A 68,333-nucleotide genomic window follows, 5' to 3' on the forward strand; every position below is an offset into this window, starting at 1 on the left:
ATTGTTCTATCCTCCAAATTGTTGTTCACACGAGGACAATAGGTCCGATGCTGGAGCAGTGGCGGTTTTGCCAGGGAGGCATTTAAGACTTCACTTAAAAATCATACTCTACACTACACAGGTTTAAAGCAAAAAGCTTTCATATAAAAAAATATCAACGTAAAAACAAGCCTATCCCCTTGTTTAAAGCAACGCACGGGCAATGCACACTACATCTTCAGCCTGTCAATTGAGTCACAGTCCGTCAGACAACACGTGCTGCAAGCAAAAAACATCTTTATATCAATGTACATCAGGTTGAATTTAGCGTACATTAATATCGGTTAGGCGCTAAGTAAAAGAGCCTCAAACGGTAAGAGATACTCGGCGATCGTCACAGTGTGATCTAGATCATGAAGTCTCGTAGATAAGGTAAAAAGAAAAGGGCCGTTAGAACAAAAAACATCCAAGTTCCATAGTTATTTGATAGTCCATATTTCCTTTATTTATTTATTGTGGATAACTTATATAGCGCCATTTTCGTAATAAAATACCTCAAGGGCGCTTTACATGGTGATTCTATTGTTAAGTTAATTTAATTGAAGCTTTTAAATTTGTAATTTAATTAAAATAATTTATTTTGTTGTCACGTGCTACGGATTTATTCAATTGATTTAGAGAACAAGTGGGTTTTAAGTTTTTTCCGAAACATCACTTCACTTTCACAGCCTCGCACCTCTGCTGGGAGAGCATTCCATGCCATAGGGCCTGCGACCGCAAATGCGCGTTCACCAAATTTAGTGCGCTGTTTGCGTAGAGGTATAATAACTTTTTCTCTCGCCGTAGACGTAGCTGATCTAAGCGTAAGACGCCTGTCAGCTAGTTCATCTGGAATGCATAGTTCCCTTAGATATTCCGGAGCCGAGTTGCGCAGTGACTTATACATAAGCCAACAGAGTTTGTATTCGACCCTCTGTGGAAAACGTAGCCAGTGTAGTTCCCGAAGTAGTGGAGTGATATGACTGAACTTAGAGATTCCGAAAATAAGTCTCGCTGCGGCATTCAATACAGACTGTAGGCGAGTCATTTTGTTCATTGGTAGACCTGCGTAGATACCATTACAATAATCGACTCTAGACACTACCAACGCATTTATTAATTGACGAGCGGCATCAACCGGCAAATTTGCTATTCAATGATTTAGATCATCTTTTAGAAAAGGTTTTTCTTACTTCATCGATTTGTCTGTTTGCTGACGACACTAAGATTCTCAATCAGATCGACAGCCCTTCCGATTGTTCACTATTACAACCTGATTTACTGTCTTTTAGCCCCTGGTGCTCTTCCAATAATCTACATCTCAACTTAAGTAAGTGCAAGGTTATGAGATTTTTTAGTCTGGAAAATACAATCATACGACTATTCACTGAACGATGAAATATTATCATCTGTGTCTAGTTTACGAGAGTTAGGTATTATACTTGACACTAAACTTTCTTTTACAATTCACATTGAACATATTATCAATAAATCCTTAAAACTGCTTGGATTTATTAACAAAGGCACAACTGACTTTAAAAATATCAATACCCTTAAAACTCTCTTCTGTTCCCTAGTTCGCCCGCACCTAGTATTCCTCTGTTATCTGGTCGCCGTATTATGATGTTCACATCAAGAATATTGAATCAACATTATTTTTGGTTTGTGTATTTTGTACATACACAAATCTGGATTTCTCCCGAGGGGGAGTAGGTATATATTTTTTATTAATATCCCTACAGAGATGAGGTAGAATTTTTTCAAATTCAGGATTATGGATATTCGAGCGTTTACAGGGCTTATGACCTATAATGCTGCTGGGTTAAGTGGCCACTTTACGTTTTACAAAATTCCCCATTCCGCTTATTAGCGAATATCGACACAGGTAACATTTTTTTTGATTTTTGTATATATGTTGTGTAATAAGATCTGGTCAAAATATAAGTAAAAATAAATTGCTGAGTCATCTGCAGGCGATTACTAGTACTTAATTTAACTCGGAAGAGTCTTAAATACATAACATAAAGTAATATGCTAATTAAAAATACTTAACTTCAATATAAATATATGTATTTATAATATATGGCGATCCAACACGCTTGTGAATGGTTTCTCATTTAATAACATATATACAAAAATCAAAAAAATGTTACCTGTGTCGATATTCGCTAATAAGCGGAATGGGGAATGTTGTAAAACGTAAAGTGGCCACTTAACCCAGCCAATGACAGGTCATAAGCCCTGTAAACGCTCGAATATCCATAATCCTGAATTTGAAAAAAATCTACCTCATCTCTGTAGGGATATTAATAAAAAATATTGAATCAGTTCAACATTTTTAAGAAAGATAGGCTGGAGGTTGGGCTTATCCAGAGACCAATATACGTATAATGAGTTAGAAACTAGCTTGAATATATCTTCTTTTCAAGACCGTCAGAATAAATCCGACCTTCTAGTCCTATTTAAAATTCTCTACTCACTCTTTGAAGCTCTATTAAACTAAATATCCCAATTAGAAACCTCAGACAAAACTTACTCATTCATACCGATAACCATTGAACTAACTGTGGTTTCCTATGCCCAGAATTCTAAGGTCTGCCAAAAAACATACAACAACACTTATTTAATAGCATTGTTTTATACTTTATTCTTAACAAAATATGTGACAAATAGTGGACAATGGAAACTTTCAAAAAATAGTGCGCCTGTAACCTTAAAATCATAAAATTTAAATGAATCCATTAAAACCGTTTAAGAATGCATCAGCTTTTGACGCGAAAGTACCTAAATTTTGCTATTTGGAACACTACACCCATAATTAATAAATTAAAACAGTGCTACTAAAAGTGAACCGACATTTATTGATAAATACATCATATTTCAAATATCTGCCTTCCAATAACATACAAAATGATCAATCAAACTGCTCATACACGCGTTTGTGTAATATTCAAGTAAAAAAGTGAATTGAACAGGAATGTTGCGTCTCATAAAACGAAATAATACGGACCAAAATGGACACCGAGTCGTTGGAACAATAGGCATAATCCCCCAGTAACTACACACGTGCGTTTCCAGAAATTATCACATGGCGACGGTATCTACCTACATCTACAAAAGCTTCTCTTCGGACATCTATCTGCCTTTGTTAACCATAGAGTTGATACAGTGTTTTGTTTATTTAGTTTTTTATTGCTTACTTCTTGGCATGAACACTTGATAAATTTACTACTATGCTCTATTTTTTGTTAATTTGTTGATGTCATTTTAACTTTGCTGGAATTCCACTCGTACATGCGCTTTGTAGCTGCACGATGATTGGTTATCTAGCTTTCATATATCAACATTAAAATTTCAAATTTTGTAAATGGGGTCTAGAATTCCAATCGTCTGTACACTTAGTAGTTGCAAGATGTGTTGTAATCTTACTCCTTTTTATTACTCACTATTATGTATATATATTTTTTCAAATATCATTAATACAATAAACTTATTTGTCAATTTTTTAAATGTGTAAATGGGGGCTAAATTTCTAACTGTCTATGCGCTCTGTAGCTGCAAGACGTTCTGTAATCTAGCTCCTATCTGTTATCATTTTTTATTGATCTTAATTGAAAACGAGGAACTAGAATCCCAACCGTCCATGCGCTCTGTAGCTGCAAGACGTACTGGGATATTTGTTAATTGTACAGCGCCCTTGAGGCGATTTTCACAAAAATGGCCCTATATAAATTATCCAACTATATATATACCAGTCTTGATTTCTTTGATAACAATTTGTCTTCTTTCAAACGATCACGGAATTAAATTCAATTATAGATACCTCTCTCCCGCTTCCACCCCTACCGAGTCTACTATATACCATTGTGTCTTTCTACTTTCCTTTATAATAATTTTCTATGTATAAATATGTCCTTAAAAATGCCCATCGGGCTTATTTATTAATAAATGTTCTTTTCTTAAAAGCATGTAAATCCAAAAAAGCAGCAATAAATTGTGCTGTTTCTCCGAGAGATACATTTGAAACAGTTTTACAACTTTAAACCGCTCTACCAAACAATTAACTAAATGTAACTTCCAGCATTTCAGCTTTAAGGTACCTATCTATATATTATTTGTCTAGAAATGATTGGTTGCATCTGTCGTTTACGGGCTTATTTTGCCCACTGCGCTGGTGAAAATATTTTTTTAGTGAATGTACTTCCGAAGCAAGAACTTTCGTAAACAAGTTGAAAGTATTTAAAATATATTTCAACAGAGAGAGAAAACATTTTTGAGAAGGGAATATGGACGTCTAGGCATTTACAGGGCTTATGACCTGTCATTGGCTGGTTTAAGTGGCCACTTTACACAATGTGTAACATGCACCATTCTGCCCATGTTTCAACATTCGCATTTTCTCAACTCTTCCATCTGCTGACTTTTGTGATATGTATGTTACACAGTGTGTAAAGTGGCCACTTACCAGCCAATGACAGGTCATAAGCTATGTAAATGCCTAGACGTCCATATTCCCTTCTCGAAAATGTTTTCTCTCTCTTTTGAAATAAATTTCAAATATGAATAACTCCCTCGGGAGGAAATCCAGCCAGTCTGCAAGCATTTGGACATACTCAAACATTGTTGAAGTTGAAAGTAAGTGATTTTGGTTCATATATTGGATAAAATTATGGTTTAAAGTTTTTACAAATCGGCCGCTAGATGGCAAGATATTTCAAAGGTTTTTATTTTTTTTTAAATTCAAAAATTGAGGCTGAATTTACTAACATGTTGTCTGCTAGTAGATATTATATCTCAATGTAGCCTCGTTAGAAATTTGGGAGCAAAACCACCACTGCGCCGGAGCGGGAGTGTATTGCCCCGCCCTCGCGTGAACCCTACTTTGGCTCGGACGCAACGCGGCGTCGGATGTTTGCGGGTTCCGCTCTCCGTCAGACAATACCTTCGATAGCTTGGTGTCCGCCGGTACGTTCGGGATCCTGTCCCTGAGCAGAGAGAAAGCGCAGTTTATAGTGTCGGTCCGGCGTGCGTCCCGCCTCCCACTAACCTTACTCAGTTTAGTGTCGGCCGGCACGTTAGGGATACAGTCGCGCAGGTCGGCGAACGCCGAGTTGATGCTGAGCGTGCGGCGGCGCTCTTTCTTGTTGGCCGTGTTGCGGCGCTTGACGACGCGCACCACGCCGGGCGCGGCGGGGGCCGCCGGCGCGTCCAGCTGGTAGTACTGCGCGCCCTGCGCCGCCGCCGCCACCGCCGTCGCCTGTCGGTCGTCGTAACCTGCGAACGGGCAAACAAATCGTTAAGTGGTCCTGGAGAAGTATGCGTAGCGAAAATCGACAAGGCGTCAAGTGGGCCGGAGCGCACCGGAGCGGCGCTCCGGCACTTTTTGTCTGAGCGGAGCGGCGCTCCGGCTCTGGTCAGGAACAAATATTACGTTTCACAAACAGTAAATTTTGGAGTCCCACAAGGATCTATTTTGGGTCCACTATTATATATTTTATATATTAATGACTTATCACTGTATAATTTTAAAGGAAAAATTGTTATGTATGCCGACGACATCTCTGGCTCCGGCTCGGCTCCAGCTCTGGTCAGGAACAAAAATAACGTTTCAAAAAAATATCTACTTAAGTCTCTTCAAACCATTCGAAATAACAACAAACGTATATATTGCCGATAACTGGCAAAAGTCTAAGCATGTGTCTCCCCCCCACTTCCCCACCACTTCACCATAATGGTGGCGGTGCGCTCCGGTACTTTTTTTTATTTAAAACTACACCACTGCAGACAATGTCGCCGAAGCTCTTTGCACTAAAGGCCTGTAAAGGATGTATTTAAAACCCTAAGTTGGGAAAATAAGATTCACCTCTGATTCGCAAAAGTGGTCATACGAGGTTTGTTCAGAAAAAAACGGGAATTTTTAAATTTCGCAGGTTCGGAGAGTCCGATTGTCAATTAAAATAAAAAATTACGTTGGTATACATGCCTCTAAAGTATGCCAAAATTTTTAAGCTTTATTCATTGTTTACTTTGCCAGTGGCAGCCGCTTAGGTTAGACGTGTTCGGCGTACTCGGCAATTTGGGCGACTGGGCTTTAGTTTTGACGTCATATTCCATATTGTGTCACCTATTTAACACGTTTCAGTAATTCTGCATCGTCCTTCACTTCATTTAGTGACACCAGAGCGACTTCCATTCGCCGCTATTTTTGTCCGAAAATCAAAAATTTTGAAACAAATTTTGGCTGCCACGCGTTTCATACCTAGAACATTCGAAAAAATTTCACGGTATGAGCCAATCGATATGCCTACATCAAAAGATACTTCTTTGATTGTGATTGGGCGATTGTTCGTAGCCATTTCATTAACTTTTTCCACGTTTTTATCGGTTGTTGATGTGCTGGGGCGTTCGGGCCGTTCGTCATCTTCAACGTCTTCATGACCATCTTGGAAACGCTTATACTACTCGTAAACTCTCGGTTTACCCATATCAGACTCACCATAGGCCTTTGTTAACATTTCACACACTTTGTTACACTTCATTTATTTTTTACACAAAATTTTATACAAATTCTTTGATCCATTTTTTTAACAAAACAAAATCGCCAAGCTCATTAAAACACGTCCAACCTTAGCGGCTGCCACAGACAAAGTAAACAATAAATACAGCTGAAAATTTTAGCGGCATGTATACCAACATTTGAACGAACAGATGCTGCTAGTTCAGATCTGGGACTCTCAATGAATATGAGCAAAACTAAGCTTATCATTATTGATCGAGCTAATAAAGTAGCACCATTATCCTTACTGCCCAACTTAGAAAGAGTCAACAATTTCATTTATCTAGGTTCTCTAATCAGCGATTAGAGAATGCCAAAAGTGCTATGAGTCAGCTGGTGAAGATCTGGAAGAATCGCAGTATAACCATTAACACAAAAATGAGACTGATGAAGGCCATGGTTTTGTCAGTGTTCATCTACGGTGTGGAGTGTTGGACACTGAGGGAATCTGAAAAGAAAAAAATCGAAGCTTTCGAGATGTGGTGTTGGCGGCGAGTGCTGTGGATTCTGTGGACGGCCAGACGTACAAATGCATCTATTCTCCAGGAACTGGACATAGGAGAAAGACTGATATCCATGTGTGAGAATGTTCTTTGGGCATGTTTCCAGGGGAGACTCTGATAGTTTGGAGAAAACTATTCTCCTGGGAAGTGTCGAAGGGACAAGGTCGCATGGACGTCAACCGGCAAGATGGAGCGGCACAGTCACTGAGTTATCATCACTGACGAATGCCTATAGAAGAGCGCAAGACCGTTCCAGATGGAGGGAGACTGTCCACAGACGAGCCATGCCTAGAGTCAGGCGTAATCATCATTCTCAGACGTGAGGCATGGATTGAAGAGATACCAACATAAAAAAATTGACAATAGGACTCTCCAAACCCGCGAAATTTAAAAGTTCCCGCTATGTTCTTAACAAACCTAGTAAGTAAAGACACGGATGAACTAGGCGAAATGATAATGGAACTACATTAGGCTTCAAGAAGGATTGGTTTGGAAATGAATATTCATTAACCAAAGATTGCATGTTGATATTTAATATGCGCTTTTGTTTTTTTTTGGTTCAGCAAATAAGTTTTGGAACTTGTTCTAAACACAGTTTTTGTTTTGACAAAATGAGGATTGAGCGCTTTTTGTAGGTTCTGGAGTAATATATTGAGACTTGAAGGGGGTTAGGGAGGGCTTCTTGGGTTTGAGTTGGGTGCAGGAGCGGTGAGGGGGGACGAGACACTTCTTGGGGAGGGGGTTGCTTCCCCCTACAGAGTCAGACTTGACGGCGGTTGCATTCACGTAGCCAGACCTGGGCCTCAATTATGATAGGAAGATAAAGACGTCATACCTTCACATTGACGGTATGGTTGAAGATAAATTCCCTCTAGCGATTATAAAGATATACTACCAACCTCCCACCTTCAAGTTTTTGGTAGGTATATCGATATGACATAAAGGGAAGCATACGTCACGGTACACATATCTACGCTCTAAAGGACGTAGCTTCAGTATGATGTCATAGTTAAAGATAAAAGTCTCCCGACCGACTACAAAGGTATAGTATCGATACCCCCACCATCAAGTTTTGATGTAAGTACATCATTTTATACCGACGAGTCTAGAACCCCTCGATACGTTTATCTACGCATTGAAAGTGTCGAAACCGAGAATTAAAAAAAAAATTAATCGTTTTGAGGTTGGCACTTTTTTTCTTAAAAGCTTTTTAATAATATGAGAGAGAAATAAGTAAGTTTTGAAGTCGACTTAAATTCCGACATAACTGTCACTTTAATAAAACGAACTCCTTGATGTGAAAATAATGTCGCCAGGTTCGGTCCTATTAACAAATATTAGTAACTAGGCGTCAGACACAGATTATATGCGTCAGAAAGTTACCACTTAAAAAAAAAAAAATTAGTTATTATATTTTTTCCATCTGTTTTACTATCTTTCCGAGTGTATGTGTCGAGACGTTATAGGAGCCGGCTTTGTAGTCCATCGGTACAGATCGGTAGATACATACAGACGATCGCTAAGCGTACCGTCTAGGTGATTTCCAAAAGTCATGCAAAATTCATGTTCAAGCGAGCATTTTTTGCTTGAATTGGGATTTATCGGAGTTTATAATCGCTTTAAAGTGAGCACTTTTTATTACAGAAGCCTATTTGAAATAAAAATGATAACTATTTTAAATGTTAATGACGTACGTAAGGAACGCGGACTAATTGTTTGCGGTCATTCCATTGGCTTGTTTCGATCATATGATGTCGATATGGCAAGTAGATAGAACATACCGAGGTAAGATACAGATAGTACAGAAGTTAAGTATACCGTCTCGATATATACAGATGAAGATAGCGTTCATAATCGAGGCACAGGTCATGGGAGCGGGGGCACAAGGGCGAAGGGAGGGTGGGTGGAGTCCTTCGGCAACAATGTTCGAAATACTAGTTTCCAATTAGAGAATCTTCAAATAATATATGCTTAACTAACTAACTAACTAACCATCACGCCATTTCCCCGGAGGGGTAGGCAGAGAGGATAGAACGCCACACCACTCTGTCCTGGCACACTTCCTTTGCTTCCTTCACATTCATACATCTTCTCATGCACGCACGTCGATTATTCCGACTTTTCACATGACCACTTTCAAGAATTTGTTGTACTTGATCATGCCATGTCTTTCTCGGCCTTCCTCGACTTCTACAACCAGACACATTCGCATCATAAATCTTTTTAGCCGTTCTTTCATCATTCATTCGCTCCACATGACCGAACCATCGCAAAAGACCTTTCTTAATTTTGTCGATAATGCTTAACTCAGCCTTGCATTCTGCTCTAATTTCGACATTAGGGCACCTATCATACATTGTTTTTCCGCACATTCGCCTGAGGGATCGCATTTCAACAGCATTCAGTCTACTTTCGTCCCTTTTTTTCCAACTCCATGCTTCGCTTCCATACATTAGGGTTGGTACCAGAACTCCATTATGAACTGCTAATTTAGCCTCTTGCGATAGACACTTATTTGCTACGACAGACTTTAAGGCACCATTAACTCTGTTACCGGCACTAACCCTCCTTTCAATATCCTTGTCCATATCTCCATCTCTAGTAAACATACTACCCAGATATACAAATTCTTCGACCTGTTTCAAACTATCTCCATTTACTACAATCTTACATTCAGTCATAGTTACATTTCTTTCAAAGACCATGACGTTCGACTTTTGCACATTCATTAGCAAATCACTCTCCTTGCACACTTCGTAAACCTTTGTAACCGAGGATTGCAGTTCCTCTTCGCTGTCAGCTAGGAGGACTGCGTCATCGGCGTACAGAAGGCAACTGACAGTTAGATTACTCATTTTCGCTCCCACATCCATACTTTTCAATTCTTTCATACATTTATCCATGTATATGTTGAATAACCACGGTGACATTACACATCCCTGTTTGACTCCTTTAGGGATGTCAAACCAGGAAGTTAATGACCCATTTACCCTTACACACGCTACACTATCTTTGTACAAAGAAGCAATAGCGCGGACAAGGTTGTCACTCACTCCATACTCCGATAGAACCATCCATAATTTTTTCCTATCAACTCGATTAAATGCTTTTTGCAAATCAACAAAAGCGCAAAAAAGCTTCTGGTTTTTCGCCAAAAACTTTTCTGTCATATTGCGTAATGCAAATATTTGATCCATACATCCTCTACCATTCATAAATCCAATATATGCTCAAATAATAATATTTTTTCTGAATTCGCAAACCACCTGATAGAAAATAATCATAACTTCAATAAAGACACTGGATTAAAAGTACTTCATGTTGAAAATAAAATATTAAAATTAGACAACTTAGAAATATTAAAAATTAAAAAAGCGATTCATAATAAGAAAACAATAATTAATAACCAAATAAACAATATTTCTTTTAGTCCTCTCCTGTCTTACTTCGAAAATAATGATATCAAATTACCACCCGTGTAAGAAAAAACCACTTGATTTATTGTGTCCACGTGTAGTATTTAGTGAACATGATAGAAATAAAATAAAAAGGAATCAATTCATTAGTTACGTAAACCTTGACAAAGAAGCTTGTTTGCTTTGAAACCGGTCGGTGAAAAATAAAAATTAGTGGTTAAAAACAAAGTTGTTTCAACAACAACAACAAACCATCACGCCGTTTCCCCGTAGGGGTAGGCAGAGAGGATAGAACGCCATAACACTCTATCTTGGCATACAGACCTCGCTTCCTCTACATTCATACATCTTCTCATGCAGGCACGCCGATTATTCCTACTTTTGACATGTCCATCTTCAATTATTTGATGGACTTGATCGTGCCATCTCTTTCTCGGTCTTCCTTGTTTTCTGCATCCATCAACACTTGCATCGTAGATCCTTTTAGCCGTTCTTTCGCTGTCCATTCGCTCTACATGTCCAAACCAACGCAGTACCCCTTTCTTGATTCTGTCAATAATGCATGTCTCAGCCTTACACACTTCACGGATCTCGACATTTGTGCACCTATCATACATCGTTTTACCACACATTCTCCTGAGGGATCGCGTTTCGACAGCATTCAACCTACTTTCATCATTATTTTTCCAATTCCATACTTCGCTCCCATACATTAGAGTTGGAACTAGAACTCCGTTGTGAACTGCTAGTTTAGCCTCCTTTTATCATAAAAAACTCCTTTGACGTTACTACAAAGATATGTCGTCACTTTTTCTGACAACTGTCATTCTAATCAGGTTACATTTAAAGGGCTATAGTAAAATTGTAATTTATAATTTTATCATACCATAGCTATTGTAGGAAGTATGGAATCCATGAGATATATATTCTTGAGGACTTCCTACCCGGCTGTGCTGCCAGTAATTATGCGTTAAATCCTCTTCCGATACGCCCAGGTGATCTATAGGACTAGAAGCCCCATCTGAAAAAATCAACAATACAATTACACATTTGGACATGCCTAAAAAATAATTATTATTAATAACTAACTTGTATATTTACAAGATTTTGAATTCATACGAGTTATTTTGAACTCAAAATATTGTAATAAAACCTACTGGTCTAAGAATTTTGTAATTTTCTTTTATTTGCTGACGACTTAAAATTTTTTTGTGAAATACTGACTTCTTCAGATTGTATTAGACTTCAGTGTGACATTCAAAATATAATTCAATGGAGCAAACAAAACAAATTATTCTTCAATGTTTCCAAATGCTTTGTAATGGCATACGCAAGAGCATCCAAAACAATATACTATCGTTATCTCATGGACGGAGTGAGGCTTGAAAGGGCTTCAACGTCCAGAGATCTCGGGGCGTTGTTTGATGCTCAGTTATCTTTTAATCTTCATACAGTTAATCTATGTAATGACTCCCTTAAAATGCTTGCAATGGAGCAAACAAAACAAATTATTCTTCAATGTTTCCAAATGTTTGGTAATGGCATACGCAAGAGCATCCAGAACAACATACTATCGTTATCTCATGGACGGAGTGAGGCTGGAAAGGGCTTCAACGTCCAGAGATCTCGGGGCGTTGTTTGATGCTCAGTTATCTTTTAATCTTCATACAGTTAATCTATGTAATGACTCCCTTAAAATGCTTGCAATGGAGCAAACAAAACAAATTATTCTTCAATGTTTCCAAATGTTTGGTAATGGCATACGCAAGAGCATCCAAAACAATATACTATCGTTATCTCATGGACGGAGTGAGGCTTGAAAGGGCTTCAACGTCCAGAGATCTCGGGGCGTTGTTTGATGCTCAGTTATCTTTTAATCTTCATACAGTTAATCTATGTAATGACTCCCTTAAAATGCTTGCAATGGAGCAAACAAAACAAATTATTCTTCAATGTTTCCAAATGTTTGGTAATGGCATACGCAAGAGCATCCAGAACAACATACTATCGTTATCTCATGGACGGAGTGAGGCTGGAAAGGGCTTCAACGTCCAGAGATCTCGGGGCGTTGTTTGATGCTCAGTTATCTTTTAATCTTCATACAGTTAATCTATGTAATGACTCCCTTAAAATGCTTGCAATGGAGCAAACAAAACAAATTATTCTTCAATGTTTCCAAATGTTTGGTAATGGCATACGCAAGAGCATCCAGAACAATATACTATCGTTATCTCATGGACGGAGTGAGGCTTGAAAGGGCTTCAACGTCCAGAGATCTCGGGGCGTTGTTTGATGCTCAGTTATCTTTTAATCTTCATACAGTTAATCTATGTAATGACTCCCTTAAAATGCTTGCAATGGAGCAAACAAAACAAATTATTCTTCAATGTTTCCAAATGTTTGGTAATGGCATACGCAAGAGCATCCAGAACAATATACTATCGTTATCTCATGGACGGAGTGAGGCTGGAAAGGGCTTCAACGTCCAGCGATCTCGGGGCGTTGTTTGATGCTCAGTTATCTTTTAATCTTCATATAGTTAATCTATGTAATGACTCCCTTAAAATGCTTGCAATGGAGCAAACAAAACAAATTATTCTTCAATGTTTCCAAATGTTTGGTAATGGCATACGCAAGAGCATCCAGAACAATATACTATCGTTATCTCATGGACGGAGTGAGGCTGGAAAGGGCTTCAACGTCCAGAGATCTCGGGGCGTTGTTTGATGCTCAGTTATCTTTTAATCTTCATACAGTTAATCTATGTAATGACTCCCTTAAAATGCTTGCAATGGAGCAAACAAAACAAATTATTCTTCAATGTTTCCAAATGTTTGGTAATGGCATACGCAAGAGCATCCAGAACAATATACTATCGTTATCTCATGGATGGAGTGAGGCTGGAAAGGGCTTCAACGTCCAGAGATCTCGGGGCGTTGTTTGATGCTCAGTTATCTTTTAATCTTCATATAGTTAATCTATGTAATGACTTCCTTAAAATGCTTGCAATGGAGCAAACAAAACAAATTATTCTTCAATGTTTCCAAATGTTTGGTAATGGCATACGCAAGAGCATCCAGAACAATATACTATCGTTATCTCATGGACGGAGTGAGGCTGGAAAGGGCTTCAACGTCCAGAGATCTCGGGGCGTTGTTTGATGCTCAGTTATCTTTTAATCTTCATACAGTTAATCTATGTAATGACTCCCTTAAAATGCTTGCAATGGAGCAAACAAAACAAATTATTCTTCAATGTTTCCAAATGTTTGGTAATGGCATACGCAAGAGCATCCAAAACAATATACTATCGTTATCTCATGGATGGAGTGAGGCTGGAAAGGGCTTCAACGTCCAGAGATCTCGGGGCGTTGTTTGATGCTCAGTTATCTTTTAATCTTCATATAGTTAATCTATGTAATGACTTCCTTAAAATGCTTGCAATGGAGCAAACAAAACAAATTATTCTTCAATGTTTCCAAATGTTTGGTAATGGCATACGCAAGAGCATCCAAAACAATATACTATCGTTATCTCATGGACGGAGTGAGGCTTGAAAGGGCTTCAACGTCCAGAGATCTCGGGGCGTTGTTTGATGCTCAGTTATCTTTTAATCTTCATACAGTTAATCTATGTAATGACTCCCTTAAAATGCTTGCAATGGAGCAAACAAAACAAATTTTTCTTCAATGTTTCCAAATGTTTGGTAATGGCATACGCAAGAGCATCCAGAACAATATACTATCGTTATCTCATGGACGGAGTGAGGCTGGAAAGGGCTTCAACGTCCAGAGATCTCGGGGCGTTGTTTGATGCTCAGTTATCTTTTAATCTTCATACAGTTAATCTATGTGATGACTCCCTTAAAATGCTTGCAATGGAGCAAACAAAACAAATTATTCTTCAATGTTTCCAAATGTTTGGTAATGGCATACGCAAGAGCATCCAAAACAATATACTATCGTTATCTCATGGACGGAGTGAGGCTTGAAAGGGCTTCAACGTCCAGAGATCTCGGGGCGTTGTTTGATGCTCAGTTATCTTTTAATCTTCATACAGTTAATCTATGTAATGACTCCCTTAAAATGCTTGCAATGGAGCAAACAAAACAAATTATTCTTCAATGTTTCCAAATGTTTGGTAATGGCATACACAAGAGCATCCAAAACAATATACTATCGTTATCTCATGGACGGAGTGAGGCTTAAAAGGGCTTCAACGTCCAGAGATCTCGGGGCGTTGTTTGATGCTCAGTTATCTTTTAATCTTCATATAGTTAATCTATGTGATGACTCCCTTAAAATGCTTGCAATGGAGCAAACAAAACAAATTATTCTTCAATGTTTCCAAATGTTTGGTAATGGCATACGCAAGAGCATCCAAAACAATATACTATCGTTATCTCATGGACGGAGTGAGGCTTGAAAGGGCTTCAACGTCCAGAGATCTCGGGGCGTTGTTTGATGCTCAGTTATCTTTTAATCTTCATACAGTTAATCTATGTGATGACTCCCTTAAAATGCTTGCAATGGAGCAAACAAAACAAATTATTCTTCAATGTTTCCAAATGTTTGGTAATGGCATACGCAAAGCATCCAAAACAATATACTATCGTTATCTCATGGACGGAGTGAGGCTTGAAAGGGCTTCAACGTCCAGAGATCTCGGGGCGTTGTTTGATGCTCAGTTATCTTTTAATCTTCATATAGTTAATCTATGTGATGACTCCCTTAAAATGCTTGCAATGGAGCAAACAAAACAAATTATTCTTCAATGTTTCCAAATGTTTGGTAATGGCATTCACAAGAGCATCCAAAACAATATACTATCGTTATCTCATGGACGGAGTGAGGCTTGAAAGGGCTTCAACGTCCAGAGATCTCGGGGCGTTGTTTGATGCTCAGTTATCTTTAAATCTTCATATAGTTAATCTATGTGATGACTCCCTTAAAATGCTTGCAATGGAGCAAACAAAACAAATTATTCTTCAATGTTTCCAAATGTTTGGTAATGGCATACGCAAGAGCATCCAGAACAATATACTATCGTTATCTCATGGACGGAGTGAGGCTTGAAAGGGCTTCAACGTCCAGAGATCTCGGGGTGTTGTTTGATGCTCAGTTATCTTTTAATCTTCATATAGTTAATCTATGTAATGATTCCCTTAAAATGCTCGGTTTTGTTCTTCGAAATGCCAAGATCTTTTCTAACACTCAGATTATGAGGACATTGTATAATTCCTCGGTAAGAAGTCGTTTGGAGTTTAGTCCCATTATTTGGTCGCCACGTGAGGCTCGATACTCTTTGATGGCGGAGAGAGTGCAGAAAAAATGTCTGTGGATATTATCCTCGGCTTTTCCCAACCGACTTTTTACTGGGGACGCTGGGCTATCAGTCATTATGGAGGAGGAGGGACGTTCATTTGGGTGTTCACTTTTTCCAGGTGATCGGTGGTCGCATACATAACTCAGAAATTCTGATGGATGTAGGTCTGTTCGTACCTGATAACTATCTTCGACAAAGACAGCGTCGATTGTTTTACCTACCGCGATGCAGAACCAACCGGCCAATGGTTATGCCGGTTGGTAGAGCAATCTTGCTACTTAATCGCATCGCCTCGGATGTCGACATATTTCACGACAGTGGGCCTTCCCTTAGGAAAGCACTTTCTAACTTTTAATTTATCTTTTTACATTTTGTTATATTATTTTAATAACATAACTATCTACTGTAATTTGTGATCTATTATTGTATTTAGATTGAATTGGGTCTTTTTTATGTAATGTTCTAAATATCTGAATAAATAAATGAAAATGAAATGAATGAAGAAGACGTTTAAAAATTGAACCAATAAGCTAAACTTTTGGAAATAAGACAAATGTATTGTTTTCAATGTTTAAAATATGTATTTAAGAACCAAAATGTATTTACAAGTAATTCAAACAGATCAAGTCAAAGAAGGAATCGTGTGTTAGAAATAGCACATTGTAAAACAAAAGCTCGCACAGAGACATGCATATTTTATAGGCCCAAAAATATTTAATTCTTTTTTTACTGATAATATTTCACTGATTACAAACTTTCAAAATTTTCCTTCTTTTTAAAAACACGCACTTTCCTGGATTCCAACTTAAGATATGAACTCTTTTTTTCTATGATTTATTTTGTTGCCCTTTAATAAATAATAAAAAATATTTTTGTGTTTTTTTTTAATATTTTTTATTTCCTTTTTTAATTACTATAAAAAAAATGCCATATAATCTTCTATAGAATATTTTACATTTTCTTTCTTATGTTGCACAAAAATTATAACTGTCCATTATTTTATTTATTATAGGAGCAAAAATTCATTAACATTTTCTTGTATACCCACGAACAGGCCATGCCTTTTGATGATAAACTTACATTTATCAAACATATTGACAAGATTTCAAATGAGGCGCTAAGTATGTTGAGATTTATTTGTAGGGTTACTAATAAATTTGAAAGTATCGCACCAATCAAGTCACTTTATTGCTCCCTAGTTAGAAGTCGTTAAGAATATATTTCTCCAGTCTGGTCGCTGGTCGCTGGTCGCCCCATTATCGGGTACATTCTGATTCACTCGAGCGCATCCAGAAGAAATTTCTAAAATATATTCATTTTAAACTTCATATTCCAGCTGCTTTATTTAATTATAATCAATTGTCGTCTTCAGCAAATCTTTTAAGACTTTCTGATAGAAGAATCCTAACTGACCTAATATTACTTTTTAAGGTGATCAATTCATTAATTGACTGTCCAGATTTGCTGGAGTTGGTGTGTTTGCGTGTACCTGGTCGACATACCCGCCACAGATCTCCTTTTTGTTCTGCAAGTTCTAGAACCAACTATCACGTGCACTCGCCTATCCCTAGGCTCCATAGATATGGCAATCAGTATGAGGACAAGGCTGATATATTTGGTTCTGGACTTGATAGTTATAAAACGAGTCTGATTTCTTTTTTTCTCTCGCAATATTATTCTTAAGCTTTTCTTTTTATTTAAAAATGTTTTTTCCTTTTTTGTTTTTTCATATTTATGTATTTATTTCGTTATTATTTTTGGTTGCTTTTATGTATTTACCTGCTTGTTACTATTGTTATAGTTATGCAATTTTTATAATTTTTTGTTATGTTTTTATGTATGTATTTTTTATTTTTTTTTCATATTTATGTTCAATATATGTTAAAGGCAATTTATGCCGTTTATTTTTATTTTTCTTTTTTTATTTTTCTTTCTGTTGACGCCCATGGGGCTTTTACATTATACATACTATATAATAAGAAAAAGTTACACACTAAACATAGTTAACATTTTTTCAAGTATAAAAATTAAATAAAAATATTATTAAGATTTAAAAATAAAGTTACATAGTTAACATAATACACTATTAAGACATAATACATACATTAAATAAATAAATAAATAAATGCCTTTGTGGGATTTTTGTTTACTATTTTTACTATTTATATGTTTTTCATTGCTATGTAATTATTCTTTATTTTTTTAATATTCTATTTTATCACTTGTGTTTATTCAAAAAAAAAATCCGTATCATATAAAAACAAAATAAATTGTTTTAATCAAATTACAAATTTAAAAGGTTCAATTAAATTTGTTTATTTATAGAATCACTATGTAAAGCGCCCTTGTGGTATTATATTACGAAAATGGCGCTATTTTAGTTATCCATGATAATTATAATAATTTATGACTCCCTAGCGGGTGAAATCCAATCTTTTGTCTACAAACATTTGGACAAAATCAGAATATTTCATTGGTCCTAAACTTTCAAAATTTCCCCTTTTTAAAAAAACACGCATTATCCTATTCAAACTTAAAATTTAATAATCAGGAATATTTTTATTTCTTTTTCTTATATTGCGCAAAAATATTATAATGATAAAATAAAAAAAATAAATAGAATTTTTAAAAAAAGAAAAATTGTTTTCAGGCGTTGCCTAGTACGTAAAATAATTTAGCCAGATGAATCTATCTCATTAGCTCAATCAAAAATCTCTTCATGGTAAAGTTTTCATTTTTATATATTTTTTATTTTGTTAATCTTTGTTTTTAATTTTGTATAATATCTTAAGAGTCAGTGTATCAATGTATCAAAGTGTTTGCTTATTTCTTTTTCGCGAGGTCGACATCCCATCCCATATCATTATATATTAGAAAACCAACCCGTTCAGAGAGTTGATACCGTACGCGATCTGGGTGTTATTCTTGATAGCACCAAGTCATTGGAACAAAAGGCATAATAGTACTACACACGTGCGTTTCCAGAAACTATCTACCAGCCAGCGGGCCACATGGCGACGGTATCTACCTACTGTCTACAAAAGCTTCTCTTCGCACATCTATCTCCCTTTGTTAACCATGGAGTTGAAACAGTGTTTGATTTATTTAGTTTTTTATTGCTTACTTCTTGGTATGAACACTTGACCAATTTACTACTATACTCTATTTTTTATAAATTTATTGATATTGTTTTAACTTTGCTGGAATTCCTCTCATCCATGCGCTTTGTAGCTGCACGATGATTGGTTATCTAGCTTTCATATATCAACTTTAAAATACCTTAATTTTGTAAACGGGGTCTAGAATTCCAATCGTCTATGCGCTTAGTAGCAGCAAGGCGTGTTGTAATCTTACTCATTTTTACTATTCATATTATTATTATTTTGTAATACACTAAATTTATTTGTCAAATTTTAAAATGTGTAAATGGGGGCTAAATTTCTAACTGTCTATGCGCTCTGTAGCTGCAAGACGTCCTGTAACCTATCTCCTATCTATTATAATTTTTGATTGATCTTAATTGAATACGAGGAACTAGAATCCCAACCGTCTATGCGCTCTGTATCTGCAAGACGTACTGGGATATTTATTAATCGTATAGCGCCCTTGAGGTGATTTTCACAAAAATGGCGCTTTATTAATTATCCAACTATATATATATACATAGCAAACTTACATTTGAGAATCACTTCGATGTTATACTGACCCGTGCACATAGAAACCTTGGTTTTGTACTTCGTACTTGTCAGGTATTTAAAGATATCGCGTGTATTAAAATGGTCTACTTTGCTCATGTTTGCAGTTTGCTCGAGTACGCTTCTTCTGTTTGGTCTCCGCAATATGTCACACATAAAGAAAAGTTCGAGAAAATTCAATGGACATTTCTTAGACACCTTAACTGGAGCTGCAGGTATACCGATCTCAATTATATGTCTTCCTGCAAAAAACACCACTCGCTTACTTTAGAAGATCGCCGTCTACTGTTGGACATGGGGGTGCTTCGTGACATACTCAGTGGACGCCTTGATAGTCCGGCTCTTTTGTCGGAGTTATCATTAAATGTCCCCGGCTACCGCGCCCGTCACACGTCGAGCTCTCTATTTCATCTGCCAGCAGTTCGTACGAACTATGCCCAGAACTCTCCACTTATACACTCTCTACTGCTTTACAAAATTATGACAGGAATGGTTGACTGTACAGAGCTGCTTGGTTTAATACCAATACATGTGCCAGCCAGGATTTGTAGACGGTACCACCTGTTTCATGTACCAATAAGTAAAACATCGTATGTTAAAAATGCTTTTTTTCGTAGGACTTTTTCAATGTACAATACAAAATTTAAAAATATAGATTACACAAACACCACTCTGTCAGATTTAAAATTTACACTAAAAATGTATTACGTAACTTAGTAGACATTATAATAATAAATATGTACATCTCCCCTCCCCTCCTTATCCTCTCTTCAAGCATTCTTGTCCTTATCCCACCCAATTTACAGTAACTTAATGTTCTTAAAATAAATATTTAAAAAATCTTTGATTATTGAGTACATGGAATGAACATTTTTATATGTATAAATTGTATGTATTTATTTGATATGTAATATATTTTCTTTACTAACTTTGTATACTATGTGGAAATCTGTTATTAGTTCTGAGTTTATACACTATATCTGTTTGTTTACTAAAAATATGTTTGTAGAACTGTTGATTTCCGTAATAAAATAAAATAAAATAAAATACGTTTTGTTAGTGAATATAATTTGAACTTTCCCCTTGATTGTAAAAAAATAACATTTAAAATGCGCTTCTTAAAACATACTTTTTTGTCTTATACTTAGTTTCAATAATAAAGTCTTATTTTATCTTATTTTATTATATTTTATCTCTAATTCTTAATATTTTAAATATATTTATATTTTCGACACTTGACACTTGTGCAATATTTACACACATGTCCACCCTCATTCCAATATAACACCCACTCACCCACCCTCTCACTCACTTACACTCACACAAACACACTAGTATGTATTGTACGTGTATTTAATGTATTTCTGTGGATATCTGTCATTGGTTTTATTCTCTGTATATTTTATTTGGTGTATTTTTGTTACATGTATTACTGTTGATATCCCTAATAAATAAATAAATAAAAAAATATGTCCATGTGCATGTAATTTTTTAAAACTGAACTGTTTGGGTAGGTCGGAAGAAATTGCCTTAAGGCAATATGCCCGCCCTTATATGTATGTATTTTTGTATATTGTATATGTATATAAAGTGTTAAATAAATAAAACTTACTGTGACAGTGAAGTTCCCTGAAGTGAGATCTCGTGTTACAGTAGTACTGCTGGCCGTAACAGTCCATGTCTGTAGGACCTACATCCGGTGAACAAGACTCGTAACTTGACATCTTCGAAACTGGAATTGTCAACTGTCAAAACCTCGGCATATCGCGAAGTTTTCGCTTCACAAACTTGGCGTATCACAAATTTATCGCGTCACAAACTTGGCGTATCACGAAATTTTCGCGTCACAAACTTGGCATATCACGAAATTTTTGTCACAAACTTGAAATATCACGAAATTTCTTTAAGTCACAAACTTGGTACACCACGTTACTCGTTTAATTAGATATTACAGGCGTGATACATTTTGTCACTTGACACACGCTTCCCATAGTTAATTTTACATTTTGTTACTAAAATTAAGAAATAAAACTGATTGAAAAACCATTTTCATCAATAGTTTTAGCTTTTATCAATGTTTTGAGTATATCCGAATGTTTGTAGACAGGCTGGATGTCCTCCCTACCGAGTTATTCAGATCTAAATTTGTTGCAGTGCGTAATGGCCACTGAAACCAGGCCAATGACAGGTCATAAGCCATGAAAATGCCTAGATTTTATTTTTCCCTTTTCAAAAACATATTTAGATCTAATAACTACCTTGGGAAGAAATCCAGCCTGTCTACTAACATTTAAACATACACAAAACATTGTTAATTGAAAAGTGTATTCAGGCGTAGCCCAGTAGGGAAATCATTCAGCCAGAAGAATCTCGCCCACATCAATAAAGGTTTCAGCTCTTTTACTTCACAGAAGAACTTTCAGACATCCTCCTGCGCAATCATATATTTGAATTTCACCGGTGTAAATATGGAAAATATTCCAAAACTGCTATTTTTATTTATTTATTTATTATTTATCCAACTCTAATGTATGGGAGCGAAGTATGGAATTGGAAAAATAATGATGAAAGTAGGTTGAATGCTGTCGAAATGCGATCCCTCAGGCGAATGTGTGGTAAAACGATGTATGATAGGTGCACAAATGTCGAGATCCGTGAAGTGTGTAAGGCTGAGACATGCATTATTGACAGAATCAAGAAAGGGGTGCTGCGTTGGTTTGGACATGTAGAGCGAATGGACAGCGAAAGAACGACTAAAAGGATCTACGATGCAAATGTCGATGGATGCAGAAAACGAGGAAGACCGAGAAAGACATGGCACGATCGAGTCCATCAAATACTTGAAGATGGACATGTCAAAAGTAGGAATAATCGGCGTGCGTGCATAAGAAGATGTATAAATGTAGAGGAAGCGAGGTCTGTATGCCAAGATAGAGTGTTATGGCGTTCTATCCTCTCTGCCTACCCCTACGGGGAAACGGCGTGATGGTTTGTTGTTGTTGTTGTATTTATCACGCTATTTATTGCATTTAGCCCGCGGTTGGCAAGCCAAATGTTCAGAATAGCAGTCGCCATAGTAATTGTAATTTAATTGTCACTTTTTTGTATTAGATACTCCTTACTATTTTGCAAATGCAATATATTGTATTATTTTTTATAGTAAACGCCGATTTTTCGCCAGTGAACTGTTTTTATTTACGAGGAAAACAAAAAACAAACCGACACGAGCGTTGACTTAGAGATTACACACGCGTTGACTTGTGACTGGGATAACTTAAGCATGTTCATTATTCAACAATGTTTTGAGTATGTCCAAATGCTTGCAGACTAGACTTTCTCCCTAGAGAGTTGTTCATATTTAAATTTGTTGCAACAGAGAGTTTTCCGTCTCTGGTGCAACAAATAAGGAATAAATGCTTGAATTTCCACATTCTGTAATCATTCCTTCGTCTCGGTTGAGATAAGGGAGCTATTTTGGTATTTTGTATTTAGCTACAGCATATTTTGTTTATATTGTGACACCGAAGCAATACTAATGTAAACAGAACATAGTTATAAAACACACAAAACGAAAACATTTTGTTTAAAAAATACCCATGTGCTTTGCACATTTTGCTCTGAGAATATTTCGACAGTTTTGTTCTAGAAAAACATTTTTTAATTTTCTTTTAATATTATTAAACCTTATTTTTCTCACGCTAATTTTTAATGACTATTTTTCTGCAGTTTCTGACAGTATTTAGGGGCATGCGCCTAGGTCCGCCAGGAATCTCTGGGTGCTGTTTGACGCTGAGTTATCATTCAATCTATATATTTATTTATTTATAAATACGCCCAATGGACATTTTTAAGAACAGATTTATACATATAATATTATTATAAAGGAAAATAGATAGACGCAATGGTATTTTGAGAGCTTGGTGGGAGTGAAAGCGGGAGAGATGTGTTTATAATTAAATTTGATTCAGTGATCGTTTGAAAGAAGACAACTTGTTATCAAAGAAATCAATACTGGTATGTTTGTTGGCAGACCTGAGAATTCTGGGCATAGGGGAATGAAAACCATAGTTAGTTCTATGGTTATCAGTTTGAAAGAGTAAGTTTTGTCTGAGGATATTTAAGCTAGTTTCTAATTCATTATACGTATATAGGTCTCTGAATAAGCCCAACCTCCAGCCTATCTTCCTCAAAAATCAATGTTAAACTGATTCAATATTTTTGATGTAAACATTACAATATGGAGACCAGATAACAGAGAAATACTCTAGGTGCGCGCGAACTAGGGAACAGAAAAGAGCTTTAAGGGTTTTGATATTTTTGAAGTCAGTTGTGCTTCTGTTAAATAAATCCAAGTAGTTTTAAGGATTTATTGATAACATGTTCAATATGAATTGTAAAAGAAAGTTTAGTGTCAAGTATAATACTTAACTATCGTAAACTAGACACAGATGATAATATTTCATCGTTCAGTGAGTAGTCGTATGATTGTATTTTCCAGACTAAAAAATCTCATAACCTTGCACTTACTTAAGTTGAGATGTAGATTATTGGATGACCACCAGGGGCTAAAAGACAGTAAATCAGGTTGTAATAGTGAACAATCGGAAGGGCTATCGATCTGATTGAGAATCTTAGTGTCGTCAGCAAACAGCCAATTCGATGAAGTAAGAAAAACATATTTTAGATCATTGATGAATAGATTGAATAGCAAAGGAGCAAAGTAAGCACCCTGTGGTACACCGGAAGTATATTTAAATTATTTAGGGTATTGATATTTTTGAATTCAGTTGTGCCTCTGTTTGTAAATAGTAAATCCAAGGAGTTTTAAGGATGTATTGATAACATGGTCAGTATGAATTGTACATATAATATCACTGTTCGATATCATGATTATACATATAATATCATGATTCGCGCTCAGCCACCGTACGGGCTGGGCGTGAAATATAGTTCCTCTCCAACCGTAGCTTATAATCTTATAATAAATCTGAAAATAAGTTGTTATATGTTAGAAAACAATGAGTTAATGTTTATAAATCGTTAGTGTGTAGTAATGTAGTCATGTTTCAACAAATAGTGGAAAAAAGAAGACTATTTATTTAATAGCATTGTTTTATACTTTATTCTTAACAAAACATGTGACAAATAGTGAACAATGGAAACTTACAAAAAAAGTGCGTCTGTAACCTTAAAATCATAAAATTTTATAAGAATCCTTTAAAACCGTTCAAGAATGCATCAGTTTTTGACGCGAAAGTACCTAAATTTTGCTATTTAGAACACTACACCCATAATTAATAAATTACAACAGTGCTACTAAAAGTGAACTGACATTTATTGATAAATACATAACATTTCAAATACCTGCCTTCTAATAATATACAAAATGATAAATCAAACCGCTTATACACGCGTTTGTGTAATATTCATGTAAAAAAGTGAATTTGAACAGGAATGTTGCGTCTCATAAAACGAAATAATACGGACCAAAATGGACACCAAGTCATTGGAACAAAAGGCATAATAGTACTACACACGTGCGTTTCCAGAAACTATCTACTAGTCAGCGGGCCACATGGCGACGATATCTACCTACTGTCTACAAAAGCTTCTCTTCGGACATCTATCTCCCTTTGTTAACCATGGAGTTGAAACAGTGTTTGATTTATTTAGTTTTTTATTGCTTACTTCTTGGAATGAACACTTGACCAATTTACTACTATACTCTATTTTTTATAAATTTATTGATATTGTTTTAACTTTGCTGGAATTCCTCTCATCCATGCGCTTTGTAGCTGCACGATGATTGGTTATCTAGCTTTCATATATCAACTTTAAAATACCTAAATTTTGTAAACGGGGTCTAGAATTCCAATCGGCTATGCGCTTAGTAGCCGCAAGGCGTGTTGTAATCGTACTCCTTTTTATTATTCATATTATAATTATTTTTTAATACACTAAATTTGTTTGTCAATTTTTAAAATGTGTAAATGGGAGCTAAATTTCTAACTGTCTATGCGCTCTGTAGCTGCAAGACGTCCTGTAATCTAGCTCCTATCTGTTATAATTTTTGATTGATCTTAATTGAAAACGAGGAACTAGAATCCCAACCGTCCATGCGCTCTGTAGCTGCAAGACGTACTGGGATATTTATTAATTGTACAGCGCCCTTGAGGTGATTTTCACAAAAATGGCGCTTTATAAATTATCCAACAATATAATATATATACACTGTACAATAACCCCCTTAAAATGATTGGATTTGTTCTAAGAAGTGCTAAGATTTATTCAAACAGTCAGGTTCTGAGAACCTTGCATAATTCCTTGGTAAGAAGTCGCTTGGAATTAAGTTCCATCATTCAGTCGCCAAATGAAACCACATATTCCTCGATGATGAAGAGTTTTTATCTGTATCTCAGGGAGTATGGATTTTACCCGTTGCCTTTCCCGACTGACTTCTTACTAGGAATGCTGGGCTACCAATCGTTGTTGGGGAGAAGGAATATTCATTTGGGTGTTCACTTTTTTCAACTCATTGCTGGTACTACTACTACTACTACTACTACTACCACCATACAGAGAGAATAGACCGCCACACAAGTTTATCCTGGCATACATTCATAGCCTCTTCACATTCATACATCTTGTCATACATGCCCTTCGGTTCTGTCTGCTTTTGACATGACCAGACTTAAGATTTTGGTTTATCTGATCATGCCACGTCTTTCTCGGTTGTCCTCGTCTCACGTTACCGTTCATTTTCGCCATGTATACTTGTTTTACCATTCTTTAGTCGTCCATTCGTTCTACGTGACCAAACCATCTCAGAGGCCCTTTCTTAATCTTATCAATTATACTTGACTCAGATTTACACTCTCTCCTGATTTCATCATTCGTAACTCTGTCATACATAGATTTCCCACAAAATCGTCTAAGAGATTCACTCGGCTTTCATCCTTCCTCTGCCAGTTTCATGTTTCACTTCCATAGACAAGTGTCGGGACTAAAACTCCGTTGTGGACTGCCAGTTTAGCTTCGATTGACATATTTTTATTTGAAATTACTGTGCTTGGTGCTCCGTTCATTTTGTTGCCCAAATTCACTCTTCTTTCAACATCCTTTTCTACTCTTCCATCTATTGAAAACATACTTCATATCGTGGTCGCGTACATAATTCCGATATTCTGAATGAATTCAGTGAATTTGTCCCTGATAATTATCTTCGACGAAGGCAACACAGGCTGTTCTACTTACCTCGATGCAGAACCAACCTCTGCCAATGGTTATGCCGGTAGGCAAAGATCACAATGGTTGGGCCATGCGCACAGAATGAATGATAACCGCACCCCAAAAAAGGTTCTTTATATCACTCCGGAAGGCAGACGAAGCAGAGGCAGACCAAAATGAAGATGGCTGGATAATGTGGAAAGTGACATAAGAGCGATTGGCCCGACGAACTGGAGAAGATCCGCAGGGTGCAGGGAGGAATGGAAACAGATTCTGGAGTGTCAGGGCCCACAACGGTCTGTAACGCCACTGATGAAGATAATTCATTTCTTATCTTTAACATTTGTTATATATCTGTTTATTTTATTTTTATTTAAATCTTAAAGTAGGGCACACATATCATACATATTGTTATGTGTGTTCTAATAATAACATTGCAAATATATTTAATTTATAAATTGTTTATCACATATGTCTTGACCATTATTTTAAATTTTGATATGTTTTTTTCTTCATAAATATTTTTTTCCATTTCGTAATACTTTTTAATTGCTTTAAATAAAATGGAATTTTGTGACTTTGCCTTTTTCCTAAATGGAAGTCTAATTTTGTTCTTTTCTCTAGTATTGTGATCGTGTTCACGCTGGTTCCTATCAATTTTTTTCCAAAATCCTGTTTTTTTATTAGAGTTTATAATTTTATGAACAAATATCATTGTATTGTAAAATATTCTTTGTTTATATGTTAATAATTTCATTTCATTTACCATCGACTTTACCCTCGTGTATCTGTTTTTTTTCAAAATGATTCTAAAGGCTTTATTTTGTAATACAGTTAGTTTATCTATGTTTTCTTTGTTTGATAAAAATAAAATGCTACTACAGTAGTTAACGTGTGGTTCAATAATTGCTTTGTAAATAGTTTTGCCAGAGTCCTTATCAATAAATCTTCTGATCCTTCCCAAAATTGATATTTTTTTTGCAATCTTATTTATTACCATCTTAGCGTTTTGGTGAAATGTAAGTTTTGAATCCAACGTAATTAACGTAATTTTAATTATTAAGTTAACATATTACAACAGAGATGAAGAACATTTAAGAGAAGGTAATATAGAAGTCTAGGCATCTACAGGACTTATGACCTGTCAATGACTGGTTTAAGTGGCCACTTTACACACTGTGTAACATTCACCATTCTGCCTATATTTGAACATCTATATTCCTTCAATTCTTTCATCTGTTGATATTTGTGAAGTTAAAGAGCTGAAACCTTCATTTATGCAGGTGAGATTCATCTAATTGAATTATTTCACCTACATACTAGACTAGGCAACGCCTGAAAATGTTATTTTTTTAATTTCTATACTTTTTCATGGACCAGGTAATTTATCAACAATATTTTGAGTTTGTCCACATTTTTGCTGTTTATATCAACATATATTGTATTAAGTGTAAAAATTTTTGGTGTGTGCATTGGCCCGCCATATCACACTGCCTTTGCATACTGACTTTACTTCCCCTACATTCATACATCTTCTCATGGACGCACGCCGATTATTCCTACTTTTGACTCTCGACATGGCCATCTTTAAGTATTTGTAAGATTTTTTTACTTTGAAAAAATATTTTTTTGCACCACAACAGGCCAGGAGGCCCAATTACCGTGGTGAATTACATGACAGAACACCCAGGCTCGAGAAAAATCACATTTAATTTTTGTGTTCTCACCGGGAATCGAACTCGAAACAATCCGTGTGTGAGTCAAGCGTCTTGACCAGGTCATTCTCGATCTACCTCGTTTTCTGTATCCATCAACATTCGCATCGTAGATCCTTTTAGCCGAGCAGAAATGGTTCTATTTCACACACAGAACTTACTATTTAGTTTCAAAAATACAACTGGTACACAATATTAATTTAAAATAACAAAAATAAAAGATTTTCACTGGTTTTTTAAATGAAATTCGTTCGATTCTTAATTTAAACAACTGTCAACAAACTGTCATTCGCGGCGTTCGAAATTCGTATTCGAATTTAGTGCGGGAACTTAAAGCACGTGTTACACGTCACTAATTCTGACAAAAACTGTTTTATTTAATAACTCGTACTAAAGATTACCCCTCCTGTCAATTATATTCAAATATAATAAATTTGGGGCAGACCGCCCCTAATTTAAACAAAAAAATCTTGTATCCGCCCATTTGTATAGCGTCATCTCTTTTCATCTGTACAAGACTGAAAAAGACAAAACATTCTCATTCCCATTAGCGCAAAAGACGCTCATATAATCCATTAAATTAGCATGCCTTTACAAAAAAAGCAAATCATTTGTACAAATTTACAAAACACAACCGTCAAAAAAATTTTTTTTTTGAGGAGGTGTCTTCAGCACGTGTAATTTCCCTTCAAAACTAAATTATCTATCTCTTTCTGTGCCTTTAAAAGCAACGCGTTAGAGTGAAGTAAAATCCGATCGATTTTGATACCGTAGTACGCCTACGTTTTTAATAACGTACTGTTTTAATGTTCGTGCAAAAGCGAGTAAAATAATGAACGTAGGTCTTTTATTGTTTTTTTATGTATGGTTTTGAAGTTAGCGCCACCTCCTATAAAATGCGGTCCTGTGATTGGTTGATTTTTGAGTCCTAGTACTTTTCAAATTGTATGTGACATTTGAGATTGAAAAAATATCGTTGTACTTTTTAGGTTTTTTTAGTTTTACCTTTACTAACGACGTGCTAATAAGCGACGTGATAACAATTTCTTACCATGGTTGTTTATCGTATTCGCGAGCACAATGCAACATCCGTGAACACCTAATATTAAATGTCGAAATATTTGCGTTTCGCGACGTATAATCCTGCTGCGCAATCACATATTTGAATATCACCGGTGTAAATATGGAAAATATTCAAAAATTGGTATTTTTATTTATTATTTATCACGCTATTTATTGCATTTAGCCGGCGGTTGGCGAGCCAAATATCAAGAAAAGCAGTCGCCATAGTAATTGTAATTTAATTTTCACTTTTTTATATTAGATACTCTTTACTATTTTGCAAATGCAATATATTGTATTATTTTTTATAGAAAACGCCGAATTTTCGCCAGTGAACTGTATTTATTTAAGAGGAAAACTCTAATGTATGGGAGCGAAGTATGGAATTGGAAAAATAATGATGAAAGTAGGTTGAATGCTGTCGAAATGCGATCCCTCAGGCGAATATGTGGTAAAACGATGAATGATAGGTGCACAAATGTCGAGATCTGTGAAGTGTGAAGGCTGAGACATGCATTATTGACAGAATTAAGAAAGGGGTGCTGCGTTGGTTTGGACATGTGGAGCGAATGGACAGCGAAAGAACGGCTAAAAGGATCTACGATGCAAATGTTGATGGATGCAGAAAACGAGGAAGACCGAGAAAGACATGGCACGATCAAGTCCATCAAATACTTGAAGATGGACATGTCAAAAGTAGGAATAATCGGCGTGCGTGCATAAGAAGATGTATGAATGTAGAGGAAGCGAGGTCTGTATGCCAAGATAGAGTGTTATGGCGTTCTATCCTCTCTGCCTACCCCTACGGGGAAACGGCGTGATGGTTTGTTGTTGTTGTTGTTGGAAAACAAAAAACAAATTCACACGAGCGTTGACTTAGAGATTACACACGCGTTGACTTGTGACCGCGATAACTTAAGCATGTTCATTATTCAAATTTGTCACAACAGAGAGGGAAAACATTTTTGATTAAGGAATATGGGAGTCTAGGCATTTACAGGGCTTATGACCTGTCGTTGGCTGGTTTAAGTGGCCACTGTGTAACATTCACCATTCTGTCTATGCTTAAACGTCCACATCCACATACACATCCACATTTCCTCAACTCTTCCATCTGTCGACTCTTGTGAAGTAAAGGAGCTGAAACCTTTATCACTTGGGTGAGATTCATCCGGCTGAACCAAATCACCTACTAGGCAACGCCTGAAAACAATTTTCCAATTTTTATACTTCCTTCTTTTACCAGGTAGTTAATTCAACAATGTTTTGAGTATGTCCAAATGCTTGCAGACTGGCCTGATTTTCTCTCTAGGGAGTTGTTCATATTTAAAACTGTTGCAACAGAGAGAGAAAACACTTTTGAGAAGGAATATCGGAGTCTAGGCATTTACAGGGCTTATGACCTGAATCTCACCCACATGATAAAGGTTTCATCTCTTTTACTGTGTTAAGTAAATAACAGCATTTACCGATACTATTCCTGGCCAATTACCCTTCGTTCCCATCCTTCCTTTGACCCATCCTTATGGTATTCGGATTTAGAACAAAAACCAAACAACATTTTTGACTTAACATAAAATCGGATAAAAAGTCGTTGGATTCGTTGCGCGTCGTGGAAAATCTTGTTACATTTTATAGTTCATTTTGTCACCCAGTGCCCGAAATTAAAGAACATTCCCATCATATCTATTAAAACAATTAGTAACGAGAAAATGTTTAAAAAGGCTATAAAAAATGGATAGTGGAGCTAGGTAGAAGTAAAATGGATTGTCTCATTCGCCCAAACCAATATTTATTTATTTATTTATTTAAAGAAAACAACAGCCATTACAACAAAAAATACAGTATATACAAATAAACCAAAATTTTAGGCCAATTATAGTTTTCTATATAAAAACAAAATAGAATGTAAAATTTTAAAAAAAAAGCGTACCTGTATTAAGCCACTCCGTATCATATCACTTGCAAAAAATAAAAAAAATAATAAAAAATAAAAGTACAAAATTTAATTTATTATTATAATTTTTAAATAATTAAAAAAAAAAATCATTTTACGGATCCCCACGGAGTAGCTTCAGATCAGCTTTTCCTCTTAGACATAAATACAAATGTACAAGTATATAACAGATTAAAAATGTTAGATAGATAGTACTGATTAAGTTAAATGATTATTATCTGCAATTATAGCCTTGGCATTTTTCTTATAGTTAATTAAAGTTAGAAAATATATATCAATTTCAAAAAAATGTTTGTTATAACTATTTAAGATTCTGGGAAAAGGTGCATTCTTGTTGTTATTTGTGCTTGATCTTCCAACATGAAACAATTGCTGCAGCCGAGTTGTGCGCTGAGGGATACGAATTTTAATTTTCTCAAGAAGTTGGGGACAATCTAATTTGTTATTTACTATTTTGTAAAGGAAGACGGCATCAGATATAGTTCTTCTGGATTGTAAGGTTTCAATATTGTGATATAGTACAGCTTCTTCATAGTTATTAAAATGTTCATTTTGTCGATAGTTTAGATGCTTCATAAATTTTTTTTGAATCCTTTCAATTCTTGAAATGTATTTGGAGTATTGAGGAGACCAGACTGTAGAGCAATATTCAAGAATACTGCGGACATGTGCAAAATATAATATTTTTAGTGTTTGTGGATAGTTAAATGGTTTACATACTCTTATTATAAAGCCTAATGTTTTGTAAGCTTTGCTGACCATCTTCTCTATATGTTTCTCATAAGACAAGAATCAACTGCTCCACAAGTGTACAGCTCCAATTTTTATACTTGTAAATGCCTAGACTTAAAAATGTTTTCCCTCATTGTTGCAACAAATTTAATATGAACAACTCCCTAGGGAGGAAATCCAGCCAGTCTGCAAGCATTTGGACATACTCGAACATTGCTGAATCAACTACCTGGTAAGATAAGAAGTATAAAAATTGGAAGGTAGTTTTCAGGCGTTGCCTAGTAGGTGAATTGGTTCAGCCGGGTGAATCTCACCCACATGATAAAGGTTTCAGCTCCTTTACTTCACAAAAATCAACAGATGAAAGAGTTGAGGAAATATTAATTTTATTTTATTTGGGAAAACAGTTCTACATACATATTTATAGTAAACAAACAGACATAGTGTATAAACTCCGAACTAATAACAGATTTCCACATAGTATACAAAGTTAGCCAAGAAAATGTATTACATATTAAATAAATACATATAAAAATGTTGTTTTCATGTACTCGTAAATATTTTTCAATAATCAAAGATTTTTTTTTTAACAGTAAGTTATTGTCAATTGGGCGGGATTAGGACAAGGATGCTTGAAGAGACGATAAGGAGGGGAAGGGAGATGTACATATTTAGTATTATAATGTCTACTAAGTTACAAAATGCATTTTTGGTGTAAATTTTAAATCTGACAGAGTGACGTTTGTGTAATCTATATCTTTAAATTTTGTATTGTACAGTGAAAAATATAATAAAATAATATGTTAATATAAACAGCTCCCCAGGGAGTTGAATCCAGTCCTTGTCTACAAAAATTTGGACAAACTCAAAATATTGTTGATACATATTTATAGTAAACAAACAGATATAGTGTATAAACTCAGAACTAATAACAGATTTCCACATAGTATACAAAGTTAGTAAAGAAAATATATTACATATCAAATAAATACATACAATTTATACATATAAAAATGTTAATTCTATGTACTCAATAATCAAAGATTTTTTAAATGTTTATTTTAAGAACATTAAGTTACTGTAAATTGGGCGGGATAAGGACAAGAATGCTTGAAGAGAGGATAAGGAGGGGAGGGGAGATGTACATATTTATTATTATAATGTCTACTAAGTTACATAATGCATTTTTAGTGTAAATTTTAAATCTGACAGAGTGATGTTTGTGTAATCTATATTTTTAAATTTTGTATTGTACATTGAAAAAGTCCTACGAAAAAAAGCATTTTTAACATACGATGTTTTACTTATTGGTACATGAAACAGGTGGTACCGTCTACAAATCCTGGCTGGCACATGTATTGCTAATAAACTAAGTAGTTCTGTACAGTCAACTATTTCTATCATAATTTTGTGAAGCAGTAGTTGGTCCGCACACTCTGCGTTATTGTAGAGAAGTGATTCCATGGTAGGTGGAGGCAGCGAGAGTTGATACATAAAAAATACCGGTTTTGTGTTTTAGGTACTTTATAAATTTGTTTTCAATATTTTCTATTCTTGTTATATATATGGCATACTGGGGATTCCATATCTGAGATGCGTATTCCAAATGGCTTCTGACAAACGTATAATATAATGAAATTAGGGGATTGGATTATCAACGTGTTTGCTCATTCGAATTATGAAACCTAACATGCTCAATGCTTTGGAGGTAATTTTATGATGGATGTTTAAACACAGGCAGAATGGTGAATGTTAACCAGGGTGTAAAGTGGCCACTTAAACCAGCCAATGACAGGTCGTAAGCCCTATAAATACCTAGACTCCCATATTCCCTTCTTAAAAATGTTTTCCCCCTCTGTTGTAATAAATTTAAATATCAATAACTCCCTAGGGAGGAAATCCAACCAGTCTGCAAGCATTTGGACATACTCAAAACATTGTAGAATATATATAATCCGACTACTTTCAGCAACACATTGCTTTTTTGAAACTCGTTGGTGTGTAAATTAAAAATAAAATTATGCATATTTATACAAAACAAATGACATTTGTCAATTTTTTTATTTCCCTCTCAAAAATGTTATTCCTCTCTGTTGTAAAAAAATTAAATTGATTTATTTATTTATTAACGGACAATGTCCATTTTTACAATTTTTTAGCATATCATTCCATATTTGGTAACTTTCCTTTACCAACACATTTTGCTTTAACAAAATATACGCACCTAAATATTTTTCAAAATAAAATGTCGCTATTTTTATAAATATCGAATATTTATATTAAAATCGTGATATTTTCTAATGCCGCTCTCCTGCAAAATACATTTTATGGCGCAAACGTCAATTTACCCTATTGGAGTCGATACGATTAATAAATAAATAAAAAGCCACAATGATTTTGTTTTTATTAGATTAATTTTAAATTAAACCATATTTTACATGTATAAAAATAACGTTACAAACTAATAAATTGAATATACCCAGCCAATTAAATAATCTTTTTTGGTATATTAGCCATTTAAGTATAGAAGTTAATGCTAGGTGTTTCTATTATAACGCGTCATTCATTCAAACCGATTGGGTTTTGAATAGTTTGTTTTAAATAAATATTTTTATTACAATGTAGGGAAAATGCGCCTAATTAGTACCAGCGCCTAATTCATACCAGCGCCTAAATCATACCACTGACAAACCTCGGAAACCATGCGACGTGTGGCGCCGCTGTGACTATAAAACATACCATATCTTTATAGATTTAAACAATCACTCATAGTCCTTAAAATATAACTCGATTATAATGACAGTTGTCAGCAAAAGTGACGACATAACTTTGTAGGCACGTCTAACGAGTAATTTATATTGACACACGAAAAATCATTCGTATCTGGTGTGTTAATTATTTTTTAAATACAATGCTTGATATATAAATCAACATATTCATACAAAATCATCTTTAAAACAAAAAAAGAGATGGGACAAATTGATCGAATAAAAAAAATTATTCATTTGATGTTGTTCATGAAAAAAGTATAAATGTCTTATTTTTTGGGAATAATTGTCTTAAACACACTATAATATGCTTTTTTTGCGTTTTTATTTCAATATTCGGAAACAGAGTTTCATGTTTGCATGAAAAAACTGATAAATCGAGTTGATCGGTACATAATCAGTAGTCAGTAAATTCCCATCACTAGTGACATTAGTTTGGCAGCTGTCATTTTAATTAACCTATATTTTAAGGACTATAATATTTTTATTACAATGTAGGGAAAATGCGCCTAATTAGTACCAGCGCCTAATTCATACCAGCGCCTAAATCATACCACTGACAAACCTCGGAAACCATGCGACGTGTGGCGCCGCTCGTGACCAAAAAACATACTATATCTTTTTAGATTTAAACAATCACTTAGATAGACCAGATCTTGTCTCGAGGTAGTAATTATTGATTAGTTTTTTGTACTAGCTTTAATTTTCTGTAGTTGTATTTTATTTCATTTGTACCTGTATATATTATAAGGAAATGTGTTAGGGACTGTTGAATGGACTGTATAAGTCCGCAAATAAATACTAGCCAGTTCACCATTCCGCGTGTTAGTGAATCCTTTGTTATGTATTTTAAATATCATGTATTTATCAATTAACGTCAGTTCACTTTTTACTAAAAGTGAACTGCACTGTTTTAATTTATTGATTATTGGGGTGGTGTTCCAGATGTCAAAATTTAAGTACTTTTGGGTCAAAATCTGGTGCATTATTAAACGGTTTTAATGGATTCATATAAAACTTTATGATTTTAAGGTTACGGGCGCACTATTGTTTGAAAGTTTCCATTCTCCACTATTTGTCACTTATTTTGGTAAGAATAAAGTATAAAATAATGCTATAATTTGATTTATTTCAAAAATCTTCTTTTTTCCACTGTTTGTCTATAGCATGACTACACACTAATGACTTAAGCTAGGGTTTCCTAGGACAGCGGTGCCCGTATTTTAACGACCGTAGTGAACGGTGATGCAGTGGACAGCCGTCGTAAAGGTGATTAGAGAGTGGTTTCCTAGGAAAACGGTGTTAAATGGTGTTGATAACACCGTTTTCCTAGAAAACCGCACTCTAGTCACCTTTACGACGGCTGTCCACTGCATCACCGTTCACTACGGCCGTTAAAATACGGGCACCGCTGTCCTAGGAAACCCTAGCTTTATAAACATTAATTCGGTGTTTTCTAACAGTTAACAACTTGTTTTCAAATTTATTATACAATTATTTATTTATTTATTTATTTTATTTTATTTGGGATTTTTACAGCTATTACATAAACAAAATAATTAGAAAAATCTTAACAATACTAAAGCCGATTAAAAAAATCCTCGGTAAATATAATGACACATAATATATAAGAAAAGAAGTTTAGTAATTGTATTTGTGTGACGTTTGTATTCATGTGTATGTGAATGTGTGTATGCGTGAATAAATGAGGGAGAGGATACATGTGCGTGTGGGAATGAATGAGGGAGAGGGTGCGTGTGTGTGGGTGCGTAAGTATGAAAAAAATATTTGCTTAAAACTTGTAAATTGTATTAAAAATGGTACAATAAAGAGCTTAGTAAAAAGTTAGAAACCTTTTTGTTAAAATTCAAATGACGAAATGATATGAATTGTTTTTTTTTTTTTAAGTATGTTAAATTTCAAAACCGTATTCTGAAAAAAAAAAGCATTTTATTTTTTAAATTCAACTGATACACATCGAATGAATAATGTGCGACGAGTCCTTTACAATACGAGTACGGTACGGTATGACAACAATAGGACACAAACAGGAACTATATTTCACGCAAGACAAGACCCCGCAAGATAGACCCCTAAAATTTTAAGATGGAGATCTTGGAAAAATAAGCGAGGCGTCGGAAGACTTCAAAAAAGATGGTCCGACGACATGGCCGCCAAGGGGAGTACAAATTGGCTGCAAGCAGCAACCGAATGTCGCAAATTTAACTATAGATTTTCCGAGACTGATATTTTTTATGACAGATAATTTAAATTTAAGCCAAAAGTCGTGGAAATATCGAGCGAAGTAGATAAATAATTACTTAATTTTATTATTACCTTACTTTATTTTTTTGTTTAAACATCTTATCACTGTATAATTTTAAAGGGAAAATTATTATGTATGCCGACGACATTGGACTTTTTTATAAAAATCAAACAGACGTATTAACAAACAATGACATAAACGAAGACCTTACTATATTGACTAAATGGACAAACACAAACTTACTTACACTTAATGAAAAAAAATGCAACATTATCCATTTTGAATCTAGAAAAAAATGTCACAAAGTAGATGCTTACATAAATAATGAACGACTAACTGAAATTGAGCATGTTAAATACTTAGGACTAACAATAGACAGACAATTGACATGGACAATTCATATCAACAATTTAATTATCAAAGTGGCAACTTTATCGAGTCTATTTTTTAAAATCAAAAACTTTGTTCCAATAAAGGAAAAAAATTTAATGTATGAAGCATATGTTAAAACTAAAATATGTTATATGCAACTACTATGGGGAACAGGATATCAAAATGACATAAACAGACTACAAAAACAGCAAAATAAAATATTAAAGTTAGTATATGACCTTCCCTATCTAACAGCAACTAAAGAACTTATTGAACAAACTAAACAATTAAACGTAACTGAACTCTTTAAACTAGAATCTTTAAAATTTATTAATAAATTAGCCACTGATGTAATTGTAGACGAAGAATTAAAACTTGAAAAAAATTGTAGTAAACATGAACACAATACGAGAATATCAGAAAAAATATCATATACAATCTTTTAAAACGAGAAAAGGACAATCGAGACTTATAAACCATGGACTGAAATTATACAATAAACTACCAGACAAAACTAAACAAAAGACTCAGGCAACCTTTACAAAAGATGTTAAAAATATTATTATTAACAGTAGAATGTGAATTTTAAAAGTGAAAACATTTTGTTAAATGTATGTAACCCGTAAGGGTTTATCAATAAAATTTTAATAAAAAAAAAAATCTGGGATCCATATTATTCACTAGAAAAACTAAGACCATTATTTACAAAACTATGTATGGTGCCGAATGCTGGGTTATGACCAAAAGAGATAAAATATGGTATTAAGAGAAAGAAAAATATTAAGGAAGATATTTGGTGCTGTCAACCAAAACGGAGTGTGGAGCAGACGGTTCAATCAGAAATTAGAGGCACTTTATGGCGAACTCAACATTGCACAATTTATAAATATAAGAAGATTACAATGGTTGGACCGCCGCTACCCCCTGGACTTGGAACTCGGATACTCTTTGGACCCCGGATAATTTAGACCCTTGGCTACTTCCCCGGAACACGCCCCGCCGCTCCCGCCGACGGAGAGATACCGGCCTTGCAGCCCGGTTGCCTGCTTCAGGATTGCGGCGCCAGTGCTACTCACTAGCGACCCCGCAAGGGATCTCTAGGCAGCGATACCTCCCCCGGGGCTTATCGTTCGTCGGCCGAGGCCACTCTGCTTTGACATCGGCACCTACGGTATACAGTTCTTGTGACTAGCGCGATTGCTACGGAAGCCAGCGATCCGCCGCGTCTGTTACATAGCCCGTTAAACGATGTTCCATTGTGACATAACCCATTAACCTCACGCCCCTCCCTTCATTCCCTCCAACCTTTTTTCAACTATTTCTCAAACAATATAAAATATTTTCATAATCTAACCAGCGCATGTTTCTCCTAATCAGTGCATGAGCTAATTAAAATGCATGTTGTGCAATAACTATGGTGAAGCTTTTGCATGTTAGTTTAATGAGTGTCCTGACGAAGAGACGGTAGACACAGAAAAGTCGGTAAGTAGTTATGTACGAATATTTAATAACATTTAGGTTGGGAACAAAGTTAAAAAATAAACATGAATCGTGACGTATGACCGTTTTTGAGGGAATTTAAAATTACAAATTGAAAATATTTATTAACAATATTTTGAGTTTGTCAAAATTTTTGTAGACAAGAACTGGATTCAACTTCTCGGGAACCTGTATATATTAACATATTACAACAGAGATTAAGAACATTTAAGAGAATAGTATAATATAGAACAGCTTCCCAGGGAGTTGAATCCAGCCCTCGTCTACAAAAAATTGGACAAACTCAAAATATTGTTGATAAATCCACCTGGTCCACGAAGAAGTATAGAAATTTAAAAAATAAACAATTCAATTAGATGAATCTCACTCGCATAAATAAAGGTTTAAGCTCCTTAACTTCACAAACATCAACAGATTAATGAATTGAAGCAATATAGATGTTGAAATATGAGCAGAATGGTGAATGTTACACAGTGTGTAAAGTGGCCACTTAAACCAGCCATTGACAGGTCATAAGCCCTGTAGGTGCCAAGACTTCTATATTACCTTATCTTATTATTATTATTATTATGGATAACTTATACAGCGCCATTTTCGTAATAAAATACTTCAAGGGCGCTTTGCATAGTGATTCTTTCAAATTTGTAATTTAATTAAAATAATTTATTTTGTTGTCACATGCTACGGACTTATTCAAATGATTTAGAGAACAAGTGGGTCTTAAGTTTCTTCCGAAACATCACTTCACTCTCACAGTGCTGGACCTCTGCTGGGAGAGCGTTCCATGCCGTGGGGCCTGCGACCGCAAATGCACGTTCGCCGAATTTAGTGCGCTGTTTGCGTAGAGGTATAATAACTTTTCTTCTCGCCGTTGACGTAGCTGATCTAAGCGTGAGACGCCTGTCAGCTAGTTCATCCGGAATGCAGAGTTCCCTTAGATATTCCGGAGCAGAGTTGTGCAGTGACTTATACATAAGCCGACAGAGTTTGTATTCGACCCTCTGTGGAAAACGTGGCCAGTGTAGTTCCCGAAGTAGTGGAGTGATATGACTGAACTTAGAGATTCCGGAAATAAGTCTCGCCGCGGCATGAGACGCCTGTCAGCTAGTTCATCCGGAATGCAGAGTTCCCTTAGATATGCCGGAGCAGAGTTGTGCAGGGACTTATACATAAGCCGACAGAGTTTGTATTCGACCCTCTGTGGAAAACGTGGCCAGTGTAGTTCCCGAAGTAGTGGAGTGATATGACTGAACTTAGAGATTCCGAAAATAAGTCTCGCTGCGGCATTCAATACAGATTGTAGGCGAGTCATTTTGTTCATTGGTAGACCTGCGTAGATACCATTACAATAATCGACTCTAGACACTACAAACGCATTTTTTGATTGACTTAAACGTTCTTCACCTCTGTTGTAATATGTTAAGATTAATTGAACATTTACAATACATGCTTAACTGCCCAATACATCATGAACAGATTATTTAAACATTTTATATTTACTTTTAATTCCTTCAATGGAGCATAAATAAATTAATTGAACATTTACCATATATTCTTAACTGCCCAACGGAGCGGAGTTTTTTGTATACAAGGACTGGATTCAAATCCCTGGGGAGCTGTTTATATAAACATTTTACAACAGAGATGAAGAACATTTAAGAGAAGGTACTATAGAAGAGTAAAATATAATATAACAGCTCCCCAGGGAGATGAATCAAGCCCTTGTCTACAAAAAATTGGACAAACTCATAAGCCCTGTAGATGCCTAGACTTCTATATTACCTTCTCTTAAATGTTCTTCATCTCCGTTGTAATATGTGAATATAAACAGCTCCCAGGGAGTTGAATCCAATTCTCGCTACAAAAATTTGGACAAACTCAAAATATTGTTGATAATTCCACCTGGTCCATGAAGAAGTATAGAAATTGAAAAAATAACATTTTCAGGCGTTGCCTAGTCTAGTATGTACGTGAAATAATTCAATTAGATGAATCTCACCCGCATAAATAAAGGTTTCAGCTCTTTAACTTCACAAACATCAACAGATGAAAGAATTGAAGGAATATAGATGTTCGAATATGGGCAGAATGGTGAATGTTACACAGTGTGTAAAGTGGCCACTGAAATCAGCCAATGACAGGTCATAAGCTCTGTAGATGCCTAGACTTCTATATTACCTTCTCTTCTCTGTTGTAGTATGTTAAAATATTTATTACTTTAAAAATGAAAAAAAAACGTGATATTTTTTTGGGATAAATTCCGTTTTTTTTTAGATCTCTTCGCCATTAACTCAGTGTAGGGTGAAGATGGATTGGCATGGGTTATTGCGAAGTCTTGCATGGCGGTCGAGACTGGAAGCCCGGATGGTGGGTGGTTTTAGTTTGAATATAACGCATTTAAATAGAAACATACAATATATTGCCACAGTGTTCAATACAAGGGTCCACTAATATAGTCCATGTCGTTGAAAAGTCGAATCATTCCCTATGTCGATTTGTTCTTGGGCAATTCGTCGTTTGGCCCATTCGAGGAGTTCACACTCCTCGCCACCCTCAGAAGATCGTCCTTTGAGTTGAGACCCAGCGAGTCTGAAAAAAATGAAAATATCAATAATCGAACAAAAGCAAACAAAACATCACGCCGTTTCCACGTAGGGGTAGGCAGATAGGCAGATAGGCAGATATGATAGAACGCCATATCATTATATCTTTGCATGCAGACCTCGCTTCCACTACATTAATATATTTTTTCATGCACGCACGCCGATTATTCTTTCTCTTACATGTCCATCTTCAAGTATTTGATCGACTCGATTGTGCCGTGTCTTTCTGCATCCATCAAAATTCGCATCGTAGATCCTTTTGGCCGTTCTTTCACTGTCCATTCGCTCTACATGTCCAAACCGACGCAGCCTTACACAGTTCACGGATCTCGACATTTGTACGCCTATCTATCATTTATTTGTTTATTTATTATATACATACGGCCTAAGCCAATTACAACAGTTAAATGAAGAAACATAAATGCAAGAAACTGAACAAAGAGAACATAAAACTATTTAGTAAAGACAAACCAGGGCAAAACAATAATAGTATACAATATTCGAATTCAGAGTACTGAATATTATTCAACAGTATATATTGAGAACGGTATGTGGTTACACACATCAATAGAGACATTTAGCCGAGCGTCAACCACAACCATAATACAAGATACTCTAATGGGGATCTGATACTAAGTGAAGGGGTCAACACTGTTCTGGCATCGAGACAACACTGTAACGTCGGCAAAAAGGTCCATAACCTTTTGCCAGAATCGTGGAAAGACGGGAGTGTTGTCAAATTACGGAAGGTGTTGACCTCGCTCTTTCGTGACATTGGTCGTAGGGAGTCAGAAAAGTTGATGCATGCCACGGATTGGAGAACCTTACTGGATGTCAAAAATAAAATATAAAAAATAAGGAATAATTAAAAAAATATATATTTATAGATGACAACCATGAAGTTTCGCATAAATAAATTGTCTATGTTTTTATGAATGTATGTATGTGTATGCGCATGGGTGTATGTACGTGTGTGTGTATGTACATGTGTATATATATGTGTATATTTATATATACATGTGTGTATATATGTGTATGTCTGTATGTATATGAATCAAAATGTGTATCCGAATAAGTTTATATTTTGTTTGTCTGTGCTCTATATTAATTTGTTAACTATTATAATATATAAAAATGTAATTGCCTAGCTTGGAACGGGGTATGTACCCTTGTTAGCTGGGCAAAGTGAATATGGAATTGTATTTTGATAAAGAGTGTGAATAAATAAATAAATAAATAAATAAATATATTTAAAATAACGAAAGACCAAAAACTTCGAGCTAAACCATGCCAATCCAACTTCATCCCACACTGTTTAGTCGCGAAGAGATCTACGAAAAGCCGGAAGATCTATCCCAAAAAATTCCAAGTCGTGTGATGAATTGACTAATCTCCACATTCTGGACATTGGGGCATAAAAACCAAAGTTGCTCTTAGAAGATTTTATAAACAGCAGATTTTGACTTCTGGTGACACGGTTGGGAACATGAAAAGAAATTGATCGCAACAGAGATGGGACATCACTTAAAGCATTAAGTATTTTGAAAATGCATATAAGGTCCATCTCAGTTCTGCGTCTCTCCAATGAAGACAGATTAAGAGATTGCTCTGTTTCAGAATAGGAATAATGACCCCTTTGTAATCCGAGCAGCCATGCCACTTTTCTTAGAAAACGGTGTTGGACAGACTCGATGTGGTCAATATGAGTCCTGTAGAATGGAGACCAAATGGGAGAAGCGTATTCTCATACATCATTTTACCAAACATTCCCCTGAGGGATCGCATTTCGACAGTATTTAAACTACTTTTATCGTCATTATTCCAATTCCATACTTCGCTCCCATACATTAGAATTTTATTTATTATTTTATTTTATTTTATTCAGTAAACATACAATCATACAAAATAAGTATTAAAAACAACAATTTTTTAACACAAAAAGACCAACTAAGTTTTCATAAATTTAAAAGATATTAACATTAAATGTGACAAAAAATAAAATAAATAAGAATTTTAAGTGAGAAAAGAATAATTGTTGACATTTGCGTTTTCCATGGAGGTAATAAATTAAAATAAATAAAAATACCGAATGTACACTCCGAGCCATCCACGCACACACACGAACGCACATATAAAACATACACAAACATATACATTACATGCGGCACATATACACAGCATTAACTACTCAAGATGCACATTCAGCAACTATCCCAAATAATCGACCCCATGAAGAAATTTTCTGTACAAATGCAACGTGCAGTTAAAAATGTCTACATCAATACTGAGTCCGTTATAATTTCTACAGGTACGTCTAATGAATGAGTTGGCACTAGAACTCCACTGTGAACTGCTAGTTTAGCCTCCTGCGATGAACATTTCTTTGCCAAAGTAGATTTCAGTGCACCGTTCACCCTGTTCCCGGCACTCACCCTCCTCTCCATCCCTAGTAAACATACTTCCCAGATACACAAATTCTTCTACCTGATTCAGAATATCTCCGTTCACCCTGATCTCACATTTAGTTATATTTTCATCCCTAAAATGTTCTTCATCTCTGTTGTAATGTGTTAATAATATTATGTCTTTTCAAGAGGACATATTCATTAGGGCCGCACCGCCAATTTGATTTTTAGGCCAAGAGGACAGATCCATTAGGGCCCGTAGGGCCGATCAAATGACGCCCGATGGGCCGAATTTACTTTTAAATAATAGTCACCAACAGCCGGACTGTTATTATTTTAAATTACAGATTCTTCACTATTGATCGCTTACTCACCGAACTTATTTGCGAAGATATTAAATATATTTATCTGTAAATTTTGAGTGGTTTTGGTAACATTATTTTGGGAGGTAGATCCTTTTTTTGCAAAAAAAAATAATTGTCCGGCTTAAAATGGTGATATTTCAGGGTGCTCAAGGTCCTAATAAACCGAGGCCCGAAGGCCAGAACAACTGAGGCCCGTCGGAGCGATAAAACGAGGCCCGGAGGAATTCGGCCCAAGGGCCAATTTGTCGCAAACGAATCATACAAAAGGTTATTTTTTTGGATTTCAATTTTCTAGTATCTATGGGTATTAGCTTTCATCCGCTTATTCGGGGCGCATTGTGTAAAAAATGCTGTGAAAAATATGTAAGAAGGAGACTTACTGTACAAGTCTAGAAGTAATTGGCGCCCAAGACGTGGGGCGAACGGAGGTGCCCCGGATTCGGAGAAAAGTGGTTGCCGCTCTTCTGCCGCGTAGCGTCCATACAAGAGAGGAATCGACGCCATTTCACTGTAAAAATACAAAATTATTATTTAAAATAATTCAATTATACGACGTCGTTCAGTACGCAACTCCCGATTTGAATTCAACTATCCCGTGTTGTGTCATTTGTATAGAAATGCTGCTGGGATCAAAAAGAAGCAGGATGGGATCATATTTCATGTGTAATTAGCAAATTGATGTGCATGTAGCAAATGCATTACTTAAAAATTTAATTATTTTTCCATCTGTCAGATTTTTAAAGAAAATAAAATGGACAGTTTTTTAGTGTTGCCAGGGTATCCAGATTTTTTACGCTACTTTTTATTTAAAAGAACATTGGTTTTAATTGATTTAGTGGAGTTTTAACTACCCTGCACCAGCAGAAAGAAGGAAAACGGAGTGTGTAAAAATAGTATAAAGAGTACGGCGAGACGAGTTTTTGAACTTACTATGGTTTTCATCCCCCTGTGCCCAGAATCCTCAGGTCTGCCAACAAACATACCAGTCTTGATTTCTTTGATAACAAGTTGTCTTCTTTCAAACGATCACTGAATCAAATTCAATTATAAACACCTCTCCCCCGCTTCCACTTCCACCAGATCTACTATACATCATTAACTTTCTACTTTTTTCAAAATAATTTTCTATGTATATATATGTCCTTAAAAATGCCTATTGGGCTTATATATAAATAAATTAACCGACAAAGCAAACCATAATTCGCTCAATTTGTATTTTGAGGAGAAAATGCATTTTGAGGAAAAATGTGTTTATGACACACTATCCGCTTTATGTCAAATAATATTTGTTTTATTACTTCAGTTCATTTATTATTTATTTACAATATTTGAGTTTGTCCAAATGTTCGTACACAAAATACTGGATTTCACCCCCTCGGGAATCATTAAGATTAACAAATTACAACAGGGATGGAGAGTACCTTAAATAAGGGAATATGGAAGTCTAGGCATTTATTTCATTTAATTTTTTGCACCACAACAGGCCAGGAGGCCCAATTACAGTGGTGAATTACATTACAGAACAACCAGGCTTGAGAAAAATCACATTTTTAAATTTTTGTGTTCTCACCGGGAATCGAACCCGGAACCTTCCGTGCGTGAGTCAAGCGTCTTGACCACTACACCACGGAGGCCGCCGGGCTTATTTACAGGGCTTATGACCTGTCATTGGCTGGTTTCAGTGGCCACTTTACACACTGTGTAACATTCACCATTTTGCCCATGTTTGAACATTCATATTTCTTTAATTCTTCCATTTATTGATTTTAGTGAAGTTAAAGAGCTGAAACCTTTATTGTTGCGAAGAGATTCATCTGTAATTGAAGAAATATGGATGTTCAAGCATAGGCAAAATGGTGAATGTTACACAGTGTGTAAAGTGGCCCCTTAAACCAGCTAATGACAGGTCTTAAGCTATGTAAATGCCTTGACTTCCATATTCCCTTATTCAAGGTATTCTCCATCCCTGTTGTAATTTGTTAATTATTTATTTATTTATTTTAACGCCTTTCAGGCTTTTACATGTTTTACATATGTAGGGTCCATAGTCCATAGCCGATGACACACACGTGTTAAATTAGTTCACCTGAAGTAGACTAATGACCGACGATGCAATGTCATCATTTTCTATCGAATCCAATACATTCGTAAAATGCAACTTTGAGTATTTCGTATGAAATCGGAGGGAATCGCCCTGCAGTACATTCACATCATCCCTACTATGAAGAAGTGAACTACAAAGGAATATGGTCTATGAAGAGACCACAGGACGCAGCTAACATCAGTCAGCTCGTTCAGCCTGCCCGACAAAGTCAGTCAGTCAGTCAGTCAGTTCAGTTCACGTCAGACCAGCTCGACGACATCACACAGTTTCAGCATGTAGTTCAAGTTACTTCTCAACCCATCATCGACGTAACACTCGTCCGACATAATTCATTATTTATTCGCCATGTAATAAATGAACATCAAACAGCAATCTCGTGTCTTCTCTGTGAATCTCTAACTGGGGTAGGAGCTCCAACCAAACACCCAACAACCTAATCCTACACATACATATATACAAAAAAATACAGACATTTTACACAGAAGTAGCAAAATATATATATAATTTTTGAAAAAGATTAAAAATATTATTTTAACATAGATTTTTTTTAAATTTTTTATTTTATTTTTTAATTTGAACTTTTTAGGCTATGCTCGTGTCAAGCCACAATAAATAACAATAAAAATACATAGTAAAATTAATTAGATCAAATTATAGAATCACATAGAATCACAATCTAGAAAAAAGGTAAATGTATTAAACAATCAAATTCCAAAGAATACAATGCAAAAAAGATAATCAGAAATAATTTTTAAAATATAAATTATACAAATTAAGAATCACACATAATCAAATATACAAAATAGTGGTATCATTAAAATCAACAAAATAATAGTAAAATATAGTAGTATTAATAAAAAAAAAACACAAAATAAGCATAATTGAAAAATCGAAATATATAAAAGCATAATTGAAATGATAATTGAGTTGTGTTTCTAGAAATTCACTCAATTATAGTAAGAAATATAAGGAATAAGAGCCATAAATCATATGCCAAATAATAGTACGTACTAAATTAAATTATACAAAAATACACAATAAGAAAAACATAAAAATTATATTAGTATAAAAGTGGAAAGAACATAAGTGTATTTTTAAATATGAAGACAGAAATGCATTTTACACAAAAAAGGAGCAAAAAATAAAAATGAATTAAGAAGAGTAGGAAAAATAAGAAAAAAAATAAAATAATAATCATTATTACATATTAGTAAAAAATATATGGGGGATTAAATTACTCTTATTAAATGACTCTTTACTTATCTACTCTGTTGTGTCAATCAATGTTTCCGCGTGTACAATTAAATTTTAGAGAAATTAACAAATTGCTTTTTAAAAAATATAATTTAACATTTGTGTTTTGATCATACTTTCCGCGATCTGGCAACATTACGCGGTGTCTTCACGCATGCGCTCGGCGAAGTAGTGCAACGTGGGGGTTTTTAGACATGTATTCAAATATGATTCTGCGCTCCTTCTGGACTACTTAATTCTATGCTTAAAATATGTGCATGGGGACCTTTTTGCTTGTGAGGGCAGAATCTTTACTTGACACGTCTCACACTGATTTGATTAATGAATGGATCGGCTTACTTGTCGGAGGCGAGTCCTGACGATGGCAGGGCGATGGATAACTCTCTGCCGAGCCGGGGAACGAACTCTACGTGGCGTGTGTCAACCTCCCCCGACTCTCGACCCAGGCGGGGAGTGAACCTTCTCTTGCTTCCTAAAAATACATCGTCGCAGACATTTAAGAGGCCGTGCGATGGGAAGGCGGAGAAAGATATTCAAACATAGGTAGAATAGTGAATTGATTAATTCATAATCAAAGCAAACATTACTCGGTGGAACAAAATTTTCTAAAAAGGTTCTAGACCCGTCGGTATAAACCGATGCACTTACATCAAAACTTGATGGCGGGGTATCAGTAGTATTTCTTTGTAGTCGATCGGGAGAATTGTATCTTCAACTATGACGTCATACTGAAGCTATGTCATTTTAGAGCGTAGATATGCGTAGCGTCACGTACGCTTCTTGTTACATATCGATGTACCTTCCCAAAACTTGAAGGTGGGGGGTCGGTAGTGTATCTTTGTAATCGCTCGAGAGAGTTTATCTTCAACTATACCGTTAAGGTATGATGTCTTATCCTCCCATTGTAATCGAGGCCCAGGTATTATAAAATAGATACTGCAGTTAAAAAAACCTTTAAAATCAATATTTCACGTCCACCCTGCAGGGATTCGAACTCAGGACCCCAAAAATGGTGGCGAATGCATCAACCACTACACAACGAAGCGCATTTATCTACACTCGATTTCCTTATTCAGGTTTTTCACCCAAGAGCAGCCTCGTTGAGGGTTGAAAACATTCGTTGAAGGCTCCGGATCTATTTCAAACACAGAACTGTATTTTTCTTGGGCCTAGACACAGACAATCTTTATATACACCGCAAGACAAATAAATTTACGAGTTCTCAAAAAAAACTAAAATTGACATATAATGAATTATTCTTGATATTTAATTAGTTTTTTTATATTGTTTGACATATGTGATGACTACTCGTTATTTCAAGGTTAAAATAAAAAATCTTACTCATGAATTGTACTTAGAAATTGCCATTATATATCAGGTATCAGATTACCCGAACCTTAGAGACCCATAACGGTTCATTTATGGTCGAGTGTTTGTGATGGAATAATAAAAGACATGTTATTTTTTAATTCATATTTAAGAAGTAGGTTCTTATCACTTTATTTTAAATTAAAGTATTTTACATTTAAACATATTTATAACATTTAAAAATATTTAGTACTTAGTGAATTCACCTTTATTTTTTATAACATGTAAAATTCTATTATTTAGAGAAGCGTAAAGCGAATCTAAAATTTCTGATGTTATTTCTTCTTCCCAAACTTGAATTAAGTTTTTTTTTAATTCCTCAATGTTTTTTGATTTTTTTTTCCCGACTTTTTTTTTCATAATCGCCCATAAATTTTCTATCGGGTTCAAATCAGGGCTATTCCCGGGCCACGTCAACGATTTTAAGCCAATTTTCTCCTTGAATTCATTGATCTATAAAAAAACAATAAATTATTTATCATGTGGTCACAAAATGCATTTAAAAATATATATATTTGTACTCACAGTGCGGGCTCTATGGCACGGCGCAGAATCGTCCTGAAAAATTGGGTCCGCGGTATACTGCGTAATGTCCTCGATTGTTGGAATAATATGTTTTTTTAACACTTTTTTGTACTGAATGGCATTCATCGTACCCTGTACAAAATTTAGAGGTCCTAAACCGTATGCTGTCATGCACCCCCAAATCATCACGTAGGGTGAATGTTTAACGGTTCGAGTGACGCACGACGGATGATATCTTTCCCCACGTTTTCGTCGAACTATCTTTCTGCCGTCTGGACCAAAAAGGTTGAATTTTGATTCATCAGAGAAAACAACATTTTGCCAATCCTCCAAGGTCCAATTCTGGTGCTCTTTCGCCCAATCCAGTCTAGCCTTCTTCATTTTGTCCGTGAGTAATGGTTTCTTTGCGGGACTCCGTGCTTGGAAACCATGCTCCAACAGCCGCCTGGACACTGTTTTTACTGAAAATGTTGATGTGCTGGTAGACTGCACCTCTGCGTGTATTTCAGGTGCCGTTAAAAATCGATCGCGCAAAACAATTTTTTTTATTAAGCGATCATCTCGGGCAGATGTCACGCGCCCCCGTCCGCTTCCTTTTTTCCGTTCTATGGATCCAGTTTCTTGGATTTTTTTAAATAAAAACCTCACTGCACCTTCTGAATACCCAACTCGACGAGATATTTCACAATTAGATATGTTTTCTTGCGACAATGTGATTATTTTGGATTTTATCGCAATCGACATTTGCTTTGCACTTTCCATGATTGTTGTGTTATGTTCACTCAAACGCGGGTAAAACAAGACTGTTGAGACATTTTAAAATGTAAATATTGTAGAAAGGTGACACATAGTGTCCTTAATTTATTAAACAAAAGAAAGAGGTATCGATAAAGGATTTCTTAGAAAAAGGGTTCAGTAAAGTCAAGGGGCGCGGTAGCAGGTAAACTCGTAATTTTTTTTGTCTTGCGGTGTACATAATTTCTCTGTACTTGTACTTGTCCCAACTCCTAAACGGCTTGTTCGATTTGCGTGCGGTTTTCAGAGAAATGTAAACCTTTGCGCTGCGCGTGTTCGCAGATTAAACTCTTCATGTAATATGTAAAAAATAAATTAGGAGCATAAATGATTTAGTCATCGATCTACCGGGGTTGCATTCGAGGAGAATGCACATACAAAAAAATGGAAGGATGTTGTTTTACTAGATTTTTGTTAATACTAAAATAATATAAACTGACATTCAATACATTTTTGAAAATCGCATTCATGAATAAAGTGCACCCTTGTTGGCGAGAAGAGCCGTGTTTGACATTTGCAAAAAGAATTCTATTTTTGAAAATCAATTATTTTTTGTTTTGGAATTCATCCATCCAAGTACCAATGCATCCAGATGCTAACTCTGAATTGCTTGATAAGTTAGAGCGATTGCAGAATATTTGTATTCGTTATATCTTCGCAAATTTGACCACATTACCGAGTATCGCACGCAACTACACTGGCTCAGCATCAGGCATAGAAGAAACATTCACATTCTATCACTTCTTCACAATATTTTAAATAATCCCACTTCGCCTGTTTATCTGAGAGAGCTCATCCAACCTCTTTCACAACACGGACTATCTCTTCGTTCTAGTAACGAGAAAACCCTTTTAATACCCTGTCATCGCTCTAATTTTTTTTGCCTCCTCTTTCACAGTAGTAGCCGCTCGATCGTGGAATAATCTACCCAGTAATGTTAGAGACGCCCCTTCTTTATTTACATTTAAGTCAAAATTGAAATGTCACTATCTAAATATTTAAATTGTTCCTTTACCCTTCATCTTTCCTTCCCATCCCCTCTCCTCTCTTCATAGTATAGTGTTAATTTTTTCATATATATATTTATTTTTGTTAATCTTTGCTTTTAATTTTTGTATAAAATTGTAAGATTCAATATGTCCATGTATTTATAATTTTCTCAAACTGAACGGTTTGGGTAGGTAGGAACAAATTGCCTTAAGGCAATATGCCCGCCCTTATATGTATATTTATTGTATATGTATATGGTGTCAAATAAAAAAAAAAAAAAAATATCTACTTATCAATGAAAAGTCTATTTCCTAGCTAATAGGAGGCAAGCAAACGTTCGGGCAGGACAACGTTTGTCCGGTCCGCTAGTATTAATTTTTTTATTTTTTTTATTTTTATTTATTTACGATTTAAAAAAACCCGTTAGGGTTACATTAGAAATTTAATATTGTCTAGTCATTTTATGTCTCGTCTAGTCTAGTTAGTTCAGTCATCATGTGCTTTTTCAGATTGATTTTAAATTTGTCTCCAGTAAAAGTTTTCAAGTAGTAAGGTAGGTCGTTGTAGTGTTTAAGTCCATTATGTAGTATTTTTGACAGTCCTGTGTTTGTCTTTGCTTTTTCAATATGATAGTGTTGTTGTTGTTGTCTGGTGCTATATTTGTGTATGTCAGCATTCTTGACTAATATTATGTCGTCGTCTTGTATGTTTCCCAGTGTTATTTTGTGCACAATTTTTAAGATCTCAATTTTAGTCAAGTAGTTTATGTCAAACTGGTGTGTTTTTTTGTACAGTTCAGTCGTAGAGGTCAGGTAGGGTAGGTTGTATGTTAATTTAAGAATTTTATTTTGTTGTCTTTGTATTCTTGTTATGTCTGTCTTGTTGCCAGTTCCCCAGAAGGCGATCATGTAACTCAATTTACTTTTGACATAGGCTTCGTACATCATAATTTTTTCCTTTCTCGGTATAAAATCTTTAATTTTGTAGAAGAGGCTATGTAGTGATGCCATTACTTGAGTGAGTCCGTCTATGTGTTTTGTCCATTTTAATCGTCTGTCCAGTGAGTCCTAGGTAAGTCACATGTTCTAGTTCCTTAAGAGTTTCGTTGTTTAATCAATTGTCAATGCTAAGTAGTTTGAGGTCTTTACCGGTTAGTTCGAACGAATTGCTCAGGAAATCCGGGAACTCTTCTAAAGCCTTTGGATCTGCAGCCACCATGGCCTCCAGCAACAGACGCTGCAGCGGGAGGCTCTGTCCCGAGGAAGAGACGCCCACAGTCGCACCCCTAGACCGCTTGCCCAGCCTGGGACCGAACCACATGCCGCCGTTCCCTTTCTTCGTCAATTCCTTGGACAGGCGATTTTCGCCAGGAAGGTCAGCGAATCTCGCAACTTTGGGGGTGTCATCCTAAAATAAGAAAGAAAAATACTACAGATCCATACAAAAATCGCACTTTTCCGTCTTTCCAATTGTTCCAAGAAGCTTAACTTTTAGACCCAAGACAAATATATTGTTTTCAATGTTTAAATTATATATTTAAGAACTAAAATTTATTTACAAGTAATTCAAATAGATCAAGTCAAAGAAGGAATCGTGTGTTAGAAATAGCACATTGTAAAACGAGGCTCGCACAGAGACATGCATATTTTATAGGCCCAAAAATTTTTAATTCGTTTTTTACTGATAATATTTCATTGATCCCAAACTTTCAAAATTTTCCTTCTTTTAAAAAACACGCACTATCCTGGATTCACACTAAAGATATGAACTCTTTTTTCTATGGTATATTTTGTTGCCCTATTTTTATGTTTTAAAAAAATGCCTTTTTAAATTATTATTTTAAAAAGCGTATAATCTTATACAGAATATTTTATTTTCTCTTTAAAAATATTATAACTGTCTATTTATTTTAGGAGCAAAAATTCATTTACATTTTCTTGTATACCCACGAACAGGCCGTGCCTTTGTGGGATTTTTTGGTTTACTATTTTTACTGTCAATATGTATTTCATTGCTATGTAATTATCCTTTATTTGTTTAGTAGGTACTCTGTTTTACCTCTTATGTATATTGTAAAAAAAAACAAAAAATGAAATAATAAAAAATAAAATAATACTATAATTCCCCTAAAGACAGCTCTGCACTAGAGATGCCACGAATATTCGGCCACTATCCGGTATTCGGCCTATTTGGCTTCTTTTTTAAAAATATTCGTTATTCGACCGAAAACCAATTACCAAATAATAAAAAAACGCACATATTACTCAAAAATGTATTGTACATTTACGAAGACTGGACCGCAGTGCACGTGCAAACCACGTGCCCACTGCGTGATATCGCATGATTCTCCCATTTTGCACCACAGCATGATAAAATACGACACGGAGGATCGATATAATATATTGTTTTACAATTATTTATTTATTTAAATAAATGCATTAATGCCCGACAAACGTAAGAAAATAAAAATTTACTGGTTGCTGTAAAAAAATATTATTGACTGATTTGTTGTGAAATAATGAAGGAAAATACATTATTTAATAATTTGCTGTAAAATAATAAAAGAGAATACATTGTTGACCAATTTGTTATAAAATAATGAAAGAAAATACAGTAGTGACTAATTAGTTGTACGATGACGAAAGATTTTTTGACTTATTTGTTGTAAAATAATAAAAGAAAATACATTATTGACTAATTCGTTGTAAAATAATGAAAATAATGAATACATTATTGACTTATTTGTTGTGAAATAATGAAGGAAAATACAGTAGTGACTAATTAGTTGTACGATGACGAAAGATTTTTTTACTTATTTGTTGTAAGATAATAAAAGAAAATACATTATCGACTAATTCGTTGTAAAATAATGAAAATAATTAATACATTATTGACTTATTTGTTGTGAAATAATGAAGGAAAATACAGTAGTGACTAATTTAGTTGTACGATGACGAAAGATTTTTTGACTTATTTGTTGTAAAATAATAAAAGAAAATACATTATTGACTAATTCGTTGTAAAATAATGAAAATAATTAATACATTATTGACTAATTTGTTGTGAAATAATGAAGGAAAATATATTATTTAATAATTGGCTGTAAAATAATGAAAGATAATATATTATTGACCAATTCGCTGTAAAATGATGAAAGAGAATACATTATTAACTAATTTGGTGTAAAATAATAAATGAAAATAAATTAGTGAATAATTTGTTGTAAAAAAGAAAATAAATACATTATAGACTAATTTGTTATAAAATAATGAAAGAAAATATATGAGTGACTAATTAGTTGTACGATAACGAGAGATTTTTTGACTTATTTGTTGTAAAATAATAAAAGAAAATACACTATTGACTAATTTATTGTAAAAGAAGGAAAGAAAATACATTGACTAACTCGTTGTAAAATAATGAAAATAATGAATAATTGACTAATTTGTTGTCAAAGAAATAAAAGGGAACATCTCCTTCTTCTTCTTCTGCAGCCTTTTTCTCTCCACTGCTGGGTGGCGGATGGCGGGCTCTTCAAAACGTCTCCATTCCTTCCTATCCCCCGCTTTCATCATCCACGTTTTACCGGCAACAGAGGCAATGTCGTCGACCCATCTTTTCTGTGGCCTTCCAACACTTCTTTTGTTTGCCCGCGGTCTCCACTTTATCATTCTGGGTGTCCACCAGCCATCATTTTGTCTCGCCGAGTGTCCTGCGAACTGCCATTTCAATTTCGCTGCACGATCCATGATATCCACAACTCCGGTACGGCGCCTTATTTCTTCATTTCTTATTCTGTCTCTTAGACATACACCGAGCATCTGGCTTTCCATGGATCGTTGCGTGCATTTTAATTTCTGGCTACTTTTTTGTGTTATAGACATGGTTTCTAGCCCGTATGTTGTCACCGGCAATATACACGATTCATATACTTGTCTTTTTATTTATTTATTTATTTACATACGGCATTTCTGCCATTTACATATATGTGGTATAAAGAGTGCTTAGAAATAAAAATATTAAAAATAAAAAAATCGAGTATGAAATATTAATATACTCGTACTGTACACATTATTAATTACTTGAAATACATACATATTTTAAAGAAATTATACAATAACAAAATACATTAATCAATCACATTATAACTATTCCAACCCAATCTTCTGAAGATGATTTGCTCTTTTTGATAAAAATATGTTGGTCACTTTATTTTTTAAGTTAGGCAGAGATAAACTAAATATATCCAAATGTGATGCATATTCATTCCCGGTATTCTGTAATCTAACAATAGGTGAGTTATATTGAGCTACCGTTCGACAATTTTGACAATAAAATAATGTAGATGTTCCGCTTAATCTAGGTGGTACATAGAATGAAATCAACTTCAGTAGATCGGGGGTATCAAACATTGGTTTTATTATTTTATATAAAGTCATAAGATCGGTCGATGTTCTTCGTTCTTGCAATTTAGTTAATTTAAGAGAGTCTAAAATTTTGTTATAATTTAATTGATTAGTAGAAAAACCCATCTTAAAATTAATATATCTAAGAAATTTATTCTGAATTCTCTCAATAGAATCTGAGGAAGGGATTTGATAAGGTGACCATATTGGAGAATTATAATCTAGTTGGCTTCTAACAAGAGATGTGTAAAGATATTTTAATGTGTTTATATTATTAAAATCTTTTCCGGTTCTAAGTACAAATCCTAATAATTGTACAGCTTTGTTAGATATTTTAATAATGTGCTCTTTAAATAATAATTTTGAATCGAACAAAACACCCAGATCGCTCACGGTAGAAACATCAGTAATTTTAATTTGATTTAACATGTAATTAAATAGAATCGGATATTTTATTTTATAGAATCTCATAGCTTGACATTTTCTAGGACACATTTTCAAGCATATACGGACTTGTTTATTTTCAAAAATATATTTAAATTTGCCGAGAGCAGCCCAACTTAGCCCTATTCTTCTTGGTAACTCCGCTGTCTGGTTATCTTTACCAAATTTGACTTTGTGTCCTAGATATATGTATTCATCAACCACTTCGATTTTATTATCGTTAATGAAAATGTCTCGTCCTGTTGGACTCATAATCTTTGTTTTATGAATATTCATTTCCAAGCCAAGGGAATATATTATTTACTAATTTGTTGTAAAATAAAAAAAGATAATACCCTATTGACTAATTCTTTGTAAAATAATGAAAGGGAATACATTATTGACTAATTTGTTCTAGAAGACAAAAAGAGAATTTATTATTGACAAATTTGCTGTAAAATAACGAAAGATAATATTTATTTAACACTTTATGTGTGTAATATAAAATTTATATCTCAATTAGAATCCCAACCGTCCATGCGCTCTGTAGCTGCACGATGTGCTGGGATATTTATTTATTGTACAGCGCCCTTGAGGTGATTTTCACAAAAATAGCGCTATATAAATTATCCAAACATTATTATATACATAAAAGGGCGGGCATATTGCCTTAAGGCAATTTCTCCCTAGCGACCCAAACCGTTCGGTTTGAGAAAATTACAAGTACATGGACATATTGAATCTTACAATTTTATACAAAAATTAAAAACAGAGATTAACAAAATAAAAATATTAAAAAAATAATACCACACTACGAATATAATAAAATAACACTATACTATAATGAGAGGAGAGGAGATGGGAAGGAAAGAAAAAGGATAAAGGAACAATTAAAAAATTTAATACATTATTGACTAATTTTTTTGTTTGAGTTTTTTGTTGCGTCCTCTTGTTTTCTTCACTTGGACTTGAAACGGACGTTTACACCTAATATGCCGGGATAGACGTGGGTGGCGGTGCACCCTCTCTGCCTACCCCTACGGGGAAATGGCGTTACAGAAGCAGCAGTAATAAAGCGGTGCGTACTAACCTCAAGCTGCAATCCATAGTTCAGCCGGATAGCCGACAAGATGTATACGAGGAAGAAGATCAAGTGTAGACGGAGAGGAGACTTTCTACTCCGAGCCATTACTGCAATCGACGTAGGCGACGAGAACCTGTAATTAAACATACACTTTTTACAGCCGGGTAAAAATGATACAACAACAACAACAACAAACCATCACGCCGTTTCCCCGTAGGGGTAGGCAGAGAGGATAGAACGCCATAACACTCTATCTTGGCATACAGATCTCGCTTCCTCTACATTCATACATCTTCTTATGCACGCACGCCGATTATTCCTACTTTTGACATGTCCATCTTCAAGTATTTGATGGACTTGATCGTGCCATGTCTTTCTCGGTCTTCCTCGTTTTCTGCATCCATCAACATTTGCATCGTAGATCCTTTTAGTCGTTCTTTCGCTGTCCATTCGCTCTACATGTCCAAACCAACGCGGCACCCCTTTCTTAATTCTGTCAATAATGCATGTCTCAGCCTTGCACACTTCACGGATCTCGACATTTGTGCACCTATCATACATCGTTTTACCACACATTCGCCCGAGGGATCGCATTTCGACAGCATTCAACCTACTTTCATCATTATTTTTCCAATTCCATACTTCGCTCCCATACATTAGAGTTGGAACTAGAACTCCGTTGTGAACTGCTAGTTTAGCCTCCTGCGATAAACATTTGTTTGCCAAAGTAGATTTTAGTGCACCGTTCACCCTGTTCCCGGCACTCACCCTCCTTTCAATATCTTTCTCGGCCTTTCCGTCCCTAGTAAACATACTTCCCAGGTACACAAATTCTTCTACCTGATTCAGAATAGCGGGAACAAATTCGTCTCGAAGATTCCCGGTCCGACATTTATTTCCATGTAGCTCAATCACAAAGATCTGTCGACGTGCTAATAAGCGACGTGATAACAATTTCACACCGTTAGCTCAATCGCAAATAACTATCGACGTGCCTGAAAACATGCTAAGCATTTAAAGTTAATAAATAATGTTCTTGACAGTCCCGAACTTTTAAATTGTGTGAATTTTTATGTGAGACGGCGTGGGACGTACAAAATACTTCTTTTGCTGTTGATTTGCATAGTTCAAACTATGCCAAATACTCACCTCTTCCACGGCTCCACATGTTAGCGAACAAACATGAAATCTTAGATTTATATTACCTATAATAACTCCCTAGGGAGGAAATCCAGCCAGTCTGCAAGCATTTGGACATACTCAAACATTGTTGAATTGACTACTAAAAGAAGAAGTATAAAAATTGGAAAATTGTTTTCTGGCGTTGCCTAGTAGGTGATTTGGTTCAGCCGGGTGAATCTCACCCGCGTGATAAAGGTTTCAGCTCTTTTACTCCACAGAAGTCAACAGATGGAAGGGTTGAGGAAATGTGGATGTTGAAACATGGACAGAATGGTGAAAGTTACACAATATGTATACCAATTAAAATCATTACTTTTTAATCACTTCTTTTCTACAATTTTAAAATTCACGTGTTCAAACTTGGGCACAACGGTGAATGTTACACGGCGTGTAAAGTGGCCACGTAAACCCGCCAATGACAGGTCATTAGCCCTGTAAACGCCTAGACTTCCATTTTCCCTTCTCAAAAATGTTTTTCATCTCGGATGAAATAAATTTAACTATGAATAACTCCCTAGGGAGGAAATCCAGCCAGTCTGCAAGCATTTGGACATACTCGAACATTGTTGAATTACTACCCGGTAAAAGAAGAAGTATAAAAAATTGAAAATTGTTTTCAGGCGTTGCCTAGTAGGTGATTTGGTTCAGCCGGGTGAATCTCACCCGCGTGATAAAGGTTTCAGCTCTTTTACTCCACAGAAGTCAACAGATGGAAGGGTTGAGGAAATGTGGATGTTGAAACATGGACAGAATGGTGAAGGTTACACAATATGTATACCACCAATATTTTGAGTTTGTCAAAATTTTTGTAGACAAAGACTGGATTCAATTCCCTGGGGAGATGTTTAAATTAACATATTACAACAGAGATGAAGATCATTTAAGAGAAGGTGATATAGAAGTCTAGGCATCTACAGGGCTTATGACCTAAATTTTATAAATGGGGTCTAGAATTCCAATCGTCTATGCGCTTAGTAGCTGCAAGACGTGTTGTAATCTTACTCCTTTTTATTATTCATATTATTTTTTATTTTTTTTAGTATCATTAATACACTAAATTTATTTGTCAATTTTTAAAATGTGTAAATGGGGGCTAAATTTCTAACTGTCTATGCGCTCTGTAGCTGCAAGACGTCCTGTAATCTAGCTCCTATCTGTTATATTTTTTTATTGATCTTAATTGAAAACGAGGAACTAGAATCCCAACCGTCCATGCGCTCTGTAGCTGCAAGACGTACTGGGATATTTATTAATTGTACAGCGCCCTTGAGATGATTTTCACAAAAATGGCGCTATATAAATTATCCAACTATATATATATAATGGCTGGTTTAAGTGGCCACTTTACACACTGTGTAACATTCACCATTCTGCCTATATATAAACATCTATATTTCTTCAATTCTTTCATCTGTTGATGTTTGTGAAGTAAAAGAGCTGAAACCTTTATTTATGCGGGTGAGATTCATCTAATTGAATTATTTCACCTACATACTAGACTAGGCAACGCCTGAAAATGTTATTTTTTCAATTTCTATACTTCTTCATGGACCAGGTAATTTATCAACAATATTTTGAGTTTGTCCAAATTTTTGTAGACAAAGACTGGAATCAAGTCCCTGGGAGCTGTTTAAATTAACATATTACAACAGAGATGAAGAACATTTAAGAGAAGGTAATATAGACCTAGACTATGGTTTAGACCTAGGCTTCTATATTACCTTCTCTTAAATGTTCTTCATCTCTGTTGTAATATGTCAATATGTATACCAATTAAAATCATTACTTTTTAATCACTTCTTTTCTACAATTTTAAAATTCACGTGTTCAAACTTGGGCACAACGGTGAATGTTACACGGCGTGTAAAGTGGCCACGTAAACCAGCCAGTGACAGGTCATTAGCCCTGGTAACGCCTAGACTTCCATTTTCCCTTCTCAAAAATGTTTTCCAAATAAATTTAATCACTTCTTTTCTAAATTATAAAAAGCGTTATACTTGTTCGACTGTTTATGCTTTGATACATCGCCTCTTTTACTTCAATACTTTTTTATATTCAAACCCTTTATTTGTTCTTATTTGTTTATAAATTTGTACAAACCACTTAATTTTTTTAATTACACTTCGACCGGTTTCGAGGTTACTACCTCATCGCCAGGAATTTAACTAACTGCGTAGAATTACAGTAAAATTTAACTAATACAGTTCCCAAAATATTTCCGATAAAAATGAGAACTGGCGTAGAATTTTGTACATTAATTCATTTTCTAATAATATAGCGCAAATTTTACCCAACAATATTAGGCCAGCTTTTTATACTAATAATAACATAGCTAAAATATTAACAAATTGTAAAGATAAGGATGATCAATTAAATCATTCATTATTTAATTTATAAATTCCTGACGATGAGGTAGTAACCTCGAAACCGGTCGAAGTGTAATTAAAAAAAATAAGTAGTTTATACAAATTTATAAATAAATATAATGTGTCATAAATAAAATGTCATACCACAAAGTGAAAAATGTTTTTGATAACAATAAACTTTATTTATTGTTAATTTGCTGCATACCTATGTTATAATTTCTTATTTATTTATTATTTCCTTATTTTTTGCTGATTTTATTTCATGTATCTATATTTTCTATACTTGTGTATAGGTGTTTTGTTTCATTATAATTGTTTTTCAATATTATTTTATACTTTGTCAAACATTAGTCCAGAGCTTACTTCTTCCACTCCTTGACTACGCGGATGTATGTTGTCCAGATGCTAACTCTAAATTACTCGATAAGTTTGAACGATTGCAGAATATTTGTATTCGTTATATCTTCGATCTTCGCAAATTTGATCACATAACCGAGTAGCGCACGCCGCTACACTAGCTCAGTATCAGGCATAGAAGAAACATTTACATTCTATCACTTCTTCACAATATCCCACTTCGCCTGTTTATCTGAGAGAGTTCATCTAACCTCTTTCACAACACGGATTATCTCTTCGTTCTAGTAACGAGAGAACCCTTTTAATACCCTGTCATCGCTCTAATTTTCTTACCTCCTCTTTCACAGCAGTAGCCGCTCGATCGTGGAATAATCTACCCACCAATGTTAGAGACGCCCCTTCTTTATTTACATTTAAGTCAAGATTGAAATGTCACTATCTAAATATTTAAATTGTTCCTTTATCATTATTCTTTCCTTCCCACCCCCTCGCCACTCTTCATTGTATAGTGTTATTTTTTAAAAATATTTTTATTTTGTTAATCTTTGTTTTTAATTTTTGTATAAAATTGTAAGATTCAATATCTCCATGTATTTTTATTTATATCCCTACAGAGATGAGGTAGAATTTATTCAAATTATGGATTATGGATATTCGAGCGTTTACAGGGCTAATGACCTGTCATTGGCTGGGTTAAGTGGCCACTTTAAGTACTACAACATTCCCCATTCCGCTTATTAGCGAATATCCACACAGGTAACATTTTTGATTTTTGTATATATGTTATTAAATGAGAAACCATTCACAAGCGAGTTGGAGCGCCATCTATGTATTGATATTGAAGTTAAGTATTTTTAATTAGCATATTTCTTTATTATTAAAAAAAATTGAAAAATTATGATCTCCATGTATTTATTATTTTCTCAAACTGAACGGTTTGGGTAGGTAGGAAGAAATTGCCTTAAGGCAATATGCCCGCCCTTATATGTATACATATTGTGTATATATATAAAGTGTCAAATAAATAAGCTGTCGAAATAAATAAATAAATAAAATAAAATCACGAAGTAACGCTTCGGATGTTTTTATGGGAAAAGTTATTTCTTACCTTGGCTGAGTTTCCTCCGCTATCGTCTCTGTGGGAAAATGGAGATTTCTGAAGAGTTGAGGAAAGTCACCCCTATATATACTAGGAACAAAACAATAAAATGCTAATTTCTAAGGGTTGATAAATCCCCGGCTCTGAGTCCAACAGTGGCGTGCCACTGGACCATTTAAAAAAATGGTTCTTTACGATAAGACAATATACTATCGTATTTTTTAAAATTAGTTAATATAGTTACTTAAATAATGATTGTTTATTTATTTATTTATAAATTTATTGCAAAAAAAATAAAATACATACTAACATATTACAACAGAGATGAAAAACATTTAATTCACTCTACACAGTATTTCACTAAGTCTATGTTTGATCATCCATGTTTAATATAATCTCTTAAGAACAATATTTTGAGTTTGCCCAAATTTTCGTAGACAAGGACTGGATTCAACTCCCTGGGGAGCTGTTAATATTGACAAATTACAACAGAGATAAAGAACATTTTAAAGAAGGTAATTTATAAGTCCAGGCATCTACAGGGCTTATGACCTGTCAATGGCTGGTTTAAGTGGCCACTTTACACACTGTGTAACATTCACCATTCTGCCCATATTTGAACATCTATATTCCTTCAATTCTTTCATCTGTTGATGTTTGTGAAGTTAAAGAGCTGAAACCTTTATTTATGCGGGTGAGATTCATCTAATTGAATTATTTCACCTACATACCAGGCAACGCCTGAAAATATTATTTTTTCAATTTCTATACCTATGACCTGTCATTGGCTGCTTTAAGTGGCCACTTTACACACTGTGTAACATTCACCATTCTGCCCATATTTGAACATCTATAACTCAAAATATTGTTGTCCACCTTCTTTAAGTATAGAAATTTAAAAAAATAAAATTTTCAGGCGTTGCCTAGTATGTAGGTGAAATAATTCAATTAGATAAATCTCACCCGCATACATAAAGGTTTCAGCTCTTTAACTTTACAAACATCAACAGATGAAAGAATTGAAGGAATAAACAAAGAAAAACAATCTTCCCCTTCTTCATCCCTTAATGTAATGTTTCATAATAAATATAGTCATCTTGACATATGCAATAACTGCGAAAACATTAAGTCTGAATGCTGCATACAATACCTGTGAGTAATCATTGACTGTCAACTTAAATGGACTAATCATCTTGAAGTAATTGTTAGTAAACTAAGATATTTAACCTATGTGTTCAAAAGACTAAGTTTTACGCCCAGCTAAATACGATTAAAATTGTATATTATGCACTTGTACAGTCATCGCTTTCCTATGGAATAATTGGATGGGGGGTAACTTACAACAACCATATCAAACCATTGAAACTGTTCAAAAATTTATATTAAAAATAATGCTTCACAAAAATCGCACATTTCCCTCTTTCCAATTGTTCTAAGAAGCTAAACTTTTAGACCCAAGACAAATATATTGTTTTCAATGTTTAAAATATATATTTAAGAACCAAAATTTATTTACAAGTAATTCAAATAGATCCAGTCAAAGAAGGAATCGTGTCTTAGAAATAGCACATTGTAAAACGAGGCTCGCACAGAGACATGCATATTTTATTGGCCCAAAAATTTTTAATTCTATTTTACTGATATTTCATTGATTCCAAACTTTCAAAATTTTCATTCTTTTAAAAAACATGCACTATCCTGGATAATCCCAACTGAAGGAATGTCTCAATAGAATGACGTCAAATGCTCTTCTTAATGCTTGGCAATCTTCCCCTTCAGGGAGGGTTACCTTTTTTTTTTCCTTCAATTCGCCAGCGCTTAGAATCTTCTCGGGTTATCCCCGATCACTGGACTACGCAGTTTTTATCAGGTCATGGTAAATTTAATTGAAAAAATATTTGTTTTTAATATTGTTGACTCCCCTTCATGCTGTTGCGGATATTCTGACCAACCTCCTCATGCCAAAAAATAGGTTTTGCCTAATATTATTGCTCATTGCACAAATTGCTTGCATGATGGTATTTCTAACACATGTAATTGTGAACTCATAGAATTTGTGGAGGAGTATAAGTATTTGGGTATTTTTATTGATTATAATTTTAAATGGGATCGTCATATATTTAAACTTTGTGATCGATTGTGGACTCTTGCGAGTACTTTTTATAAGTTATCTTTTATTTTGCCTAAAATCACTCTTAAAATCATTTGTTTTTCTTTATTAGAATCAATAATAAGATATGGTATAAACTCGTGGGGACATTCGACTAAAACTAATATTAAAATGATCCAGGGTCTACAGTATTCTATAGTTAAGCGAATTGTACCTGCAGAGATTTACGAACAAAGAAGTAATAATGATCTCCTGTACAAAACAATCAAAACTCTGCCTGTTCGAGGACTACTGTGGCTTTGCATCATTTTGGAACAATTTCATAGTAATACATTCAAGTTTCCTCTCAAACATAACCATAATACACGCTTCACGTCTAATGATGGCTTGGTAGTACCAAAAGTATGTAATAAATATGGAAATATAACTCTCAAATATTTAGTACCTAGAATTTTTAATTTATTACCAAAAGAACTTAAATTTAACCCACATTGTACCAAGAGCGAAATAAGAGAGTGGCTACTCGATCAAGAGTTTATATATGAATAGTAGCTTAGGTGTAAATATTTTATTTTTTCATATGTTTTCTTGTATTTAATAAATAAATTTATATATTATTATTTTAAAAACATGTTTATTCTGATCTTTCCGGCTGTTAATTGTTAAATTTTATATGTTATTCATTGTTTTTATAAATGTAAATAATATTATTAAGTCAGTATAAATATAATCTTCACCAACAAGCTACAAAAAGTGGCTTGGTGGGATTTTAGTTTTAGTAAAAATATAACAAGTGAAATTTATTTTAAATTGTAAAAATGTATAATTATGCTATTAAATCAAATAAAAAAAATAAAAAAATATTCTAACACATCCTGTGCTCTTGTCCCTTTCCCCTTCTCTGTGATTACCGAATGCAGCTTCTCGCTACTATCCGTGGCCCTGTTATAGGTCCCGTCGGATATACAGATCAGGTGGCTTCTAAAAAGAATTTCGAGGCTTTTAAAAAGTTTTGTAATCATTTCGGCGAATTGATCATGTCCAATCAATTTAGTCCCAGTCAGTGAAGAATTCACTTCCCTCTCTTCTCAATCCGATGAAGTACATATTATGTACTTCTGGATTACTTTCTTTTAGCACAAAGCTCCTTGGGGCAGCTTTTCTCGTTTGACAACGAGCAAATTTTCCGTGTAGTCAAGGAGACTTATGTCCTCAGATGCGGTGTGCGGTATGTGGTAGGCAAGCTGTATCCTGGATACAAACTAAAGATATGAACTCTTTTTTTCTATGATTTATTTTGTTGCCCTTTTAATAATAAGGAATATTTTTGGGTTTTTTCAAATATTTTTTATTTCCTTTATTAATTACTATAAAAAAAATGCCATATAATCTTTTACAGAATATTTTACATTTTCTTTCTTGTGTCACACAAAAATTATAACTGTCCATTATTTATTATAGGAGCAAAAATTCATTGACATTTTCTTGTATACCCACGAACAAGCCATGCCTTTGTGGAATTTTTTTGTTAAATATTTTTACTATAATTACGTATTTCATTGAAATGTAATTATGCTTTATTTTTTGAATACTCTGTTTTATCACTTATGTTTATTGTAAAAAAACAAAAAAAAAAAATAAAAAATATATATATATATATAGATGTTCAAATATGGGCAGAATGGTGAATGTTACACAGTGTGTAAAGTGGCCACCTAAACCAGTCATCGACAGATCATAAGCCTTGTAGATGCCTAGACTTCTCTATTACCTTCTCTCAATGTTCTTCATCCCTTGAACATGTCAATATAAGCAGCTCCCCAAGGAGTTGAATCCAGTCCTTGTCTACAGAAATTTTGGCAAACTCAAAATATTGTTGATAAATCCACCTGGTCCATGAAGAAGTATAGAAATTGAAAAAAATAATATTTTCAGGCGTTGCCTAGTCTAGTTTGTAGGTGAAATAATTCAATTAGATGAATCTAACACTCTAACTTCACAAACATCAACAGATGAAAGAATTGAAGGAAATAGATGTTAAAATATGGGCAGAATGGTGAATGTTACACAGTGTGTAAAGTGGCCACTTAAACCAGCCAATGACAGGCCATAAGCCCCGTAGATGCCTAGACTAGTATATATTGCCTTCTTTGAAATGTTCTTCATCTCTGCTTCTACCGGTATTTTTATACCTTTAAAAAATATTGTTTTTATTTCATTTCTGTTTTTTTTATTTTTTTATTATTACGCAATAAAAACATTAGTTTTAAAATGGAAAAATTGTATGATTTCCTTATTTTGAAAACCTAATTAATTTTTCTGAATCCATTTATACAAAATTTTTATCGATATTCGAAGCGATATTTTCCCATTGCCCGTTGTCTACGCCAATGCGCAGTGCCGATAGAAGGCGTTGATGTGTTGATCTAATGATTAATGCTGCCCCCGCGGTGTTAATTCTTGGTCCAATACTGTCGTGGCATACAAAATAAGTCACAACAAAAATGTCAAGCTGTGGATTATTCATATATACACTGGATACCCCCGTGTTACGTCCACGCGGTACTGTGTGAAAAAGTATTAAATAATTCAATTACAAAATCAATTGGGGACTTTAAAAAATAAAACATTATTGTGACCTCAGAGCAGAGGCGAATGCTCCCTATAATCGATTATTTGCAGCTCACCATATTTTTTGACATCGAAAGTAATGTTTTATGTTTATTTATTTATTTATTTTACATAAACGGCATAAATTGCCTTTAACATATATTGAACATAAATATGAAAAAAAAAAAAATACATAAATAAAAACATAACAAAAAATTATAAAATTGCATAACTATAACAATAGTAACAAGTAGGTTAATACATATAAGCAACCAAAAATATTAACGAAATAAATACATAAATATGAAAAAACAAAAAAAGGAAAAACATTTTTAAATATAAAGAAAAGTTTAAGAATAATATTGCGAGAGAAAAAAATATATCAGACTCGTTTTATAACTATCAAGTCCAGAACCAAATATATCAGCCTTGTCCTCATACTGATTGCCATATCTACGGAGCCTAGGGATAGGCGAGTGCATGTGATAGTCGGTTCTAGAACTTGCAGAGCAAAAAGGAGATCTGTGGCGGGTATGTCGACCAGGTACACGCAAACACACCAACTCCAGCAAATCTGGACAGTCAATTAATGAATTGATCACCTTAAAAAGTAATATTAGGTCAGTTAGGATTCTTCTATCAGAAAGTCTTAAAAGATTTGCTGAAGACGACAATTGATTATAATTAAATAAAGCAGCTGGAATATGAAGTTTAAAATGAATATATTTTAGAAATTTCTTCTGGACGCGCTCGAGTGAATCAGAATGTACCCGATAATGGGGCGACCAGCGACTAGACTGGAGAAATATATTGTTATGTTACAGTATTATTAGGAAAAAAACACATCACCAAAAAAATATATTACTTTTCTTGCATATTTCCAAAAGTGTCATCTCAATGAAAAACAGTCCAATAATGTTTGAAATACTGTTTTCCAAATCGAGAATCTTCAAAGTATTTGTGTAATCTGCAAGTTTACTTTTGAAGAAAAATTCCGCCGCTGGGTTTAAGATGTTCAAAATATGGTACACTTATTTGTGTGAAGAAATAAGCTGGAGTAATCGGCTTGTTCCTTGGCTCATTGCTGGCGCTGGGCGCGCTTTATTCACATTTTTATTTATATTTGGAGATAAATACAAATGGTGGCAATGACTTATAAGAAATGGTAATTATATA

The 68,333-nt window shown here is 34.7% G+C and overlaps 2 protein-coding genes across 2 annotated transcripts; both read right to left on the reverse strand.

Annotated features, from left to right (window-relative positions):
• Nucleotides 1-5,065: 5,065 nt before the first annotated feature.
• LOC148275438 (twist-related protein 2-like) lies at nucleotides 5,066-28,824 on the reverse strand (the record flags this gene model as incomplete). Its single annotated transcript, XM_088235709.1, has 4 exons — nucleotides 28,616-28,824; nucleotides 21,125-21,524; nucleotides 11,380-11,514; nucleotides 5,066-5,292 (listed from the first exon to the last, which is right to left on the reverse strand). Coding segments are annotated over exons 2-4 (474 nt in total), but the record flags the coding sequence as incomplete, so codon positions are not given.
• Nucleotides 28,825-41,513: 12,689 nt separating this feature from the next.
• Nucleotides 41,514-62,481, reverse strand: LOC148275439 (uncharacterized). Its single transcript, XM_088235711.1, has 6 exons — nucleotides 62,447-62,481; nucleotides 57,440-57,566; nucleotides 52,669-52,927; nucleotides 48,182-48,314; nucleotides 44,865-44,992; nucleotides 41,514-41,700 (listed from the first exon to the last, which is right to left on the reverse strand). The coding sequence occupies exons 2-6, from the start codon at nucleotides 57,536-57,538 to the stop codon at nucleotides 41,597-41,599; spliced, it is 723 nt and encodes a 240-aa protein (XP_088091837.1). The 5' UTR covers nucleotides 57,539-57,566; nucleotides 62,447-62,481; the 3' UTR covers nucleotides 41,514-41,596.
• Nucleotides 62,482-68,333: the final 5,852 nt, after the last annotated feature.

This window comes from Micrasema longulum, unplaced genomic scaffold (assembly GCF_059751315.1).
Source record: "Micrasema longulum isolate JH-2025_06_02 unplaced genomic scaffold, ASM5975131v1 h1tg001426l, whole genome shotgun sequence".
NCBI lineage: Eukaryota > Metazoa > Arthropoda > Insecta > Trichoptera > Brachycentridae > Micrasema > Micrasema longulum.

Excerpts from the sequence above, each read along its gene's own strand:
- LOC148275439 (XM_088235711.1), bottom strand. The coding sequence starts at position 57,538 with ATGGCTCGGAGTAGAAAGTCTCCTCTCCGTCTACACTTGATCTTCTTC. Across the intron at positions 52,928-57,439 it reads ACTATGGATTGCAGCTTGAG|GATGACACCCCCAAAGTTGC; the intron begins GTTAGTACGCAC and ends TTCTTATTTTAG. Across the intron at positions 44,993-48,181 it reads TCAGGACTCGCCTCCGACAA|TGAAATGGCGTCGATTCCTC; the intron begins GTAAGCCGATCC and ends GTATTTTTACAG.